The following is a 69,820-nucleotide window of genomic DNA, read 5'->3' as shown; positions in this document are numbered from 1 at the left end:
TTTTGCACTTCACTGGAGAAAAAATAAGTAGACAATAAATACATCCAAAAGTACTTGACATCGTTAATTAGAGGGAACACGCAAATCAAACCACAGTGAGATACCACTATACAGCCATTGAACGGTTACAATGAAAAAGATTGATAATGCCAAGTTTTACAGAGTATGGAGCAATTAGAACACTCATATATTGTTGGTGGAAGGGTAAATTGGACAACTATCTTCTAACATGGAAGATAGTTTAGCAGTTTCATAGAGTTATTAATTTAACAAAGATAATTTACCCAAGAGAATGAAAAACATAAATCCACAAAAAGACTTGAAAAAAATGCTCACAGCAGCTTTATTAATAATAACCCCAAATTGTAGGCACTTGGGTGGCTCAGTCAGTTGGACATCTGACTTTTGGTTTTGGCTCAGATCATGATCTAAGGGTCCTGAGATCTAGCCCTCAGTAGGGCTCCGAGATCAGCATGGAATCTGCTTGAGAATCTCTCTCCCTCTCCCTCTGCCCCTCCTACTCATGTGCTCCCTCTCTCTCTGAAACAAATAAATCTTTTAAAATAAATAAATAAATAATCCCAAACTGTAAACAACCCAGATGCTCATCCACAGGTAAAAGGATAAAGAACCTTTGGCATATCCATCCCGTGGGTTAGAACTTGGAAGAAAGAATAAGCTGCATCCTGGATAAATCTCAAAAATATTATGCTGAGTCAAAGAAGTTGGACCTCCAAAGAGCACATACATATCATATAATTCCACTTATATATATACAATTTTAGAATAGGCAAAACTAACCTATGGTGATAGAAATCAGATCAGTGGTTATTTTGAGGGGTGAGGACACAGGAAACCTTCCGAGGTAATAGAAATGTGCTGTGTTTTGATATGCATTTGTCAAAACTGGTTGAACGCTACACTTAAGATAAAGGTGTAGGTAAATTACACTACAATGAAAAATAGGTTTTTTAAAAGACTTATTTATTTCATAAAGAGAGAGAGAGCACGAGCGGGAGGGGCAGAGGGAGAAGAGAGAGCAATCCCAAGCAGACTCCAGCTGAGCACGGAGCCCGATGTGGGGCTCAATCTCACCACCATGAGATCACAACCTGAGCCAAAACCAAGAGTCCCACCTTTAACTGACTGAACCACCCAGGCGCCCCCCAAAAATACACTTTGAAACAAACTTGACAACACCAAGTGTCAATGAGCATTTAGAGCTTTCACACACTGCAGCTGAGAATGTATAATAGCACAGTCGCTTTGGAGGGCAGTTTCTTGTAAAGTTGAACATGCACTTGCTGTGCAACCCCATAACCCCACTTCTGAGTGACACTCAAGAGAAATGGAAACCTTTGTCTCCACAGAGGCTTTTATGCATATGTTCATAACACCTATCTTCATAACCACCAAACACTGGAAATTCTCCTGATATCCAAAAGCCCATGAATGAATGAACAAATGGTCCACCCGATGGAATGCAGAACACTACTCAGCCGTGAAAAGGAAGGAATTACGGATACACTCAACAATGTGGTTGACTCTCAAAAGCGTGCTGAGCAAAAGGAGCCACAGAGAAAGGAGCATATGCTATACGCTAACAAAAAATGGGTTAGTAGTTATCTGGGGCTGGTTTGTAAAGGGGCAGAAGGGGAACTCTTTTGATTGCCGTGGGGTCGCATGGGTCTCTGGAATTTGTCAGAACTTATGGAACTTAAAATGATTGCAGTTTATTGTATGTAAATTAAACCTCAATAAAATTGTTTTTAAAATATATTCATGTAAGGGACGCCTGGGTGGCTCAGCAGTTGAGCGTCTGCCTTTGGGTCAGGACGTGATCCTGGAGTCCAGGATCGAGTCCCACATCGGACTCCCTGCATGGAGTCTCCTCCCTCCTCCTGTGTCTCTGCCTCTCTCTCTGTGTCTCTCATGAATAAATGAATAAAATCTTTTAAAAGTAAAATAAAACCGATTCTTTTAAAAATAGAGTGTTGGGACACCTGGGTGGCTTAGTGGTTGAGCATCTGCCTTTGGCTCAAGTCCTAATCCTGGGGCCCTGGGATCGAGTCCCTCATTAGGCTCCCTACAGGGAACCTGCTTCTCCCTCTGCCTATGTCTCTGCCTCTCTCTGTGTGTCTCTCATGAATAAATAAAATCTTTTAAAAAAGTAAAAATAGGGCAGCCCGGGTGGCCCAGCGGTTTAGCGCCACCTTCAGCCCAGGGCGTGATCCTGGAGACCCGGGATCGAGTCCCGTGTCGGGCTCCCTGCATGGAGCCTGCTTCTCCCTCTGCCTGTGTCTCTGCCTCTCTCTCTCTCTCTCTCTCTCTCTCTCTCTCTCTGTGTGTGTGTGTGTGTGTGTGACTATCATAAATAAATAAAAATTTAAAAAATCTTTAAAAAAATTTAAAAAAAAAAGTAAAAATAGAGTGTTGGCCAACTGGCTGGGGTACAGATTGGCATTCAGGCCACATGGGAAAACTTTGCTGAGCTTACCAGGATGCAGACCTCTTCAGATCTTCCATTAAGGCTCCTACAGGTGTCGGGAGCCCTGAACCCAATCTCCCACCCCCCAGCCACCCACTGCATGTGAGGGCCTTGAGAGTAAGGAGCGGCATCTCCTATCCATTCATCCATCTGCCATGCAACAAACATTTGTGGTCTCCTCTGAGCTAAGGCCTTCCTGGCACAGAGGTTCTATTAAATAAAGAGAAAACAGACCCTTTCTCCCAACCCCCCCCAAAAGGATATTAATAAAATAATTTAAAAATAATGATTTGAAGGTGCTGAAACAAAGAATAATAATGGGGTGGGGCAGTTTCAGGAAAGGTCCAACAGGGCTCCTCTGGAGAAATGACATTTATGCCAGAGACAAGGAGGAGACGCGCCAGCATGGCGCTGCCTCACTGCTACTTTTTCAGAGCCCACCACGGTTCAAGGTGCTTAATAAATATTTAGGAACACAAAGATGCCTTAAATTAATTAATAAATTGGCCTTTGTGCTCTGTATCAGTCTGGGTTCTCCAGAGAAACAGAACCAACGGGGAGAGACAGGGACAGAGACAGAGAGTGACTTTAAGATCTCGACACCTGGGTCATCCTGGGGAAAAAATGGGCCATGGCAGGATCAGAAAGCTGTGTCCTGGACCCTGTGAGGGGGGCAGGTGCCAGGGGAAAATGAACTGTCCTCTCCCCTGCCCGGCTGACCAGCCCTCCACCCCAGCCCCCAGAGGAAGGGGGCAGTCACCGGCCGCAACAATCACCCTCACATCCTGGACTGTCAGCCAAAGGCAGCAGCAAGCAGTGGCCTAGGACGGTGGGCGCAGCGGCCCTAGCAGCCCAGGTGAGCAGGTGTGGCCAATGTGGTCCTGAGTGGGCAGGTGGGCCCTCTGGACGACAGCAAAGGTGGCATGGAGATCTGTCATGGTGACTGAGTGGAGAGTCACAATGCTGTGGAGGGGAAGAGCCCAATAGAGCATGGAAGCGTGTGACTCCTCCGGGAGTCCTCCCGGAGATACAGGGGAGTGAGCACTGAGGACAAGAGCACTAGAGAGCACAGGTGTGCAATCGGCCAATGACGCAGGGCCCTGGACGCCCCGCCCACCTAAGTTTACCTGCCTGCACCTGGAGGTTCCCCTCTTGCTCTCGCCTCTGCCTTTTGTCTTCTCAGCCTGGGGGCTCTTTGCACCAGAGAACTTGCTGGGTGCCACCCTGCGGGGGACTTGACTGCCACAGGCATAGCCCCTGTCAGTGGGTAAGGGCCCAGCCTCCTGGACTGCCCTACAGTTAAAGAAAGTTAAATAAAAGCAGAAATTCATTTCTTCCATTGTACTAGCCACATTTCTATACTTGGTAGCTCACAAGCCACCAGGGGCTACCGGATTGTACAATGTAGACTCAGAACATCCCCATTGTGGTAGAAGATTCTATCGTGCAGCACTGTCAGAGAGTCCCCAGGGGGAGTGAGCCCCAGTGTCTCTGCTCATTAGCACACTTTTTGACCCTGTCTCCCTCTCCGTACAACCCTACCTGTGTTTCCTGGGATTTCCTTCCAAATAAAAGACCAGCACCCAAGTCATTGTCTCATTGTCTTAAGGTCTGCTTTCAGGAGACCCTAAGTCAATGCAGCAGGTGACATCCGAATGAGAGCAGCTGGGGTGACAGCTGCCACCACCTGAGAGCCCCTGAAGGAGCTGAGGCCATGTCCCTGAGCCCTGTGCCACCCCTACCTCTCCAAAGGTGACAATTGGAGGGACATGTAGAGGCCCCCAGGCAGAGAAGTCAACAGCTCTGCAGTCAGGTATTGGGGCAGATGTGGGGATCATAGGAATTTGGGGCAATGCTAGGTCAAGGCAGAAGGAGCTGGCACCTCCCAGCCTGGGGGTCTTTTTCAGAGCCCCGGGCCCTGCTCTGGGGGGCACATGCGGTGAGCAGCTGGTTTCCTTGGCCCTGGTGAGCAGCTTTCCTTTGGCTAAAAGGCACATGGCTCTGGAAGCCCTAAGCAGGCTGCTTCATGGAGGGAGGAGCCCGCACAGTGACAGGGAGTAGGAGGACATTTTGGGACAAGCACTTGTGACCATCTCACCCTTCGACCCCACATTCCCTTGCTCCCTGGAGTCTTCCTGAGCAGGGCTGGATAGGGTGGCAGTTGGAGAGCTCAGAGCCATGAGCACTGTCCCCAGGGCACTGTCAAAATTAAATTAACATTTTTTCCATTTCCCCTTTATTGCAAACATATTGAGGGCTGTGGTGCAAACTCCATTTCTCCACTGGCTTCTCCGCCCCTGGTTTCTCAGCCTGGGCTTCCAGGGCAGGGCTGAGGGAAAGTGGGGAGCCAGGTCTTATGCCCCCTCCCCAGCTAAACCCTCAAAGGACCTGGTGCCCCAGAGATGGAGCTAGTGCCAGCCGAGACAGGCCCATGATCCCCTAACCACCCACCCCTCTGCTCCACTGGCTGCCAGCCCTCCCAGCTCCCAGGCACCCACCTCTCTCTGTCCCTCTTTCATGGGGCTAGATGCCCCAGAGGAGAATAAGTTCCCACACCCACCAGCCATCAGCCCATGGCAGAGATACTCAGAACACAGACCTGCCAGGCCCACGGATGGGAGAACAGTTTGTATGGGGGTGCCCTTGGGTCACTTCATCTCACCAGAGGCCCCAGAGGAAAATTAAGGCCTCCTAGGGATGCTATATGCGTTCGTTTGTTCAATAAGTGCATACTGGGCACTCCGTGTATCCCAGGCCCTTGGAGACACTCAGAAGGGTCGGGCACAGTCCTGCCCTACAGAGTTGGCACGAGAATAGGGGACACAGCCAGGCAGTGCCGACCCAGAGCATGGTAAGTGCAGGGTGCTCAGAAGTGACCTGAAGGGGTATCCTGGCTTGGATGGGCAGTTTGTGGAGACAAGAAAGGGGAGGGGTATTCCCGGCAGGAGAAATGGAGAAGATTAGAAGGAAGAATCGGAACAGTGTGGTTGGGGGTGATGAGCAGGGAGGTGGGTGGAACATGACGTGGGGTGCCGGGCCAGAAGAGGCTGGAGGGGCATTTGGGGAGGGGGAACCTGCAGTGGGGAGCCATGAAAGGGACTGAGCTGAGGAGTGACAGCAGTCAGGCTCATGTTTGAAGAAGTCCCCCTGGCTCCCCGTGGAGGGCCTCCTAGGGACAAAGACGGGGCAAAGACGAGTGATGTGCACATAGTAATAGTCTGGGTCAGAAAGGTTGAGCTCGGGATGAAGGCAAATGGAGAAGGGAGAGAGACTAAAGTCGTGGGATCATATAGATTGGCTTTGGTCAAGCAACAGGACCAAGGGTGGGGGTGAGGGAAAGGGAGGAGTCCCTGCCCAGGAATCAGGTAGGTGATGGGGCCCTCCACTGAAAGGGAGACGCTTGGGGAGGAGCAGGGCTCGGGGAGCCTGGACTACTGAGTGGACAGACCGGTGGGTCGCCGCCCTGGGCACATACATCTGGTTCTGGACCTGCCGGTCTGGAACCCTGGTGGGGGCGGGGGAGGGGGCTGGCAATCGGATGGGGAGAACTGAGGCAATCATCCATCCCAGCATCTGGTATCAGGCCACTGGCCCAGGAAGAGGACGGTGAGAGAGAGGGCCCTGGGCAGACCACCGGCATGAGGATGAGCTCAGAGGGAGGCGCTGGGGGTTGCAGGAAGAGGCCAGGATGTGCAGGGGCTTCATGGCAGGTGGGGTTGTCCAGGCAGCCTGGGAGGCGGGGGGAGGTAGGCATGGGGAGGAGCAGTTGTACTCAGCCACAGAATCTCCAGCATCCATCCCTCTGTCCATGGAGGCCTGGGTTCACGAGCCAAACCGGAGAGGGTTCCAAAGAGAATGGGCAGTGAGGAAGTGGGGGAAAGCCGCCAGCGGCAGCGATGGTGGGTCGGTGCAGCACCAAGAGTGACTTGTCTCATCTTAGGATGAGAGCAATTTGAGGGTGGGGCCGTGCTGAGGCTAAGAAGGGTTTGCAGACCTAGGAGAGCAGGGGGGTCGCTGGGGTGAGGTCTCTGTGCCCAGAGGACATTCATCACTCAGTGGACAGTGTTTGGATAAGTGAGTGAGCAGGTACAGATGGCAGGACCGGGCTCCAGCATCACGCAGGCCCCCTCTGTGTTGGGCACCAAAGGGAGGGGCAGGCCAGCTGGGCAGGAGGATTTTGCAGAGAGGGAGGCGGGAGTCTTCATGGGGTGGCTTAGGTGCTTGGAGTAAGTGGGGGAGCACAAGAGGGCCTCTACCACTGACACCCCCAATGCTCCCACCCCTCTCCACCATCCAGGAGTATGTGGATATGTTGGGGGGCACCGTCTCAGACTCTGCTGGCTGTGTGGCGCAGGGCCCGAGTGTGAGGGACTGAAGAGGGCAGGACAGCTGGGCACCCAGCTCTAACCCTGACTCCCTGGGTGCCCTGGAGCGGAACTCTCCGCTCTCAGACCCTCCCCGCTTCCCCACCTGCACCATGGGGCCCTGGCAGCAGCGTGCTGTCCGAGGGGTGCCATGTGACATTCCGTGAATCTTGCATTTCAGACTGTGGAATTCCGAGAAGTCAATACTCTGATTCCAGGCTTCTATAACATAATTTCTCGTGTTGCCACCAGGGATGAGTCCAGCAGACATCTCTCCCCTCAAAATTGCTCTGTCTGCCCATCCCAGCTGCCAGGTCCCCATCCCTCCCTTCTCCCCATCAACTCTGGGCACGGCCAGCCTCAAACACGTCCCAAGTGAGTACTTGGCAGGCGGGGGCCGTGATTCATGCGCCTCCAGCAGGCTTCGTGGCTAGCCCGCCCGCCAGAGTATGCAAGACATTCTTGGCCTTGCCGGTCGCTCGGGATTAGCAGGGCGGGGGCGGCTAGGGCAGGGGGAGGCAGACTGTGCTCTCCGTCCTCAGCAAGGCAGGGGGCATCCAGGCACGAGCATGTCTGAAGTGGCCGCCAAGCTGGCCAGGGAGGGAACATCGCCCCATAAACTGAGGCCACGTCTGGGACCCAGACAGTGAGTGGGGGGGACATTTGAGGAAGGCTGCCACCTGCTCCGTGTCCAGGGAGGGAAGAAGGGCCAGGAGTCTGGGGCAAGCGAGGCTGCTCATCTGAGGCTGCTCAGCACCCTGGCCCTATTTTCCTCCACAAGCCCCTTCCTGCCCCCATGTCCCTTCTTCCTTCCCTATGGTAGCCTAGCCCACTCCATCTCCACCACTCAGATCCCAGACTTGGCTGAGAGCATGAAGCCTGTTCCTATAGAGTCAAGGAGCAGAGAACCTCAGCTGCTTCCTCTCTCTCTCTCCCTCTCTCTCTCCCTCTCTCCCCCTGTACCCACTCCAGGTCCCCCACCTGCCTCCCTGCAGGGCCATGCCTCCACGCTCAGACCATCATTTCAGAATAAGATGATGTCTGCCTAAAAGCAAGCCTCTCAAGTTAGGGCAGAGTCACACACAGGGCATTGCACACACACACACACACACACACACACACACATATACACACACTTGTCCACATGCACTTTGAGACCAGTGTCCTAGAACAGGGCCCTGCTCCCCTCAGACCATCATCTCAGACCAGAGCTGGGATCCGGGACCATGTGGCTGTAGGCCCAGGGAAAGGAAACAAAGAAACCTGGCAGATCCCTTACCCACTCATGGGCTTACCTGGTCCACAGCAGCATCTCTGCCAGGGATAGGTGCAAACAGTCCCCAGGGCTTCCTCACAGGTATGTTCTCTCCCCAGGCTCTGGTGGAGCACTGGCCAAGGCTTCTCTGGAAAGGGCAACACCAGGGACCCAGGCTGACCCAGAAGTGGCCATGCCCTTCTGGAGCCTCGGGATGGATGAGGAAGCCAGAACCCACAGTGCCATGGGGCAGAACTGGGCAGTGGAGGGTCTAGAAGTCTGAAAGCCATACCTGGGAGCCAGGGATGCATGACAAACCCAGGAAGGGATGGGGGCTAGGGAGGCCATCTCCAGCCCTTGGAGAAAGACAGGGCAAGTCAGGGATGGGAGGGCCAAGGTTTGGGCACAAGGGTCCCAAGTGTCACAGTCACACTGGCCAGAGCCTCTGGACCTAGGTGACACAAGCCTGTTAGCTCAGGAGCCGTGTGCACAGGTGCACAAAGAGCCACCTGACAGCCCAAGGGTCTGTGGAATCGCCCCAAACTGCAGTGAAATGGGAGAGATCATGGGAGGGGGAGATGTTCCTCTACCTCTGCCTCATCTTCTAGCCCCCAAGACTGGGAACCCAAGACTGGTCTAAATCCTGGCTGTGCCATCGATCAGCGAGACCTCGGACAAGACCCCTAATCTCTCTGAGCCTGACTTTTCTCATCTCTAGAACAGGAGAAGTAATAAAACACAGAGTAATTGGAGAACAACACGGGCCGAATCAGGTAAGGGCCTGGCACCATGACACGATGGCTGTACCCAAGGGCACCGCTACATTCATCATCTCTAGGCCCCTCTGAGAAGCACCTCGGGGGTGCTCACCTCAGGGGGAACAGTCGGAACCAGCGGCCCGGAGCCCCTGCTCAGCCCTCAGCACCACCCGAGTGCGGACAAAGAAGGGACAGAAGCCCAGCTAGACCCAGCTTGCTTCCAGCTCCACTTCATTCCCAGTGTAAGTACCAAGACCTCTCCCCACCGGGGCACCCAGCCAAGCCCCTCAGAGGCTGTGCCAGATCCGGAGGACAGCTTGGCCAGACCAGGGATGGAGCTTACTGTTCAGTCCTTAAAAGTCCACCAGACTGAGCTCCTCTCCCAAGGCGGAGGGGGCAGGCCTGTGCAAGGGCCGCATTCCCAGCATGCCACAGAGGGGGAGCCAGCCGGAGGTCTCCCCAGAAAACGCCTGGCTCCAGGCCAGATCCTGGGAAGAGGCCACAGCATCAAGACCTGGAGCAGCCCAGCTGAGCTGTGCTGAGCATGCCTCGTGGAGCCAGAAAGCAGGGGTGGGGTGCACTTAGGATGGAGCTTAATAAAAGTGGGGGAGACAGGGAGGGGGAGGGGGCTCAGTGAGTGCAGCAGGGCTCCCAGGAGGGGTTCAAGGGGATGCGTCCACAAGGACCCCAGGCCCACTCACACCTCCTCCCCATTATCCTTCCTCCTGTCAGGCTCTGTCACACAGCTCCCATGGGGACACCCAACCTGGGATGCACCCCTGGCCTCTTGCCTGCCTGGCTTGATCAGCCCACCATGTTCCTCTCCATCCAAGGTGTGAGTGAAGTCCAGGCCAGAGTGGCCCAAGGCCTGGGCCTCCCTGAGGACATCTTCACAAAAGCCTGGTCAACCCAGGCCAGCTGGGATTCGGGCCCCAGGCCCTATTTATTTAGACTCTGGTGCCGTGGTGCAGAGTCACCGGGACCTGTCCCTGGAGTTGTTCTGGAAGAGAGGGACATGGGCTGAGAGCCAGAGACGCTGCATACATGGAGACCCAAGCAACTGTGCATTAGCTCCAGGAGTAAGCTAGCCTGCGGGGCAGTGGTCAGCACGCTCTGGTAGCCCATGGAATCTGTCTGCCTGGAGGCGGAAGCATGACCCTCAAGCTGAGTTTGAAGGAGAAAGAGGCCAGATAAAGATGCCCGGCATTGGGAAGTGGAGGGGCCAACCAGAGGCAGGTGTGTGGCAGGAAGAAGGACAAGGCGGGGCTGCAGAAATGGATGGCCTGGCGAGTGATGACAAGGGGGTAGGACTGCATCTCAGAAGTCACAAGGAATAGACAGAGGTGAGTAGGGAGGGGAGGGACTGCCCGGGAGAGGGTCCCCGGCATTGGCATTCTCCCTGAGAAGCAAGAGAAGAAAGAGGGGGCCTCTGGGAGCTACTCACTCCCTCGTGGCCTGGCCCATCTGCCTCTGAAGGCTGAGGAAACTTCTGATCTCTGCCCACCACCCCCCAAACACACACGGTTCATCCATGAAGGATGTGCTGTAAGAGGGATGGGGGACAGGGTGGTTCATGCAATCATCCTCAGACTCTGTCCAAGATCCAGGGTGAGTAAGGCTCCCAGGCCCCAAGCGACAGAAACCCAGGGTGGCTGTGGGTCACAGGGCATCATAGCTAGACCCATTCTTTCTGCTTGCTTCTGACTACGCGATCCCCAGGAATGCAAGTGGCCCTGGAAATACTGTTTAGGTACAAACGCTTCTTCAGGAGATCTCCTGAGGGACAGGCGAGGAGCAGACGAGCTGAGGAGAGACCAGGGCATGGGGGGCATGAAGAGACTCCTCCTGGCCACCAAGTGGCCCTGGTCCTGGGGAAGGGCAGGCTAGGCCGAAGCTGTCTTTCCCATGGTCCAAAGGAAGAGCAACAGATGGAAGGAAGAGAGAGCAGACAGAGGAAGCAGCAGAGGAGAGCCTTAGACCAGGGTCCCCAGGCCTATACCCTGCTCTGCTACTGGCTCTGGGGCCTTAGTTTCCCCATCTGTAAAATGGACATGCTGTCCCAGTGGCTCCTTTGACCCTGGTTTTCCCGCTCTTCTGTTCTCTGCTACTGTCAAAGCCTCCCCTAGGGGAAGAGGGCTCTTGTCCCTTACAGAAGACCCTTTCCTCCACCCACTCCCCTATTCCATGTGGCCAGGATGAGAAGGAGCAGCTGGCTGGGTATAAGGGGGTGACACCAGGGGGCCTAAGCTGGGGAAATAGCCTGGAAAGGCTGGGTGGGGAGGAAATTGGAAATTTTTTAAACCTTGACAGCTGGAGCCCTGTGAGTCAGTGGGGCAGATGGAAGTGATTAGGCACTGGCGGGAGGTCCAGTGGGGCGGAGACAGGAACCCATGCGGTGAGCTCGAGCTCAGAGCTCAGACCTAGGCGGGTGGCTTCCTCTCAGCCACACTGCCTCCAGGGACGCAGGGCTGCTCCTCGTGTTTGGAGGCACTGAGCCAGGCTGTGCACCAGGCTCATGTGCTGGGGGCTGAGGAGGCTAGAGATGGGGACTCCAGGCAAGAGAGGGAAACCCAGAACAGGAGAGATGCATGGGACACTGGGTATCCTCATCTGGACAGCAAGCATTATGGATCCAATAACAGGGGGTCCCCTCGTATCCACTCCCCACCCCCAGAAGGTCCTAGGACCTTCCCTAGTGATAATACAAACATCCCCAAAAGTCCAATCTGTATTCCCTCCTTAGGAGGCTATGCTTATGTCCTGCAAATGATAACTCATCTCTGAGTGAGAGGAAAGCAGGGAGTAAGCCATTTCACAAAGAATTCCGCTTTCAACCATTTATTGAGCTCTTCCTGGGCCAGCCTGGGTTCGGCTCTAAGGGATGTGAGAAAAGCCCTCTCAGTCCCTGCCCTTGAGAAGTGTCCAGTCAAGTGGGGAAGACTGCTGCACACGGCTATGGAGAATCAGAGTGAGAATACCCCAGCGGAGCCATGAGGAAGCATGTAGGATGCAGAGGCTGTGAGCTGGGGCTGTGGAGAGCTGGGTATGGTCCTGGGGAGACACTGAGGAGGGGGGCGGTGAGAGAAGCCAGGAGGAGAAGGAGGGATGTTGCACTTTGATGAATAAGGAGGTCCCTGGTCTCACTGGAATAGTGGGCAGCAGTCAAGTCAGAGTAGATGTAGGGGTGAGGACAAGGAGAGGAAGTAGCGGTGAGCCGAACCCAGCTGCAGGGGCAAGGGGTAACTGACAGGTGAGCCCTGAAGGGGAGGGCTACAGAGGGTTGGAGACACATATGCAAAGCCTCTCTCAGGGCCCAGGCCTAGCTAGAGCCACATTAGCCATCCATCCTCAGGCCCTCCCCACAGACCCGCCAGCCACTCCCCAGATCACCACAACACTCAAGCATGACATGACTGTGGGGTACCAAACCAGCTGTGCCAGAGCATTTCGTGGCTACATTCCTCCCCAACCATCCCAACCACCCTCTCAGTGTTCAGCAAACATTCGCCAATGGCCACTGTATCCAAACCTGTGTCAGGCTCTGTGGCACGGAAAAAAAACAAGCATGGTCCTAGCCAAGGAAGTGAGGCAGATGGAGCCTCCTGGGTTCCATGGTTGACAGTTGGAAGGAGGGGACCATTCTACCTGGGAGGGGGGGATGCTGTGGGAAGGAGGTAGCTCTGGAGGCAAGACTGGTAAAAGAAGCAGGAGTTTGCCAAGCAGGCCCAGATGAAGAGCTGTCATGGGCACAGAGATGGGGTGTGTGTGCAGGGGGCCTCATAGGGAATTCAGAGCAGGTACCCAGGGCCAGTCCCTGGAGGCCATGGGGCGGGTCATTAAAAGATTTTAATCAGGGTGCATCTATAGTGTAGAATATTACTCTGGTGACTAGATAAAGCCTGTTTAGAAGAAGGGACATACATAAGAAGGGCTTAGGAGATAAAATTTATAGGATTTGGTAACAGAATGTAGGGGGTTGAAAGGGGAAGAAGGAGGCATCTGGATAGCAGGGAGGAAGGAGGCACTGCAGGTGGAAAGAGCTGATCTGGTGCCATCGCCGAGCTTCTCCAAAATCCAATGGCTTTGCAGCATCTGGGATATCTCAGTGATGACCTCCATGAGAGCTGTCAGCACACAACTGGCAATGGAAGTCTTTAATGAGGATGAAGGGTCTTAAGCAGAAGGCCAAAGAGCTCACAGTGTTCTCATGGCTAAGATGGGGAGGCACTGGAGGCTGTAAGCAGGGAAATGACACAATCAGATTTAAAAATATCATTTCAGCAGTAGGGAGGAGGCCTGGGCAGAGAGAGAGACTGGAGGCAAAGAGACCTAGGATGAGGATGCAATGTCTGCCTTGAGGCCAGGCCTCCAACAGAGGCCAAGGTCAGAGAAAGGGTCATAGTTCAGACCCTCGAAAGCAACTAACCTAGGTTTCAAGGTCACAGTGGATCTCGCTTTTTACAGAAGTAGGGTCTTGACAAGTTGGGTCATAAAAGATGCTACACTGATACTTTAGGTTAAATCCTATTTTATTTTTTTAATATTTTATTTATTTGACAGAGCACGCACAAGCAGGCAAAGCAGTAGGCAGAGGGAGAGGGAGAAGCAAACTCCCCGCTGAGCAGGGAGCCTGACATGGAGCTCAAACCCAGGATCCCGGGATCGTGACCTGAGCCAAAGGCAGACACTTAACTGACTGAGCCACTCAGGTGTCCCAAAATCCCATTTTAAATGACTCGACCCAAAAACAAAATCAAGAAAGCAATTCCATTTGCAATAGCATCAAAAAGAACAAAATATTTCAGAGTAAATTTAACAAATTTATTTTGTTACACCAAATCTTGTTACACCAAAAACTGCACAACATCATGGGGGAAAAAAATGAAGATCTAAATAAGTGGAAATATGGCCCATGTTCGTGGATTGGATTGTCTAATTCATGAATATTGTTTAATATACTACCAAAAAACAGATTCAGTGTAATCTCTATCAAAATCGCAATGGTATTTCTTACAAAATGGAAAACTCATCTTAAATTCATATGATAGTTCATATGATAGTTGGGGGCCCCAAATACTCAAAATAATCTTGACAGAGAAGAACAAAGTCAGAAGGCTCACACTGCCTGATTTTAACACTTACTACAAAGCTATAGTGATCAAGGCAGTGTAACACTGGCATAAGACAGATATATATAGATATATAACTCAATGGAATAAAATTGAGAAATAAACAATTACATATGTGGTCCATAGATTTATTTTTTTATTTTTATTTATTCATGAGAGACACACAGAGAGAGGTAGAGACACAGGCAGAGGGAGAAGCAGGCTCCATGCAGGGAGCCTGATGCAGGACTCAATCCCAGGAATTTGAGATCACGACCTGAGCCAGGCTCATCTGCTGAGCCGCGCACATGCCCCTGGTCCATTGATTTTTGACAAGGGTGCCAAGAACGTTTATTAGGGAAAGAATAGTTTTTTTCAAAAAATGGTGCTGGGCAACTGTGTATCCACATGCAATAGAGTGAAGTTAGAACCCCCTACCTCACACCACATACAAAAATTAACTCAAAATAGATCAAAGACCTAAACATAAAGGTAACACTGTAGAACTCTTAGAATAAAACAAACAGGTAAATCTTTGTAACCTTGGATTTGACGATGGTTTCTGAGATGTGACACCAAAAGCACAAGGGAAAAAAGAAAAAGCATCCATCGGGTATCATAAAAGATGAAAGACTTGCGCATCAAAGGATGCTATCAAGAAAGTGAAAAGACAATTCACAAGATATTTGCAAACATATTTCAAATGACTTAAGAGAATATGTTGCATAAAAGTCTCCTTTGAAAAACTTCTCCACGGTGGGGGTGGAAGGAGAAGACTCTTCCCTAACATACAGGGTGCAGGGTATCCTGTCCTGCCCTTCCTGGAGCGCGTTCGCCCAAAGGCGATCTGCCCATCTAGGAAATTAGGGAAATAAAAATCAGAGAAGGGTGGGAAGAAGCAGGGACACTTGCCCCTGGGGCAGCCACAGTTCTCTGGGAACTTGCTCACAAATTCCCCGAATTCCCCCATATTAATTTTAGAACGAGTCCTCGAAACCCGAGGAGGCCGGGGACGCCCCGGCGCCAGTTCAGGCAGCTCTCAGAAAGGGGACAGTGTGAGGGAGAGGCTGTCTGGCCTGGCCTCCTCTCCCGGCCAGACCTCGTCCATGGGAAGGTCACGAGAGGCACGAGCCGGGGCCAAGCCCCGTGCAAGGCGCGGGCTCAGGCAACAAGCCAGAAAGTCCTGGGGCCTGAGGCCTCAGTTCCCAGTGACATCAGTGCAAGGTGTCAGGGGGCCTGAATCATCGGGGCCAGGGCCAGCCCCCTCCCGGGGGGAGAGCATAGCAGAGGTATGAGGCAGCCCGGGCCAGGCAGGCGGCCCTGGACTGGGCTGGACACCGTGACTGTTTTATAGAATTAGCAAGTGGGACCCGCCACAGGGGGGCGGGTGGGGATATCATTGTCCTGGATTCCAACAGGCTGCATCCCCCCGCCACCTCTTTCTGATTCACAAAATTAATTCCAACGGCTAGAGAGAGGAGCCTGTCAGCAGGGCCAAGGGGTCATAAACACGGGGAATATTAATAACTGCATCCAGGCTGCCTGGGGGACTGGGGGGCCTGCTAGAGGGACTGACTTCTTTTGTCTCCTCATCAGTGATGTGGAAAGAGGAGAGTTTACTCAAGCCTGGGGCAGGTGCTGACCTCCATCAGGGAGGGGTTAACCCAAGCTGAGGACAGACCACAGGGGTCTGTTCGGGCCTCTGTTTCCCCCCAGAGAGGATTTCTCTTTGCACAACCGGGTGCTCCTGGCCCCAGAATGCAGCCAGGTGTAAGCTAGGGAGGCCAGGGGTGTACCCTGGCTAGGTAAGGATGAGACTCTTCTCGGGCTCAGGAGTAACTCATCGGCATATATGAATGCACACACACACACACACACACACACACACACATCTGTGCACATCTCCGAAAACAGGACTAGCTGTAGCTCCCTACTTTCCAGCCAGGTGGACCTAACCTGGGTGTATGGGATCAAGTCAGGATACAGTGTCCCACCACCCCAGAGGTGCACGCTGACCAGGCAAGGATGGGCTCCTTCTTTAACTAGACCCCGACTCCCCCAGCCCTTCCCCGCAACCTCTCCGTGCCATGAATCAAGCTTAGGGGTACTTACTACTGGGAGCTAAAGAAAGCCTCCTGTGTGGACACACACACACACACACACACACACATCTCCAGGTCTCTGACCCCTACTCCCCCACACTTAGCAGGGCACAGTCTGTCCCACTAAGGGGAACAGAAATCAGGGCAGTTGGCACGTTCCACCCCCTCCCCAGCCCCTTAGGTCCTGAGAACATCATTCCAAACAGACTTCAGGACCTCAGTATCAGGGGGTCACCAGCCAAAGAAAGGAGTTGGTGAAGAGAGACAACTGGAAAGGCAGAGTGGGTTCGGAGGCATGCCCAGGGCCCCACTGCAGATGGACTGGGAGAGCCCCCGCCCCCCGGGAAGCCCCCAGCTCCCAGCTGCATGGCTCCTGGCTGCCAGGGCTGGGACAGACACAGACGGATGGGGACTGGCAGCAGCCGGAGCTGGGAGCCTGCCGAGTCCCAAGCTGGAATGAAGAAGAAACCTGTCCAGCGATGAGATCAAGGGGATGGCACCAGTGTCTCCCCGGGGAGCCGAGCTCTGCGTCCCAGGACATTCCACACTGCGAACAAAACATGGGTGGGAGGCCAGCCAGGCTGGGCCAGTGCCAGGTGGGCCCCCCCACCCCACCCCTCCCACCCACGGGGAGGCCGGCCCGCCAGTGGGACCGGCTGGGAACGTAGCATGAGCTGCTGGGAATGCTGCCCGTACAAGTCGCCTGGGGACGCAGCGTCCAGACACCTGCCACGTTCCCTCGGCGGGGCGCCACAGCCAGGCCCTGTGTGGAGCACTGTGGGCCACCGAGCCACACATCCACCTGTGCTGTGCCATCCCACTGAGCAAACACCTTCAAAGCCACGGTCGCATTTAATAACCTCTGAAGGAAGCCAGGCCTGGCAGTTTTCCCCATTTTGTAGGAAACTGGGGGCCGGAGTGGAATTTGCTTGAGGCCACACAGTTACTAAGAAGCCGGTGGAGATTCTCACCCAGGACTTCTGCCTCCCACATATGAGTCCTTTCAACCACACCCAGTGCAGGCAGCAGGAGGCCACCAAAACCCTGGCCTCAGCCTCCCTGAACAAACCCCCATCCCACCACAGGGCCCCAGAATTCAACAAGTTTCATGCATTCGTTCTATAAATAGATAAACTGGAGCTAAAAAAAGACAAGGGCTTGCCCAAGGTCAGAGGGCACCCGAGGTAGAGGTAAGATTCTGATGATGGTGTTCACAGGTACCATGCCAGGCAGCTGATGTCAAGACAGCCAGACAGCCCTCAGCATCCATGGCTCAGAGAGCTGGGGAGTAGGGAGAAATCCTGGTGGCTTCCTGGAAGAGGTGTTCTCCCCAACAGTCCAGTCCTCTGTGAAGCCCACCAAGGTGATCCTTGGTAGAGATAGCAATAGGTCAGTAAAAGGAAAATCGCAAAGAAGAATCAGAAGCCTTTGGGGTGAGCTGTCCCTTCTGCTGTACAGGCCTCAGTGGTCTCATTGGTGCAATGGGGGCAAATGAGGCAGGCTCCCGCCACATCCCACAGTGACTTTCTGGGTCAGACACTCATGGTGCAGGTCTCTGAGGGCTAGCCCAGGGCTGCTCAGATACTGACCACCAACCACTTAGGAGACCTCAAGTTGTAGCAGGGTGCCTGGGAGAGCAAGGCAGGTGCCCCTAGTTTAGCTTAGGCCCCGGGGAGGAGCCCTATAAAGCCTCAAAGATATGACCGGTGCCGGCAGGAGCTGATGGACGGGAGATATGGAAAGGATGAGCGTGGGTAGCTGGTGTCAGCGGCTTGGATCCCATTCCATAAATGACAGGAAATGGAGGACACTGAGTAAGGCAGCGTCATGGTCACATTCGCCATGGCGTGGGGGACACTGGCTTAGGGAGGGAGTCGTCTGTACGGCCCAGCAGTGGCCATGAGACAGCACGCAGAGACGGAGAAGGAGGACAAGAGAGTGGCTCTGGTCCCCCTGGGGCGGCCTGGAGAGGCAGGGTGGGCCTGATGACGGTATGCTGACCCTCAGGGAACCTGGCCATCACAGTCCTCTGCTGGACCAGGTCATGCTGACCGAAGACACAACCGACATCTGGCTCTGCAGGCTCCTCCCAGTGGCCACTGCTTGCGATGCAGAGTGGTTCCCAGAAACCAGTGGTTCACATGTCCACATCAAAGTGGGGCAGAGCATGAGAGAAGATGGAGATTCAAGGAGGAATTCATCCCTCCTGACCCAGCAAAGGCTCACTGGGCACCTACTGTGTGCCATGCTTGGGGCTGGGCGGGGGTGGGGGGGTTGCCCGGAGACTAGGAAGATTGAGCCTCATCGGGGAGGGAGCACCCAGAGACCCACAAGCCATGAAGCCCTAGGGGGACTGGGCAGTGAACAGTGGCATGAGAAGGACCTGGAAGACCGGGACAGAGATGGGAGGAAGGAGAAGGGGCAGAAGAGATGGGGGTGGCAGGTGGGGGGCAGTACAAGGGACAGTGGCAAAGCACAGGATTCTGGGGCTTGCAAGCAAGTGTGGGGGTGTTGTGGGGAGACTTCAGTGAGTTGGGGGCTCAGCAGTCCAGTCCATCTCCGGACCAGGACTGGGACCCCAGAGCCCACCTTCCCTCCAAACCCCCCGCCTTGCCAGGTTTTGGTGGAGACACAGAAGCAGGGCTGTGGGCCGTTTTCACCTTTTAAAAACCACAGATATCCGACACTGGGCACCAGAGCCAAATTTCTGGGAGAGACAGAGGCCCTGTGGGCGCTTCGCCTGACGTCAATCGGGGCTTCTCTTTTGTGTCTGCGGCTTTGACAGGAGGAGGCCAAATTAGGGGGCTAAGCTGAGAGAGGGAGAGAAGGACAGAGGCCAAGCATGGCCAAGCATGGCCCCTGGTTCTTCTGACCTGCACTCCTGCATGCAAAGCCCTTGTTGTGGTCGTTTGGGGGCCCTGCTGAAGAGCGGGGCAGGTGCCAGGTACTGGCCAGGGGCCGTGGGCATCTGGAGTCCAGGGCCAGAATTTGGACCCCTTGCCCGGCTCCATGCCTGAGCCCTAACATTAAAGCCACACTTGTGGTCTGGAAGGCTCTGCACCAGGGAAGAAGCTGTTTGGTGACAGAGGTGGCACCATCAGGGACTAAGAGACAGTAGATGCCTCCTTGGCTACTATCCAGTGGGTTCCCAGGAAGGTCTGTCCTGCCTGCCTCCTCCCCCTGCCTATCCAGCCAGAGCTCCTGCAGAAGACTTGGACTGCCCACGCACCCACCCTGCCAATCCTCTTGACACACCTGCCCAAGCTGCTAGCTCAAAGCTTCTGCAGAACAACCCAACTCCCCAACTCCCCAATTCCTGTCTTTCTCAGACAGGAAAACTGAGGCCCGGAGAGAGCCAAGGGGCTAACTGGTACATCCCATGTCCCCAGGTCCAGCACAGGCATCAAGACACATTTGCTGAAGTGCCCTCACCACCCACCCAGCCCAGCCCTCATTCTGCCTCTGGGCTGCTTAAGAGCCTTCAAGGGGTCAAGGACCTGCTAGTTGTGCGGGTAGGGGTCAGGGACAGGGATCACCTTTGACACAAACCCACCTTAATCAGCAACACAAGGGTCTCATCCTCATACACACTGGGCACTTAGTCTGAAACTTGACCCCCAACCCAGTGTGACCCCAACACCCACCCTAGGCTAAAACCAACCACAACCCCAGAATGAGCCTGAATCCAAATTGAAACCTAACTTCACCACTAGACTGAACTCCAGCCGCAAATACAGGCTGACTGTGGAGCCCACTCTGACCCTAATCCCAATCCCAGATTAAGCCCTACTTCTGATCCCAACCCCAGATTGAACCTTCAACCTGACCCCAAGGCAAGGCCCTTCCCAGGGAAGGCTCCAAGGACACCAGGATATAAGCCCCAACTCCTCTGCTGTCAGGGAGTGCAGCATACTCCTCTGAATGCTGCCCCACCCCAGGTGTGAGGAAGGGGGAGACAGTACAGGCCACTACAATATTGGGTCACACTGGCCAGCACCATATCCCGGCCTCAGGTTTAACAAGTCAGAGGAGAAGGGAGTGTAGCACAGCCTGCCTGCCTCAGTGCAAGGTGACCCTGGTGGGATCAAAGTAGGGTCAGATAGGCCTGTCCTGGACAGAACACTGGACCCATACGTCCATACAGGTCTTTCAGGAATGGTGGCCTGAGCCACTTGCCATGGGGAGGTCCTGCTCCAGGAGGGACCATTCCGCTATGGCATTGAGCCCTCCTTCAAGAGGAGCAGAGCGTGCCCAGAGCCATGCTCCGCAGAGGATACAACAGGCGTGGCCATGCATGAGGCTCAGGCTCAGGGGTTCAGAGCCGAGCATTGTGGGAACCTCCAATCTCTGGGCCCTGCCTAACAGCAGGAGATGCAGAGTCCGGAGGGTGGAGGGGGGAAGCAGTCTAAGTTGTTGGGATGGCTAGGTACTGGAGAACCCCCAGCCTGAGGGGTGCTCCTTCCTCCCCCCGATGCCCTTTGGCCTCAACGGAGAGCCAGACCCAGAGGAGGCCTGCCTGAGCCCCCTCCTGCATCACCCCAGGCTGCGGCCTCCCTTCCCACCTCACTGTGAGAACGTGCGCCCGCAGCCGCAGAGAAGAAATCAGCACGAAGGAATGTGCTGTCTGGGGGCCAGCGGACAGGATGGGCTTGCCGGAGAGGGAGCGAGCAAGGAGAGCTCCGGGACATCGGAGCCGGGAAGGAAAACAGAGATGTGCTGGGGCAGCAGGCCAGGCAGCACCGGCACAGCAATTGTTCCCAGCCCCAAGGGTCAGGTGCACTGGGCTCGCCGCCGAATCCCAGCCTCTGCTCCGCGTGGCCCCAGCCTTCCCCACGCCCGCCTGCCTCCCTCCTGTCCCAGACCCTGACCTCCGGGGCCTGGCCCAGCCTAGGAAGAGGACAAATTTGTCCTCCGTGCTCCCAACCAGCTCCGGGCCTTTGTCTATCTCTTGGCACATGTCACCTCTCCCCACTGAGGTCCGTGACCTTCCATAGCCTTACTTTGTCCAGACCTCCCCGTGGGAGGAGGCTTCTGGTTTCAATGGCCTGAGAAGCTGGTCCATATGTGCACATTAGTAGCTGATAATAGCTTAGACCCAACCCATCAAAGTGTGGTCCCCAGACTAATAGCATCGACATCACCCGGAAACTGGGTACAAATGCAAATTAGCAGGCTTCACCCCAGACCTACTAAATCAGCCCTTGCGGGGGCTTTCCCATGCATGCTCAAGTTTGAGGACCACTGACTTAGGGTGTGACCAAGGTCAACTCCACAAGTGTTGATGGAAAGAATAGGTAATTGAATGAACATGGAGTGGATGACTTTCAAGAGACCTGAGCAGAGGCTGGAGTAGAATAGTTCCTGTCTGGCATCCAAGCCTCAGGGACAGTTGAGAGCTACAGCCTGGGACAGTGGAGGACTGACCAGCTGGACTCCCTCGGAGGTGGAACAGGCTCTCAGACAATGTCACCTGCAAGGAGCCCATCCAGCTTGTCAGGCCTGGCGCCCAGGCAGACTCAAAGCGGACGACGAGCCAGAGTCGACAGGAAGATGGGGTCCAGCAGGTCAGTGGGATGTAGCCACAGGAATCTGGGACTTGGGAACCGGGCAGGGTTGGGGACGTCCAGCAGCAGACAGACAACAGGGGCCCCAGGAGCAAAGCTGAGCCTCCGTTATCAGAACTGTGACATCAGGGGCACCTGGGTGGCTCAGTGGTTGAGTGTTTGCCTTTGGCTCAGGGCATGATCCCAGGGTCCTGGGATCTAGTCCCGCATCGGGCTCCCCGCATGGAGCCTGCTTCTCCCTCTGCCTATGTCTCTGCCTGTGTGTGTGTGTGTGTGTGTGTGAGTGTATGTGTCTTTCATGAATAATTTTTTTTAAAAAAAGGGAAAAAAAGGGGGATCCCTGGGTGGTTCAACGGTTTGGTGCCTGCCTTTGGCCCAGGGCACGATCCTGGAGTCCCGGGATCGAGTCCTGCGTCAGGTTCCCGGTGTATGGAGCCTGCTTCTCCCTCCTCCTGTATCTCTGCCTCTCTCTCTCTCTATGTCTATCATAAATAAATAAATAAATCTTTAAAAAAAAAAGGGGGTGGGGGAAGAACTGGGACATCAGATCAAATGCCCACTACCTGAGCATTGATTGAACTCAGTTCCTTTGGAAATTCCCTAATTGAAGTCAGGCCAATCCCCCAGAGTGGGGTCCGGGGACTCCAGCTGTGAGGAGAGGGCAGGGATCTGCTGGATGAGAACCCAGCAGTGGTACCAGTCTTGTTAACTCATCTCAAAATCTGGTCGTGCACTCAGATCTCTCCTGAAGCTGGGACCGCTCTTTCTAGAACTTCACACCAGCTTGCTGAGGGAAGCCCTCCCAGCTTTCCCTGCTGCCTGGGTCTTGCCCAACCTTGACCACAACTGACCTAATTGTGGCTCACATTTTCAGAGTCAGAGAAATGGGCAAGGCCTATCCTTATCCCCTTGTTCTGTCCACCTGCCAGCTCATCTCCCTTCAGTGCCAAGGAAGAGAGGACAAACCCTGTGGCCAGATCTCCACACTAGCTTGGCCAACCTCCTGTGGCCAACTTCATCCAACATTATAAGGATAATTTCCCACTTGACATAAAAACAGAAGTATCTTCACCCACAGCCACCATCTCTGCTGGGTGTCCTGAAGTTTCAAGTCCATAAGGTGTCCTCTAAACACACATGGCCCAGAGTATATTCCACTTGTCCTGGAAAAGAGTCTATTAGGAAAAATGGCATCGGTATCAAATAAGCCTGGGAGACACTGTACCAGGGCCTCTTCTTAGGGGATCAAGTCCCTATTAATAATTTTTTAAAAGATGTATTTATTTATTTGAGAGAGAGAGAGAGCACAAGTGGGGGTGAAGGTGGGGCAGAGGGAGAAAGAGGGAGAATCCCATGCAGACTCCCTGCTGAACACAGAGCCCGACTCAGGGCTTGATCCCACGACCCTGAGATCACGACCTGAGCTGAAATCAAGAGTTGGATGCTTAACCGACTGAGCCACTCAGGTGCCCCACAAAGTCCCATTAATAATTAAAGGCTCTGATAAGTCAAGTTCAGTGTTTCCCTAGTTTCTTGGATCCAGAATCTTTTTTTTCTCTCCCCAAACGATGTTCCATGGCACATCACCTGGGATACACATCCAAAGTGCAAGGTGACATAGCCTCCCCACCACAAGCTTCCTTCTGGAGTTCCAGGGAGGAAAAGCAGAAGTCGGGAGTGTCTTGTTCAGAGGCCCCGTGGCAGAGAGAGCAGGAGACTCTGGAGACCCATGAGGGATCGGCATGGATGTCCTTCTCTCAACCTCAGGAGACCCCAAGTCTAGAGCCACTGTCCCCAGAAAAGGTGTCATTGAGCAGAAGCCTCAAAAGAAGGGCAAGCCTAGCCGAGAAGGGGGGTTGGAGGGGCTGCTGCTCATAGAATAGAGGCAAGGGTCGGCTGGAGTGCCCAGCCAGCATGACAATGACACGCAACTCCCAGCATCCCCTGAAGCAGGCCAATGGCATCCTTCGGCTGGACTTGAACCAAAGACCAGTTCATGTCTCTATCTTGCTGCCCTCCTGCCCAGCTGGGCTCCCCATCCTATCTGGTGCCAGTTCCTCTGCATCCCCCAAGGTCTGGGACCAACCTCCCAGGCCCCACCCGTGTGCCTGGAGGGGTCCTCTCTGGGGCGGAGGGGAGAGAGTCCTGTGGCAGCCTCCCGGCCTCCTGCCCAGACTCTTGGCTGCCTCTTGAAGCCAGACAATGCAGGGAAATGTTTGCACCCAAACATCTCCGCAGTTTCAGGAACTGCCCGACCCTGCCCAGGAAAGTGCACTCCTGCAGCTCCACCCTCTGCCCCCTCGGTCTGGTGACCAGAGACCAAAGCTGGCAGGGCGGCCCAGCAGAGGGGTCGGCAGAGCAGACGGGGTCCTGAGCATCCCCGATGTGGGCAGGAGCCGAGCCCCGGGTCACCTCTCTCTAGGCATCGGGGCTTTCCTTCCTGCCTACATCAGAGAGAGCTCTGCCCCTGCCTGTGGGGTATGCAAGAGCCAGATTGTCAATATTTATCTGGAGAGCTGCAGCCCTGGATTAATCTGGCCTGGAGATAATGAAAATAGCACTTTGATGTGATTTGAGAAATACATTCATTCATTCAACAAGTATTTGCAGCCCTTGGGGCCTGTGCCAAGCCCCAGGGCCGGGCATTGGGGATGCAGGGTTGGCTTAGCCCCTCCATGCCCTGGAGAGGCCGAGGGGGAGACACGGGCACCCAGAGAGAACAGGGGGCAAGTGGGCCTGTCATCGAATGCACCCACAGCTGTGGCCACCCAGCTCGGGAAGCCACGGGCCGGCACCACTCATAAAAGTAGAGGCCATCGTCCCTGTGTTTGGTAAAGACTCAAATGCCTTCTGGTGGCTCCCCAGCCCTCAGCCCTGCCCATCCACTCAGACTCTGCCCTCGCCAACCCCAACAAGCCCTGAGCTGACAAACACCAGGTGCGGGCCCACCAAGGACGTTGGGAAAAGCAGAGAGGAAAAAAGGCAGGTGTGCCGGACCTGTCCCGCGTGACACTGCCACGGGGTAACCTCTGGGCATTCCTGTGCACGGAGCTTCGGGGCACATCAGCTTCCCATTTCCAGCAGTGGGGAGGAGGAGAGTGGAGGGGAGAGAGCCAGTGACCCCAAGCCCCAGCGGGGCTTGCACAGCGGCCGGCCTCTTCTTCTTAGCTGGGAGGAGGCCGAGGCCCAGATGGAAGGAGCCGGGGGCCAGCTAAGGTCAAGGCAGCCAGCCTGCTTGTCACAACCCCTCACGCCCACCTCGCCCTTGTGCCAGAGGCCGTGTTTTTGTCTTTCTTGGTGGGGGGGTTGGGGGAGTAGGGGTGTGGCTCAGGGCCTCAAGTGATGAGTTAAGTGACAATGAATTTGAACCACATGGAGCTCGGGCTTAAGGGGGAAAGTGTTTTGGTGAAATGCAGCTGGGATTTCATCAGCCCCCACCAGCCCCCCCACAGACGGTACAAAAATAGTCCGGGCCAGGCAGGCTCTGACCCACAGGCCTGGCCCAATTTCGCCGCCCCCTGTCCCGGAGAGACGCTTGGAGTGGCCTCTTTCCCTGAATTTGGATTTCGTAATCTTTCCTTGTTGTTTTGGTCGCCTGTTTGTGAACTGGCCCGGTTCGTCTGGGAGAAGTTGCTCCCTGATGAGCTCCCCGCTGCTTGGCTTGGAAGAGAGAGCGAGGCAGGAAGACCCTCTCTCCCTGTTGGTAACAAGGCCCTGGCTGGGGACAGGGGGCTGGAGGCTGGAAGGATGGTTGCGGGCACAGCCCTGGGGACTGGTCAGGGAGCCCTGTGACCTTGGGAATGCAGGCGGGTGGTAGGCTACGGACACGAGGGCGAGAAGTTGGGCTTCACTAAGCAAGCAAGAGCCAGAAGGTTCTGTGAACATCTCAAATCCAGCCCTGTCTCTCAGAAGGGGAGAGAGGCCAGTGGCAGGAGGTAGGAATCACCTATGACAACCTATTAACGGCACAACCGGGACTAACCCCAAAGCAAGGACTTCTGCTTCCCAGCCCAGGACATGGCACCAAGGAGGCATCCAGGGTGTTGGGGGATGGAGAGATGCTCAGAGCACTTTGCCCCAGGCTTCAGCTGGGAGGAAGGAGACAGAGGGGGAGCCGGACACCCCGGGGCAGACCTAGAAGGTGGACAAGCCTCTACCACTCTGGGCACCAATCATCCCCTTCCCCAGATGGGAATGGTGGGAGCCGCTCCCAAGGGCCCCTCCTGAGGGTAGGAAGGGGAAGGGATGCTACTGATGCCCTTGCAGACCCAGCACCAGGGCCTGTGGGACAGCAGCCCCCCGAGGGAATGAGAGGCACCCATGGGGAAGCCAGGGGCCATTGGGATGGGGACAGAGCTCTCAGCAGCCGTGTCTCTTAGACCAGCTGACAGAGCTGCTGGCCGGCCAGTCCAGAGTCAGGTGCGCTGGACCAGGGCTGGACCCTGCCAGGCTGGGAGGGGGCAGCCAATGAGCACTGGCTTTGAGAGAGCGGGGCTGCAGAGCCACAGACCTACAGAGGCCACCTAGGGAACCAGTCTCTTATGCTGGGCACCCGAATCTCCCTCAGAGCACCGAGGCCCAAGGAGACTTGGTCCTGGGGAGCAGGATGGACATGGAATAAGTGGTCCAGGCACTGGGACCCTGGCAAGTGGCAGCAGATGGTTCTGGGCTCTCCCCCAAGCTACTAGCTGAGCCACACCTTGCCCATCTGACTCAGGCACTCGGTGAGGCCCGAATAACATGATGGACGTCGGAGGACAGCATCCCAGGTAGGGCCCTAGGAAGTCTACCTGGTGAGCCTGTGAGGGATGGTGGGCCAGCTGGGGGTCAAGCCAGGGCTCTCTAGGCAGCCCAAGGCACAGGCACTGAGTCTACCACCCCTCCTGGCACTCACAGCCTGCCCAGGGCAGACGAGGGAGGAGCTGTCCCGCCTGAACTAGCAGCTTCCTCCTCTTGCCAAGTTCAACCATGTAGAGTCCAGTTAATCTGGGTTTTAGCAGGAACCTCCTCCACTTCCTTTCTCCCGAGACCAGAGCCCCCCTCGGAGAGAGCCAAGTCCCCTAGGACCACAGGACAAGACCAGTATCTGTCCTTCCTGCTTTGGTCTCCCCACACTGGCCTGGGCCACAGAACTGCAAATGCACGCAGGAGACATGGCCTGGGGACCCCTTCCCCCCAATCACTGCCCCCTGCCCCTTGCCTGTGGAGCCTGGGACCCAGTCTGTCTAGAAAGCGCTGCTGGCCTGGCCTGACCTGCCCCCCTTCACTTCCGAAAGGGGTTCTGCTCCTCCCATTCCTATTGTCCTACCCCTTGGCCCTTGGCCAGCCCCCTCCAAGCCAGCCAGCTAGGGAACGGGGGCATCGAGCAGGGGCTCTGGGAAGCCTGGGTCTACCCCAGGAGTTTGGGAAATGGAGGTCTCTTCTCAGCCTTCCTGGCAAGGGTGGGATTTAGGGGCTCAGTGAGAGCGGTTGGACAAGCCTGGATTTAAATCTCTTGTCAGCTTTGTGGACAAGTAATTTACCTGCACTGAGCTTCAATTTCCTCATCTGTAAAGTGGGAATGAGCATGACACCTTCCTGCCAGGTTGTGGGGATTGAGATATTACACCATGTAAAAAAAAAAAAAAAAAAAAAAAGTCCTCCTTGCGGTGCTTGGCACATAGGAAGCACCCAATGAGGTCAGCTGCCACATTCATGCTGAAGAGGGAAGGGGCTCTGGTTGAGGGGAGAGGTTGCTAGAAGGTAGCTGTGGGATGAGGAGGGTCAGTCAGCATAGTCCAGAGGTGAGGCCGCAGAACGCTCTCTCCTCCCTCTGTCCACTTAACTCCCCAGGCAGGTCAGTTGATGGCAGAAGGTGGGAGGGAGGCCCCTCTCCCAACACATGCATATCCCAACCCCCAGCACAGCCCCCAGCACAGCCCTAGAAGCTCCAAGTGACCCTCCACACACGATCAGGCCCTGCAGACGGTGCCCCTACCTCAAGACCAGGTGTTCCCCCAGAAGATAGAGCACAGCAGATGGGCCTTCTAGAAGAGCCAGGGAACTGGCTCCCTCCCTGGCCAGAAGGACTCAGATTAAGGCAAAGCCTCTGTTGGACTTTAGAGGCCTTGATAAGGCAGGGACCGCTCCTCACACCTGGACACCTCATGCAAAAGCCTGGGGGGTGAGGAGGAGCAGGGACAGGACAAGGTGGTCCTGTGACTGTGCTGCTTATCCTTCTCCTCCTGAACTGGGGACGGCAGCATCACTCCCTGGAGCCTGAAAGCCACCCTGTCTCTGACTCCCTCTGTCTCTTCTCCATCCTGCCTCCACCCCTTCTCCCCTGCCCACGTGCAGAGAGGGGCAATGAGGAGCAGTGGTTGGGTGGCTCAGCGGTTGAGTGCCTGACTTTGGCTCAAGGCATGGTCCCGGGGTCCAAGATGAGTCCGCATTGGGCTCCCCACAGGGCGCCTGCTTCTCCCTCTGCCTGTCTCTGCCTCTCTGTGTGTCTCTTATGAAAAAATAAAATCTTAGAAAAAAAATACAAGGGAAGCCCTCAGCACAGTATCTGGCCCATAGTGAAGACTCAATAAATTCTAGTCCTTGTGATTTTTTTTTATTTATGTCTCCATCCTGCATGTTTGTTGAGTCAAATTTTCCATGGGTAAGGAGGTAGAGCAGGAGGCATGAGGCTCTGTGGTTTCAATTGCCTGTTGCTCCAGGTCCTCCGGGCTGGAGGCTAGAGCAATAAAGGATTCCTTTCAATTTGGGCCAGTGATGCTCCGATAAAGCGTGACCACGGGATGCAGAGTCGGCAGGCTCTGTGCTCACACCCCAGGCCTGGGAGGCTGGGCCAGCAGTTGAGCCGAGGCCATTCTGGGCAGGGAGGCCACAGGCTGGAGACCCTTCTTTGCATGCCCAATGCTCTTTTACCCCCGGCCTCCCCCACCGTCTATGCCCAATATCTGGCCTCCACCCAATGGCTGTTTATACCTCCTGTTGCAGAAAGCTCAGAGTCTGACAAAGCAGAATCTCAGAAGCCTAGAATCTTGGGATTCTAGGGCCTAAGTGCAGTGAGAGTTCACTACTGCCATTACTACAATGGCAAGACTCCTGTGCTTTGACTCAGTAGAGCCCTGTGTCCCCAGTGAGGTCAGATGGGCAGTCTGAAGACGAACCCGTCCTGGCCCACACTGGGCAGTTCCCATAGCTCACAAGTTTCCTGCAACCCAGACCTGTGTCCCTCCCCTGACTGCCCCATGGTCTGTCTCTGGCCCCCCACAGAAGCTCCTTGCCCCACGAAGTCGTTCCTGCATGCCAGTCCTGGTTCCCCTGGGCAGCCTCCTTTTCCAGGCCCTCTTCTCTGAATCTGGGGTCTCTGAGGAGACCTCTACCCCCATCCTGCCAAGCACAGGGATTGGCAAGGAATTGGGGAAGAGAATAGAAGTGACACCCAGACGCATCGTGTGAGGTGGGCTTCGTGACAGAAACCCAGTACGGTTCCCCCACAGCTGATGCCATACCCTGTGGTACCCTCAGCACCCTGTGTGGGGGGCGGGTGCGGGAAGGCAGGCCGGCGACACTAGGGGCCCCGGAGGCCCTTTCAAGCAATGCCAAGGGCTGCCGGGTTGAGTTGGTGCAGAGTGGCAGCTGTCACCACTCCTGGCAAGGGACATGTGTCCACATTATGTCAAAACTATGCTATTCCCAAGGCAACTCCCAGGAGAAGCCCCATGAGCTGTGTCATCCAAGAGAGGAAGAGTGAACCCCTTGTGCACAGGACCCCCACCTCCGGGAGGAAACCCCAGGCAGCATGAACCCTAGACCTGCCAGGCACAGGCAAGACAGAGGGACTGTGGGGCTGCAGCCGTCCAGATGTGCAGCCAGCATTCCATTGTGGAGACAGGGCGGAGCAGCAGCCAGAGGCCCAGATGGGCCGCGTTAACCTGGGAGCAGGCTCTTTGGGGCCCAGATGCTCCGTGTTTAGCCGGCTAGCCGGCTTTGGGCTCCAGATGTGGGTCTGGGCTGGGGGTGGGACACAGCTCCAGATGTATGCAGTCTGAGCAGGAGCGCTGCAGGGCTCAGCCACAGCGCCTAGTCATAGGGGTCTGGGGCTTTGAGGACCGGGACAAAGGACCTCTGCACTCGCGCTCTCAGGCACCCCCAGCCCCAGGGCCGGGGGGGTTCCAGGCTCACAAAAAACAAAACAAAAACAAAACAAAATTAAAAAAAAAAAACACCGATCGGGAACCACGGAGCCCAAAGGGTCATGCCTCCTTGCGTGAGCAGGGACTGAACCCGGAGACCTGCCTGGGTACACACAAGCCAGGAACAGGCAGGACGCCAACAGGAGCAGAGGGTCTGACATCTCTCAAATCACAGGCAGTTTGGGGGAAGGGCGCTTGGGAGACAGTTGCCTGCCTGTCCCCACCCACACGGATGCACTCAGCCCCATACAGTTAGGTGACCCAGACGTCCTTGTCCAAGCATTGAGAAGAGGCTCTGTCCTATCGAGGCAAAATCTGGGGTGGGGGACACAGTCCAGCCCCAGGAGAATCCTTGAGAATACTGCCTTGCTCTGGACCTGGCTGCCCCTCCCCAGGCCACACAGGGCTATTCCATTTGGGAACACAGCCAGGCAGAGGACCTGGGCTAACCACTGGCCCCCGGGCCCCAGGCACCTAGCCACAAGGCATGGTGGTCAAAGAGATGTCCCTATTCTCTGAGAACCCACTATGTGCTGGCTCCTGTACAAGCCCCTCACCTGCCTCATTGGGTCCCCACAACTCCCATGCAGGGTGTGGGGTCTTTATCTTGTAAAGGGACAGCTCTCAGAGGAGCCAGCCTGCCTAAGACCCCCGGGCTGGGCCAGGCAGAGCCAGGCAGGGCCAGGCAGGGCCAGGCAGGGCCAGAGGAGCATCAGGGACCTGCCACTGGCCAGGGCTTGGTCATGGACTTGGGTCTCTGTAGGCCGTGTCTCAATGTGGCATCTGGGGGAACCTTTGTAAAGAAGCCCAGGTGAGGTGATGTCCCTGGGGCCTAGCCCTCCTGTCCCCATAGAACACATCTGCCCTGTATGGTGAGGCCACCCCAGAAACCCAGAGAGCCCTGCCTGAGCCTCAGGCATGCAGCAGCCCCTCCTTCCACCCAGGGGGCCCTCAGCCTAGAAAACTGGAAGTTCTCAGTGTTTCCTCCTCAGTGTCAGGAGCTGCCCCTCTACCCCCTTTCCCCAGACCCTAGATGTACTGCTGAGAGAACAGGGATAGGGCAAAGAGCGGGTCCAGTGACCATCTCTGCACACTGCCACCTCTCTGAGCTCTGAGCCAAGAGGGCATGGAGGCCACAGAGGGCAGGAGTCAGAGGCCAGACCCAACTGACCACCGGGGGGTGGGGGGGCTACCAGGAAACTCAGCCCAGGAGAAGCCTCAGGGTAGGCTCCCCTTAGCCCCTGAGGGGAGGAGGGTAAGCAGGCCCAACTGCCCCCTACCCCAGGGCTGGTGGGCACCCTGCAGGCTCCTCTAACCCTGCCTCAGCAAAGCCCCTGGGAGGAGGGACAGCAGGACAGCACAGTCTGGCCTGGGTGGGGAGGCTGGCCAGGGAAGCAAGCTGAGACAAAAGCACTAACAGGTTATGTCAGGGGAGCGCTCTGGGGAGGGGACCACGCCTCCCAGCTCTGGGGACCCACTTGGGGCCCACTCCCACCCTCGAGAGAGAGCTCGGAGCCTGGAGAGACAGACGCTGGCTTGTTTCTGAGTGCAGCATGCGGGCCTGGGAGGGGGCTGCTGGGCCGCTAGCAGGGAAGCCTCTGCTAGCCAGCCCCTCATTTCCCCTGCTGCTGCCCACACCCCACCCCAGGCTCTAGGACCCCATCGCCCAGGCAGGGGACCCCAATTTCTCACTCCGAGGCTCTGCCTGCATCTGCCCAGCGCTCCCCCTTCCCTCAAGTTTCACCTGACACCCCCTGTTTCTCCTGAGGTCAGGATGGTGTCCGAAGCCAGGGGACAAGGAGAAGCCAGCAAATGAACCCCTTTCTGAGGGCTGTGGGCTCAGGGGGTGAGTGGGAGCTCAAGGAAGCGGAGGGGGCGCTCACTGCAAGCAAGGTCAGTGAAAGGCCAACAACTCAGGCCAGCGACTGAGGAGGGGGGCCCTCGCAGTTGTGGCTGGGCAGCCAGGGCCCTGTGTGTCTTGGCGGAGCGGGACCCCTGGGCGGCCAGGTATGTAACAATTCCAGCCATTTCCTGCCCTATTAATGAGAAAGGGGCTGATATAAATATACGCTCAGCATAAATAAATACAGGCCAGGCCCAGGACTGCATAGCAGACAGATTGCGTGGAGCTGCTGGCCAGCCCTTCAGCCAGTTCCCCCCACCCTGCCCGCAGCAACCCCCCCCACACTGCCCCCTACTTGTTTTCCTCAGGCAGGCCAGGGCCCCTCCATACACACAGGCTCAAGAGCAGATGGACCGACCACCCTGGCCCTTGGCCTCAGAATGGGGTTTCTGCAGCCCCTGGGAAGGCAGCAGGCTCAAGAGAGGGAGCTGGGGTTCCCCGTCCCTCCTGCCTCATGCACAGACCCCCTAACAGCCCTGTGAGGCCTAAGGTGCTATGATCAGTCCTGCTCATAGGTAGGGAAACTGAGGCCCACAGGGTTAAGAGACTTGCCCAAGGTCACACAGCCAGGAGGCTGCAGATCCAGCATTCAAACCTGAGGCTTTCTGACCCCAAGGCCTCTGAGCTGCCCACTGTGTGTGAGGGGCAGCCAGGGGTAGGTTCCTGCCCTCCTGCCTTCCTCCTAAACCTTCACAAGGTCCTGGAGGACTTACAGTCAAGACCTGGAAGCATAGTCAGACCCCAGCTTGGGTAAGATGCACATGCAGGCCCAGCCTTGCCCCACCCCACCCCTGCTCCAGACCACCTCCCAGCAGGAGCATCCAAGTCACTAAGGTCCCTCGGGTGCTGGCTGGGGATAATCTAGGGATTATCTGTCATTGGGGATAATCTGGTCCCCTCACATTGCACAGACACGGAAACTGAGACCCGGAGCAGAGCTCCATCCAAGGCCACAGCAAGAAGCCAGAGCCAGGGAGCCAAGTGTCTGCCACCAGGCCTTCTCATCAGGCCCTGGAAGACCCTCTTGAAAGCGTCCCCCTGCTCAGTGCCACCCTAGCTCCCCGGCCTGGACGCTTCCCAGGGTGGATTCAGGTGTCAACCTGTGTCTTAGAACCTAGTCAGGGGCCTTCCTCTAGGTACTGGTCAGCAACAGCAGCTAAGGAAAGCCAGGTTCAGGGATCCCTGGGTGGCGCAGCGGTTTGGCGCCTGCCTTTGGCCCAGGGCGCGATCCTGGAGACCCGGGATCAAATCCCACATCGGGCTCCCGGTGCATGGAGCCTGCTTCTCCCTCTGCCTATGTCTCTGCCTCTCTCTCTTTCTCTCTCTGTGACTATCATAAATAAATAAAAATTTAAAAAAAAAAAAAAGGAAAGCCAGGTTCAAAGAGGTTCAGAGCCTGACAACATTCACACAGCACGGGGCAGATCTGGGGTCAGCACCCAGAAGCTATGGTGCATTTCTTCTCTCAGAAACCCAATTCAAATGCCTCCTCCTCCAGGAAGCCTTTCCAGCCACCCTGGCCCTGAAGGATGGGCTCCTAGTCTGCTCTCAGGCCTACTCCGCCTCCCAGGCCTTGAGGTATTCTCTCACTAGTGTGTCATGTGAGTGGGCACTTAGCCCTGGCAGCCACACTGGAATGTCCCCCCACCCCCCTCCCATGCAAAGCCCCAGTGTGGAAAGTAGAGGCTAGGCCTTTTCCAGCTGTGGCCTCATTCCCGCCAGCAGCCAAGGATTCAGAAGCCAACTGTTTGAGGGGGCAAGTCAAGCAGGTGCATGCTGAAGAGCAGCAGCATCCTGAGTCCCAGCTGGCCTGCTGGTCCCACACCACACCTCCGGCCCAAGGCCAGGCTAGGCTCTCTGCCTCTGCAAGTGCAGCCCCTTCCCCAGTCCTGGTCCCTCATGCCCAGAGGTCTCAGCCCCAGACCCCTAGGGATCTGGCAGGAGGGGTGGGAGTTTGGCAGGTGGAGGTTCACAAAGGGGCTCCCCAGGGCAGGGGCTGCCTCCCAACATGCACCCCTCCCCACCCCCAGGCAATTTATTTGGGGCCCACCCCCTCCAATGCTTTGCATCTCCTGTGGGGGTGGGGGGGGAGGGCCAGAATTGGAAGCTGACCCCAATGCAGCCATTCCAAAGACTGACTTGGATGGGTGGGTGGCATGTCGTCATAGGCAAAAAAGCCTTTCTTCGAACGATGGGCACAGGATTGGTCTCCGCCAGAGACTGGTCTACAGGTTTAACTCAGAGCATACCTGCAGGCTTGCATAGATGCAGAGTCTCAGCTGGAAACACACAGCACACAGACCACCCTGCTTCTCTTAAGTTTCAAAACAGAGAGGAAGGAAACACTGGTACCTTAACATGTCTGTATTGTGGGTAATTTTTAAAAAAGTTACTAGAAGCAAAGATACTAGCATCACATACACAGTCTCGCCTCTAGCCCCACCACCCAGGGCGGGGCCCAGCCGCCAGCCCAGCCCCCAGCTCCGTCCTGGCTCCCCGTCCTTTCCCACTCCCTGCCCCCCACCCTGCGCAGGCCATCACCCTCCCTGCCCCCTGGGCCCTTGAGGCCCCTCTCCATCTACCCCTTCCCTCCCTCCCAGCACCCTAGGCCCCGCAGGCCACAGTCCTGTCAAGCACTGGTGTGCCTCCTCCCCACCTCAGGACCCATGCAACTCCAAATGCCTGCGCTGGGGCCTGCTTCCCAGGCCCCCTGTCCCCAGCCTCAGCAATGGGCCAACTCCACACACTTCAGCACACAGCTTTCCCTACAAAAGTTGGGTGTTCTGGAATCTCAGCGGTTAGTGCAGCACCTTCCCAGCAGATGTTCTGCCTCTGGCCAGATGGGAGCCTTTCAGATGTCTCCCCGCAGGGGCAGGCGGGTCTGCTCCTCAGATTCAGAGCAAAGGTCCAGAAGTTTACCCCAAACCTACCCTGGGCCATCTGCAGGTCCATATGGGAAGCAGGGCAGGAATCTGGCCCTAATTTTCCCAGGCACCAAAATACAGAAGGCGATCATGGGGCAGGACTCTGTGGAACATCTTCCCACACTCACACCATCCTTAGGCTTGGGAATGAATGGCAGGTGATTGCTAACTCCCATGAAACAATCCCTTCCCCTCCTCTCACAGAATCACTAAGCTAAGGGGCAGGGGAAGTCTGACCCACTGCTGTCTGAGCTTGCCTAGCTCCACTGGCTCAGATTTGGGCTGTTTCTCTCTCCCTGGAGAAGATGGATAGATGGGTGGATTTGTGGGTGAGCAGTGGATGGATGTTAGGAGGGTGGGTAAACAGGCTGAATAATGAATGGATAGATGAGTGGATGGGTTGGTGGGTGGGTGGATGGGTGGATAGATGGGCAAATGAATGGATGGCTGGATGGATAAGTGAGTGGTAAAGTGAATGGCTAAGAGTGTAAATGAATGGTTGGGCTATTTGCAGATTAGCTCAGGAGTCACTAGTTCTCAAAGGAACTTTCTGAATCTCTGAAATGTGAGGCCTTGGCACCCCCCAGAGGCCAGAGTTTCTAACGACCCATCTCCCTTAAAGCCCTGGGCACCACCAGTCCTGAGAATCAAAGGCACAGACCTAGAGAAAGTTAGGGGTTTGGGGAAACAAGAAATCTAGGATCTGGTGCTGGCTCTTTCCCTGACTTACTCTGAGACTTTGGGAATGTTCAACCTCCTGAGGCTCAATTTTCTCATCTGGAAAATGGAGCTAATCAAACCTGATGCCCGTAATGCTATGAGATTTAAACAAAATTATATATGGAAAGTGTTTGGGAGAGTTATCTGGCACAGATCAGGGGCCCACAGAATCTGAGTTCCTTTCCAGAGGCAGCCCTAGGGCATGCATGCGCACACACACATGCACACATACGCCAGTAGAGGAGAGGGACACAGAGTGAGACCCCAAGCCAGACCAGATCCAGAAAGACAGATGGGGACACACTTATTCTCCAGGGGTCCCATGCTCTGGCAGGGCTGGCCCAGCCTCAGGGCCCAGAGGTTCAGGCAGCAGGGACTCAGACAAGGGTCCTGAGCCTTTCGGGGGTTCAGACTCTTGGGCCTGGGCCAGCTGGGCCGTGTGCTCAAAGGCAGCTTGCAGCAGGTGGGAGACAAGGCAAGTGGTCCAGGTGATGAGATAGGCTAGGTGCCAGGAGGTGAACGCTGTTGCGTTCTCCACCCACCAGTACAGACGTTTCAGCAGTGTCAGGAGCTCTGGCACCACACGGTTGCCCAGCAAAGCCTGGAGGGGATAAGTGAAGGGGCAGGCGGTGGCCACCAGGAGCTCCCACAGTGGTGCTGCCCGGCTGCCAGGCCCAGTGTCCCAGGCCTGCCCTCTCCAGCCTGACCTGAGCCAGGCCCACCCACCTTGCTGAGCAGCCAGCCCAGGCCACAGCGATGGGCATTCTGGCACAGCCTCCAGGTCAGCAGTGACAGCAGTAGGACCGCCAGCATCAGGCCATGCAGACAGGACAGAAGCAGGTCCATGCAGGTGGCCGCAGACAGGCCTAGCCACTTTGGGACCAGGCCCAAGGCACGGGCACAGCACAGCACGGCCGCCCCCACCAGCCGGGGCGCCCGCAGCCCCAGCCACATGGGGACTTCCATCAGCATCAGCCCCGCCCGTAGCACCCGGCCCAAGGGGCTGGCTGCAAGCCCAGCGGGGGGATGGACCTGGCCGCTGCAGGACCCCCAAGCCTCCTGGGCCAGCCCCGACAGCCAGTGGTTGAAGAGGAGAATCTTGAGCAGCAGGAAATTGTAGAGGTGGACTCGGTTCTGGACCAGCTGCAGGAGGGAGAGCCACACCATTGTCACTCATGCACCCTACCGGTCCCCGTTTTATTGTAGGGGTGGGGCCGCCAGGCAACCATAGGCCAGGTCCCCCCTCTCTGGAGGTCTCAACTTCCCCAACAAGAAAGATCTTTATCTTCCTACTTCTAAGGACTCCATTCTCAGTCCATTCGCTTTAGAAAGTATTTCGTTTTATCTTAGTTTTCTTTCCCTTGAAGTGATTATTGATAATAGTCTAGGCAAAGTGGAAAACCTGCGCCCCGATGTTTCTAGCAGCCATGTCCACAATAGCCAAACTGTGGAAGGAGCCTCGGTGTCCATCGAAAGATGAATGGATAAAGAAGATGTGGTCTATGTATACAATGGAATATTCCTCAGCCATTAGAAACGACAAATACCCACCATTTGCTTCAACGTGGATGGAACTGGAGGGTATTATGCTGAGTGAAGTAAGTCAATCGGAGAAGGACAAACAGTGTATGTTCTCATTCATTTGGGGAATATGAATAATAGTGAAAGGGAATAAAGGGGAAAGGAGAGAAAATGAGTGGGAAATATCAGAGAGGGAGACAGAACATGAGAGACTCCTAACTCTGGGAAATGAACTAGGGGTGGTGAAAAGGGAGGTGGGAGGGGGGTGGGGGTGACTGGATGACGGGTACTGAGGGGGGCACGACGGGATGAGCACTGGGTGATATAATATATGTTGGCAAATTGAACCCCAATTTTAAAAATTTTATTAATCAAATATTTATGCTTATATGAGAAAATATCTTGTAATTTAGATAATCTATGATTACTATAACCTCTTTTGCCAATAAATGACTGAAAAAAAGAAGTCTAGGCAAAGGAAGTGGTTCATTATGATGATAGAAGGAGTGACCATCCCCCCTCAGCCCTCTGATCCTGCAGATTTGAACCCCAGGCAGTTTTTTCTCCCAAACACTTGGGCTTTCCTGCCCACCGGCTACCTGTTGGTGTCATGAGGGCAGCTGGGGACAAATGGCAGTGGCACTGGGGTAGAAAGATGCGAAGTGCAGGGGCAGTGACTGAGTGACCTCTAGAGAGGGGTGAAGGAGAGAGTGGGACCCAAGATCTCCAGGCTTCTGTCCTGGGTGACAGGGTGGATATGATGCTTCCCATCTAATGGAAGAAAAGTGCAAGCTTGAGTGGGGAAAGAGACGGGAAAGTTCCACCATTCCTGGGGCTGAACGGGCCCTCATCAGAGCCCTAAAGCACCCCATCTAGACCCCACACACCTTTGTCCAGAGGACCACCTGGAGCCCTAGGGGGCGGCGTGGGAGACCGCCATCTGGGACTGGCTATGTACCCCACTACGGGCACTGTGGCTTGCGGGTGAGGCTTCTGAGAGAGGCAGTCACCAATTCCACCGGATGGGATAGGTCCATGGGGTCCAACAGCTCTGAGGTAACTGGGAAGGCCTGGGGGCCCCCATTTCCCACTCACCAGCACTGAAAGCTTCACTACCAGCAGCAGAATTTCCAAGAGGCTGGATCTGACCGGAGGGACGGCCTCCATATCTGCCCCTTCTCCCCCTCCTCCAGCTGGGAGAGGAAGGGTGACCTCACAGATACTGCAGGGTGGGGCTGAGTTACCGTGGTGACCCAGTTGCCATAAAAGACCCCCTTCTACCTGCCTCCCCCACCCTGCAATGTGCAAAAACTAAGGTATTTGTCTTCTACATCCTGTCCCCTTCCTGGTTGGAGACTGCCCAGACACCCACACAAGCGCCAGAGAAGGTTCTCAGAGGGACAGCCTCGGGGCCTGCAGTGGGAACTGAGGCAGTCCTCGTGTACAGAAACTGTGGCTGAGGGTGGCTGGGGGCTGCACCTGCCCACGTCTGTGGAAATTCCAAAGAATCAAAGGCCCAGGAAATAGACATCTTGACACCATCCCAGGGCCACAGGGGACACTGTATTTGGAGACAGATAGGAGCCTCAGCTGCCCAAACCTGCAGACCCCTACCTAAGCCCCTCTATGCATCCCCACATACGCACACACCCCACCACGAAGCAGAGAAATGAAGTTGCTAGTTTTCCCCTCAGGTCTTAGTGACACCTAAGACTCCATTACAGCAAAGCAGGGGAGAGACAGTGTGCTGACCTGAATGCTCCAGAGAGTTCTGGAGAGAGGCGGGGGAATGAAAGAAAGACTGAACTCGCCCACTCCAAGGAGGCCACAGGCTGCCTGGAGCATCTTGCAAAGCTTGCCGGAGGCTGCAATTAGGGTCAAAGGCTTAGGATTTTCTGGGAGAATCCAGAACTTTGAGCACAGAGTGCCTCAGATTGCTTTCCTGTCTGGGTCCCATTCCCCCCCCCCCCCCCCCCCCGCAGGTGCCCCAGGAGGCCACAAGAGGAGGCTCTCACAGCCTTTTAGAAATTTTTAGAAGCACGCCCTCTGCTGGAAAGGCTGCCGTAATGCGGGGCTCGGTGACTAGAGGGCACCCTGGTGCAGGCTGGAAAGGGTGGTTGCCACCCCAGCCCTCACCCACACCATGTCTTCAGTCCTCATTTGCACCTCGGCCAGGCACCCTTGTGCAGGATGTAACCTGCCCAACTGGACGTGGGAACCCAGTCCCTGCAACATCAAGGATGACCTCAGCCCAGTCTGTCCACCAATTCCTTTCCTCTCCTGGGACAACAGCTGGGGTCTGGAGGGTGAAGTGTGCAAAGTCCCTCCACTCTGTCCTCTGCCTTTCCTATCACCCACCCTCCCTCTGTACCTGTGACATTGTGGCACTAAGGGGTCACCAGGGCTTCAAAAAGGCCTCCTTGCATTAAGTTTTGAAGGATGACTAGGAACTTCCCATAGAAAGTGTGAAGGACAGTCCGGACAGGGGAAACAGCATGATTTGAACACTTCTGAGAGCAGAAAGCGGGAGGCAGGGAGGAGCACAAGGCAAGTGGTGAGGTCGGCAAACGCCAAATCTTTAAAATAATAAAAAGATTTTATTTATTTATTCATAAGGCACAAAGAGAGAGGGGCATAGGCAGTGGGAGGAGAAGCAGGCTCTATGCAGGGAGCCCGATGTGGGACTTGATCATCAGGACCTTGGGATCATGACCTGAGCCAAACGCAGACACTCAACCACTGAGCCACCCAGGCGTCCAGCCGCAGAATATTCTATCACACGATGAAAGCCGTGGCAGAGCTGAGGCAGCAAGGAGATTCCTGTGTGCTCTAGGACTGTCCCTCCTCGGGAGGACGTGAGACTGGGGAGAAGGGGTCTGGGCTGGCGAGGGTGGGGAGGAGGTGGGGCAGGGGACGGATCAGCTAGGAATCCACAACAATAAACCCTGGGAATGGAGAGAAGTGGACAGATGCCAAAGACACGTAGAATGTAGAGCAACACGGTGGGAAGCTGTCATGTACCAGGAAAGGTCCAAGGTGGTACCCTACTTGCAGGCTGACCAGCCAGCCTCCCCGAGTGCCTTGGCTGCTGGCAGAAGCATGAGATTCCTGGGTCAGAGAGGAAGGACCATCTACTGCTCACAGCACTAGCTGCCAAGGGTTTAGCATTGATTCCTCAGAGTCCCAAATCCCACAGGGGGATGTGGACAGGGCCATGTGACACTTGTCCACCCAGCAGGTATATTATGAGAGAGTAAATCTAAGCTTACAGAACCCAAATGTTTTTAGTGGGCAGTAAGCAAGCCAGCCCTTTGCTCCTGGGATAGACATCATCTTCATCACACTGGAGCACGCCTGTGCTTTGCCCCAGAGGGGGACACCATATATTTATTCCAAGGTTGTCTGACACACAGATATCCTGAAGAGAGGTAAAGCAAAGCAGGGGTCAAGGGACCCCCTCAGAAGGCTTGAATGAAGGGTGGTTGGTGATGCTATCCACCAATGTGGCGGTGGAGAGGAATGGGTTTGGGGAAGGGCCTGACAAGTTGCTGGGAATCACATGGTAGGGACAGAAATTAGGATTTGTGATTCTTTTTCCCCTCTTTTGTCTCCTCCCCTTCTTGGCTTGCCCCCCCCCCCCAAGCTATCACCCAGCACATCCATACCAAGAATTCTACTATCACTAAGCTGAGTTGATGGTCTTCAATCTCACATCAACCAAACTCCCTGGTCATGTGGTCCAGGCAGGAGATGGGGTCACAAGGACCTCACTCTGCCCCAGTGCTGCCAGGGCAGCCCCTCGGGGTATCTCTCAAGACCAAGCTGGGTCTCAGTCCCAACTCCATCAGCTGTGCGCCCCTCCCTCGAGAGCTTGGCCCCCAAGCAAAATTTCGGGAAGTCTTCTTTGTGGCTCTGTACTTGCTAACACAGTCGCCCCATAACCTAGCCTCAGCCATGCAGTACCAGTGACCAGAAGCCCCAGAGTCACCCCTGTCATCTTCCTTCCTTACCTTCCTGCCAAGCCACCTCTGAAGGCCAGGACCATGAGCCTTGCTCACAACAGTGCTCCATGCCTGGAACAGTGCCAGGTGCACAGCAAGAGCTCCAGAAGTATTTGTTGAATTAACCAATGAATAAGGGAGTAACTGCCTGGAGATTCAGCCCCTTGCCAGGCCAAGCTGCTGCATAAGGAGCCCCTAGATGTGGGTTCGTAGGCTAGGAACCCTCCATCCTCTTTTCTTTCCTACTCAACACCTAGGCTCAAGGCCATCCGTGCACTATCATGCTATGTGGCCTTGGGCAATAACCACCTCCCCTCCCTGGCCCTGTCTACACCTTGCAGGTAACAGGGAGGACCAGGTGGGTTAACCCAGTTATCAGTGGCCCCGCTGCGCAGACTCCTTCCCCAGCTCAGGACCCAGCGCTACAGGAGGGCAGGCAGTCTACCTCGGGCTTGCTCCCATTGCCCGCAGCCCAATGGCTCTCAGGTGCGCTCAGGTGCGCTACCCTGCAGGTGCAGGACAGCAGTGCGGCCGCGCGGGGGAGCACACACCGGGGGTGCGGAGCCCAGCGCACCTGCGCTCGCTGCTGGACTTGGAAAACTTTTCACTTGCTATTTTGTCCCCTGCCAGTCTGGGAGGCTGGTTTCCCTGTGACAACAACCGTGCGTCATCCAGAGGAGCTGGCCTGGTGCGAGTCACGTCATGTCTGGGTTACTGGAGGCGAAACCACGGGGAATGATCCAGACCACTTTTCTCCTTTCACATACCAGTGTTAAAATCTCACTTTATTACAAATCGTTATATTGCCCCCCCCAGAAGTACATAAAAATGATAAATATGCCTTTCATATGTATTGCTATTTGTATTTTTGACTTTCAAAAAATGGCTTTATCGGAGCCACTTAAATACAAAAGTAGTAATTAAGAACTGATGGATACAAGAGGAGCCTATCCTGGTTAAAGGAAAACGTTTTGCCCTCGGTTTGAACTGACCTCTGACATTTAATCACAGGTCCTTGTTTTGGCCCCAAGTTCCCTCATCTGGAAAACTGGGATACATTTTGTAGAATCAAATGGGTGAGGTTATGGGCAGAAGTCATTCCAACAGGGTCTGGGAAGTGCTTGGAGCAGCACCCGGCCCCACACCAGTGCTTCGGGGTTGATGAGTCAATGAAGCCAACCCCTGTGGATTGGAAAGTTAACTCAAGAATTTTTAAAAACAAGGGGCACCTGGGTGGCTCAGTGGTTGAGCGTCTGCCTTTGGCTCAGGTCATGATCCCAGGGTCCTGGGATCGAGTCCGACATCAGGCTCCCCGAGGGTAGCCTGCTTCTCCCTCTGCCTCTATCTCTGTGTCTCTGATGAATAAATAAAATCTTTTTTAAAAAAAGAATTCTTAGGGATTCCTGGGTGGCTCAGGGGTTTAGCGCCTGCCTTCGGGCCAGGGCGTGGTCCTGGAGTCCTGGGATGGAGTCCCATGTCAGGCTCCTTGCATGGAGCCTGCTTCTCCCTCTGCCTATGTCTCTGCCTCTCTCTCTGTGGGTCTCTCATGAATAAATAAATAATTTTTTTAATAAAAAAAAGAATTTTTAAAAACAAAATAAGCTACAGGCTAGGCAAAAATGCTTTAAAACATGCACAAATGTGTAAAAAGAAACGGCCTCCAAGTGCACAAATTGTATTGATTCATAAGGCAATATGTGGAAATTTTTCATCTCAACCAAACTACTTTCTGGCGATTTACTTGGAGGCTGAGACTACATTTTGAAATTCCAGAACAATCTGACCAAATATAAAGAAGGGTCCTTGATACCTTAAAATTAACTTAAAAAAAAAAATGCCTCCTTCCCAACATGGTGCAGTCAGTTAACATCACCGAGCTGAAACTGCCACAGCTAGAAATGCTCAAGAACCAGCTGGACCAGGAAATGGAGCTCCTGTCCACGTCCATTGCCCAGCTCAAGGTGGTACAGACCAAGTCCGTGGGAGCAGGACTGTCTGAACGTGCTGAACAAGAACAACAAGGGGAAAGAGATACTCGTCCCACTGACGACTTCTATGTGTGTCCTGGGAAGCTACATGATGTGGAACAAGTACTCATCAATGTGGGAACAGGCTACTATGTAGAAAAGACAGCTGAGGATGCCAAGGACCTCTTAAACCATGTTGTTGAAATAAATTCTGCAGATATCTTACTGCCACCAACAGCCACTGGCCATCTAGCTTCTGCCCTTACATCCCCACCACCACTGTCCTGGTCCAAGTGACTGATAAGCTCTTTACTGCTGAACCTGGTATGGAGACACCATGAGCAAAGCCAGAAGGTAGCATCAGCCTAGGAGAAATGTTTGCAACTCATGAAACAGTCCAAGAATCAGTATCCAGAATACACAAAACATTTAAGGAACTCCTACAAACATAAAGATAAATAAGACCAAATCAAGTGACTCAATAGAACACATAGGCAAAGACAATTCACAGCAGAGGAAACCCAAAAAGCCAATAAACTTATGAAAACTTGTGCACCTTCATTAGTAATCAAGGGAAATGCAAATTAAAATGAAATACTCTCTCCTACTCATTTGCAAAAACCAAAAAGTCTGATAAAGTCTGTGAGTCCATGGAGGCAACCAGAGCATCTGATGTGATTGTGCCCCCACCTGGCACTTTCATGTTAGTTCTCAGACTCTGAGAGCCAACCATGCTAAGAAAGGTATTATTCACAGCTGCCCGTTGCACACATATGTGAAACTGAAATGAGCTCACGACAATAATTGCCCTTACTTACTATGTGCAACGTGAATTTTCTATTCATTCTCTTTTACAATGAACTGAATTGTTTTCGTTACCCCATACCAGGAAGCAAACACCATTCTGTAAAGCACTACTTCCAGAAGTATTCGTTTGTGAACAACAATAACAACAAAAAAAAAATGTGCAAGGCTATTTGTGGCAGCATCATTTTCCATCAGTAGGAAAATGAATAAATGAATTGGGTGTATCTGTTTGAGGGATGACTAAGCAGTGGTTACCATCAGTGCAACCTGTACACACCAATGTGGAAAGATCTCAAAAACATAGTAAAGAGGGAGGAAGTTAAGTAAAAGAGGGAATTTACAGAGTAATAGCTATAAAGCGATAGCGATCATATACATGTTCTCAAATCCATTAAGCAATATTATACGTTCCAGGCATATATAGTAAAAATATAAAAACAAGACCTGGAAGGTCCCAGCCATTCAGGGTGGTAGCTGGGTCCCTGCAGCAGCAGAGGGAGGAGGGAGGAATTCAGAAGGAATTTCAGTTTAATCTGTTATCTTGTCTTTTTCTACATTCACATATTCTGAAGCAATAATGAAAAAATGCTAATATTTGTTCATTCTAGGTAGAGGATACCTGAAGGTTGAGAACAAGCCAATCAAGCAGAGATCTGAAGGAAGAGTGATCTGGGCCCAAAAACAGAAGTGCAAAGGCCCTAAGGTAACCATGGCATGTTCTAGGAACAGCAGAGACAAGGATGGTGGAGTGAGGAGAGAGGTTAGGGATGAGGTTGGTAAGGAATTTGGATTTTTTTTTTAAGATTTTATTTATTTATTCATGAGAGACACAGAGAGAGGGGTGGGGCAGAAACATAGGCAGAGAGAGACACAGGCTCCATGCAGGGATCTCGATATGGGACTCGATCCCAGGACTCCAGGATCATGCCCTGGGCCAAAAGCAGGCACCAAACTGCTGAGCCACCCAGGGAGCCCAGGAATTTGGACTTTAAGCAGGGGAGTAAGCTCAACAAATTTGTACTGTAAAAACATCATTCTGGTTGGGTGTATTTTGTTAACTAAAACTTTGAAATTGAGTGATGAACCAAAACATGGGGCTAATCTCTTATGTGTTTGGAATTTTCCATTAAAGTTTTAAAAAACAATAATCAATACTACCTCTGGCTACTCTGAGGAAAATGGACTGCGGGTGGGCCCAGAAGGGTGGCAGGGAGGCCAGTGAGGAGGCTGCAGCAGGGGTCAGAGTGAGAAGAAAGGGTAAACAGGACCAGAGTAGCAGAGGCCCAGGTAGAGGGATGAGGCCACGGGATTTGCAGACACAACAGAAAGTGGGATGGGAAAAAGCTGGCTTGGGCTTAGCCTCTGGGTGCACAGTGGTTCTGGAGGATGAGGAAGAGGAGAACAAGGAAAACTGGATTTGGAAGCGATGCCAGAGAGAGGCTCATGGCCTCCATGGGGAGATAGCAGGGGCACAAGTCCAGAGTTCAGGGGAGAGTCATGGCTTGGAGTCACCTCTTTGGGGACCACTGACATATAAAAAGTATTTGAAACCACAGGACAAGATGAGATCACATAGGAAGTGCGTGGAGCTAGATGCAGAGAAAGGGCCCAGGACTGAGTCAGGGGTGCTCCCTGACTGGAGGAGGAAGAGGAGAGAAGAAGAAAGAGGCAGCAAAGGAGACAGGAGATCAGAAGAAGGGAAGTTGCTCTCTTGTCCCCAACCACCCTCCGACCTGTCAATCCCATGGCAGCCTCAGCTCTTACCCGGATCATTACAACAGGCTGGGAACCCAGGACGCACTTCCTAGGCTGCCTTCTGGGTGCCTTTTGAAACACAGATCTGACGCTATAACTCCCCGTAGCCCCATGCAGGGTTAGAAAGCCAGTCCCAGCCTGGTGACCTGGGGACCTGAGGCCCGGGCCCTGCACACGTACCCTGGGGATGCTCCCACCCATCAGACTCAGATGCAGGTGGAAGCGCACGTGTTTGCACACACCCGTGAGCAGTGTCTTCACTTTGCACCAGCAGCCACCCCCCCACCCCCCGCCAGACCACCACCCTGGCCTGCCCTCTCCCTGCTTCCCACAGGCAGGGCTTCGCTTCCCACGCCCGAGCCTGGAAGTACCAGGCTTTCCCAGCCTCTGGGGCTTCTGGGAAAGCGTCCTCCCTCCAAAGAAAGAAAATGAGAGAGAGTCAAGGAGACAGGGCCCAGCCTGCCTTGGGGTTTGTATGTGAGGACACACGAATGTCAGAGCTGCTGCCACCATCCTGTGACCGGAAGGAACCCTCGTGGCAAACACACAAATAGGACACCAGAGCCTAGGTCCCTGGTGAAATCAGTGGGACACAGGGCACCTGGGGGGCTCAGTCGGTTGAGCATCCAACTCTTGGTTTCAGCTCAGTTCATGATCTCAGGGTCGTGAGATTGAGCCCTCATCAGGCTCCATGCTCCGTGAGGAGTCTGCTTGAGATTCTCTCCCTCTCCTTCTGCCCTTCCCCCTGCTCCCTCGATCTCTCTCAAATAAATAAATAAATCGTTAAAAAAGAAAAATCAGTGGGCCCCAGGGCCAGCCTTGTACTGTGGACCACCAGACTTCTCATATGACTAAACAACAAACCCCAATTATTTAAACCATCTGGGGGCAGCCCCGGTGGCTCAGTGGTTTAGCACTGCCTTCAGCCCAGGGCCTGATCCTGGAGACCTGGGATCAAGTCCTACATCAGGCTCCCAGCATGGAGCCTGCTTCTCCCTCTGCCTCTCTCTCTCTCTCTCTCTCTCTCTCTCTCTCTCTCTCTCTCCCTCTCTCTGTGTCTCTCATGAATGAATAAATAAAATCTTTTTTAAAAATTTTTTGGGATTGGGATTGGGATTCCAATCCCAGTCCAGCACTTGCATCTAGAAGCATCCCAACTGACCCGCACATCCTCACGCATGTAAACATCCCACCCTCCCACACCTGGCTCCCAAAAGTCATGCCGTCCCCCTCAGAACTCTTGCCCATTGGCATCCCTATGTCTTGCCTGTGGGCCATCTTGAAGTAACATGGCCTCACCTTTGTCCACTTGACCCTTTCCTGTCACTCACTCTGGCCACAGGGTGACTCACTTGGCCTCAGCCACCTGCAGTCCTTGACCTCTGGCTTGCCCATCTGTGAGGTCATGCAATAGTTTTGAAAAATAAACTGCTCCTTTTCACACCCTGGTTTTTGGGCAGACTGGATGGTGTCCAGTGTTTCGGGGGAGGGTCTTTGTCAGCAAAAGACACAGGAAAGGCTTTGGGGTTCCAAAGTTTAGGACTTAAGGGGGCTGATAACAGGAAAAAGAAAATGTCAATAGGTCAGAAAAATACCTCCTTCCCTGAGGCTAGGATAGTTTCCTGGGGCTCTGGAGGGGAAGAAATGGAGTGGGTTCTGGGGCAAGAAGTCAGTGGGGCCTGGGGTCCATGCTTGGGAGTAGCAGAGCACATCCTGAGACCACCAGCTCCCACCAGGACCCCGCATGGCAAGTCTCATTCTCCACCAGGGCCTAGGAGCCATTGTTATAGGAGCCATGTTGGTGTCCACAGACCATGCAGCACCCCATCAGTGAGTGGGGTACCACTGAGCAGAGGCACTGAGGGACTCTGGGGACAGATATGCAGTCCCTCCAGGGCCTCCCCTAGGTTCTATCCTGGAGCCAGACAGGCCACCCTCTGATGATCCAGCAGGACTGCCTTTAGGGCTATCCACTTTACATAAAAGGTCAATCCTGGCATGCCTGTGTGCCTCAGTGGTTGAGAGTCTGCCTTCGGCTCAGGTCATAATCCTGGGGTCCTGGGATCATGAGATCAAGTCACATATCGGGCTCCCCGCAGGGAGCCTGCTTCTCCCTCTGCCTATGTCTCTGCCTCTCTCTGTGTGTCTCTTATGAATAAATAAATAAAAATCTTTAAAAATAAAAAAGAGTCAATCCTTCCAATAACATCTTTCAACACCACAGCCCCCACCACCAGACAAAAGAGGGGTTCTGGACACCAGGGAGGGGGCAGGTGACTTAGAAGGAAAAGCCTGCATTCAGATACTGAGGAGATAGTGACTAGAGCCTGAAGAGGGTAAGACACCCATCTCCCCCACCCCACTAGACCAGGGTAGAGTGGGGGCTGTTTCTGACTCATCTCTGACTCCAAGTGCCCTGCCCAGGGCCTGATAAACAGTAGGTACACAATAAATATTTATGGGCCTAAACAGAACAGTAGGCTGTAGAGATGGGGCCCACACTGTCAGCTGACTGAGCCAGTCCCCATTCCCAACCTCTCCCTCCCGACTCACCTGCTAGTGATGGCTCAGGGGCAGCCATGTGACCCAGAGTGGCCAATAGGACGAAGTAGATTCAGGATCCTGTGCTTCCAATAAAGCTTTTGTGATGATGTGTAGTCTGAGCTGGCCTAGCTTTCTGCCCTTTCCTCTGCCTCCTGTCCTGTCGGGAGGTGCAACAGCCATGAGATGACAGTCATGAGCACAAAGGCTTCTGTGCAAAAGGTGGCAGAGAAGGAAGATGACAAGAGTGTGGGTCCCTGATGGCATAACTGAGCCTCTGATTAGACTGCCCAGTCTCAGCTTCCTTGATGAACCCAGTCAATCTCTCTCTGTGTGTTTCAGCTGTAGCTGTGCCCACGCTCTGTTATTTGCAGCTGAACACATGGATTCACAACACACTCACTGTACACTTTTGGACTGAAACAAATCTGGGTTTGGATCTTGGGAGGTGACAGCTGAAATTTGGGTTTCCTCCACTACCTCCACTCCCCCAAAACTGCTATTGCCAATGTCACTGTATTAATTGAGAGAAATGACAAGTTATTGTCACAGACAATCCTGAAATCTCCATGGCTCAACACAATGAAATTGATTTCTTGCTCATGTTACAGTCCGATGTAGGTTGGTGGGGAGGGCACGGCTATGCACAGTCCTTTAGGGTTCCAGATTCTGTTATCTGGGAAACCCATTCTCCTCTGGGTGCTTAGCCCCCCTCCACAGAGGATCAGATAGGGGATGTTTATGGTCCATGTCTGGAAATAGAGCATTTCATCACCATCTGCCTTTAATTGGCCAGAATTCAGCCATACAGCCACACCTACAGATAAGGGAGGCTGGGACACGATGTCTAACTAGGGAAGAGGAGGTAAATAGTGTACCCTTTCAAGGTCTCTCTCGGCCCCAAAGACCTCCACATCCCTATAGCCAGTGCTCACTTCCAAAGCCTCATTTTAACCACCTCGTTTGGCCATTCCTTGTCTTTTTGAAACACTCTGTTCTTGGCATCCTTCCTAACTTTGCTGGGTTTTCTCCAGCTCTCCCAGACACTCCTCTTCTTCCCTGAAAGGTTGGGAGTTCTCAAGCTGGACCCTGAGCCCTATCTTCTTCTCTTTCTCTTCTCTCCCTGCACATCTCACCTTTACCGGCTGCCTCAATCATCACTGGTTTTACTCATGACCCTGAATCTATCTCCAGCTTGATCTCTCTCCTGAGCCCAAGACTGGCATCAAACAGCCTTCTGGACATCTTCACGTAGACACCTCAAATTCAACACCCCCAAACTGTTATTATCCTCTTTACCCCAAATCTGCTCCTCCTCTCCAGCTTCCCTTGTGAATGGCACCACATCAACCCAAAGGCTCAACTCCCCACAGCTTGCTTCCCCTCCCCACACCACTCACTCTCAATCACCAAAGCCCTCCTACTTCTACCACCAAAACATCTCTGAACTCCATCCACTCCTCTCTACAGCCATGACCACTGCCCAAGGTCATGCTACCATCGCCTCCCTCCTGAACAACTGCAACAGGCTCCCAGACTCCACCTGCCCAAACTTTGATCCCCAAGGGTTCTTTAACCTAGTGCTTCTGAACCTAGAGGCACAGAAATCATGAGAGGGACATGTATATGGCTCAGTCAATTAGACATGTGCCTTTGGCTCAAGTGATGATCCCAGGGTCCTGGGATAGAGTCTTCCGCTGGGCTCCCTGCTCAGCGGGGAGTCTGCTTCTCCCTCCCCCTCTGCAGCTCCCCCTGCTCATGCTGTCTCTCTCCATCAAATAAATAAACAAAATTTAAAAAAAATTTTTTTAAAAGAGGGGCACCTGGGTGGCTCAGTTGGTTTCTCATCTGTCTTGGGCTCAGGTCATGATCTTGGGGCCCAGGATGGAGCCCGCATTGGGCTCCCCGCTCAGCAGGGAGTCTGCTGCTCTCTCTCTCTGTCTGCCTTTCCCCCTCCCCGTCCTGCCTGTGTGCTATCTCAAATAAATAAAATCTTTTTTTTTAAGATTTTATTTATTTATTCATAGAGATGCAGAGAGAGAGAGAGGCAGAGACACAGGCAGAGGGAGAAGCAGGCTCCATGCAGAGAGCCTGACGTGGGACTCAATCCACGGTCTCCAGGATCACGTCCTGGGCTGCAGGCGGTGCTAAACCACTGTGCCACCGGGGCTGCCCATAAATAAAATCTTTTTTAAAAAATTTAAAAACAGAAATCACCTCACCTGGTGAATCTGTTTCAAGAGGATTTTCTGGGGCCTCCCTACCCCCTTACAATCTGATTCTGATCCACTTGGTCTGGGATTGGGCTCATTAATTTGCATGCCTCACAAGCTCACCTCAGGGCATCCCCTGGAGCAACCCAAGCTAAAGATGCTGGGACAGAGGCTGCAAGTGTTTGGACTGACTTTAGGTAACAAGGATCCCCAAACTGTCCGATATGGAGGCCACTAGCCACAGATGGCTATTTAAACTATTAAAACAAAACTTAAAATTCAGTTCCTCAGGAGCACTGGCCACATTTCAGATGTCCAACCGCCACATGTAGCTAGTGGCTACTATATCAAATAGCGTCCAGTATAGAACATTTCCATGGCCACAGAAAGTTCTACTAGATGGCATTGCCCAGACCAAGGTGACTGTTCAAAAAATGAAGGCCGATCTTAGGTCCCCCTCTTGTCCATAAGATTTCAGAGGCTCGGGGCACCTGGGTGGCTCAGTGGTTGAGCGTCTACCTTCAGTTCAGGTGGTGATCCTAGGGTCCCGGGATCTAGTCCCGGATCAGGATGCCCATGGGGAGCCTGCTTCTCCCTCTGCCTATGTCTCTGCCTCTCTCTGTGTGTCTCTCATTAATAAATACATAAAATCTTTTAAAAAAAAATTTTTTTTTTCCAGAGGCTCTCACTTCCTAAAAGTAAAGGCATACAAAGGACCTCGAGAGGGAGCCACAGAGATGCTCCTAAAAGTGGAAACCCTGCAAGTGCGTCTGAGTCTGATCTTCCCGGGCTAGAGAAAGGCCAAGAACTTTGAGCTCATTGGCTGATGGCGGAGGGGCGGCTGCCAGCGCTTTCCTTTGATTGGGTAGTTGCTCATAGCGGAAAGCCAATCACCGTGGGCGGTGGGGGAGGGGCCAGGCTCTCCCTGTAGGCCCCGCCCCACTTCCGGGGCTCCCAGCCCTGCAGGCGAGTGGGATCCGCGGTGAGTTCTGACTCCCTCGACCTTTTTAGATCCCGTGGGTGATGGAATCCGGCTCACTGCGTCAGGCTCGCGGCCTCGGGAGCGGGCAGGTGGGGGCAGGTGGGGGCAGGTCCTCCCTCCCGCTGCAGGGAGCACCCCCCCGCCCAGCCCTGAGCCCCACGTGCCCCGTCTCGCCCTCTGTGTGCTGGGGCCGCCCATGCAGTGGCCTTGCAGGTGTCGGGCGGGAATGGGAGAGACTGCAGTGGGCCTCGAGACGCCCAGGCTATGTATCCGCAGGAGGATGGCTCAGGCGGAGGGCGGGAACCTGGCCGAGGCGCGGGCTCGGGTGGGGGCCTTACACGGCATCACCGACCTGGACCACAAACTGCACTTCTATGAGCGCTGGGCTCCGGACTATGACCAGGTAAACTGGCCAGGCTCCTCACTTCCACCTCTTCGGCTCGCGCAGCCCCAACTTTCCTATCTGCAAAGTAGGAACAGTTAGCCTCCCGTCACCCGAAGGTGGCTTGTAAGAATGAGCTGAGCCTTTGCGGTCCTGCCCCCTCAAGGACTAGCCCCTCCTCGGCTCGCCCACAGCAGCCCTGCCCTCTGGCCAACCCCAGGCTCCACACTGGCAGCCCCTAGAAATCAGGAAGCAGGACCTCACCACCCTGGGACTGCAGCCCAGCCAGAGGGGCTGCCTGGAGGGAGTGCCACTTGAGGGATCACTGTGGACTAAGGAGAGAGCACTACCTTGGCCGGCAGAGCGGTTCCCAGCAGTGGGCTGGGTGCTGACTCTCTAATCCTGGCCCCTTGACTGAGGAAAGCACCTCATGCTGTATCCCCATGGGGCTGGAGCCCTAGTGACCCCAGCACACACACGTACACACCACACACCACACACATGCACACACAGTTTGGACTGCCTGACTCCTAGACAATCTTACACAGAGGTCCCCCAAATGCTGGGGCAGAGGGTGCCAGTTGGCTCAGCACTCTGTCCCCAGGACGTGGCCACCCTGCAGTACCGTGCCCCGTGCCTCGCAGTGGACTGCCTCACTCAAGCCCTTCCAGTCCCACCTCATGCTGCCCTGATCCTGGATGTGGCCTGTGGCACCGGCCTGGTGGCTGCTGAGGTGAGGCCTCCCCAGATCCCCTGCCCTCTCTTTACCCACTTGCTCAAAATTTTCCTTTCACCTCTGGCCCCAGAACTCTGCCTCCCCCATCAGACTCACTGTTCCCAAACATTTGGACTACAATTTACTGTGGGCCCACTGCCCTCCCTAGATGCAGGGACCCAGCTGAGAGATGACAGGTGTGAACTGTGACTGAGTTTCCCCCTCCTCCATCTCAGCTGCAGGCTCGGGGCTTCCTCCAGCTGCATGGAGTGGACGGGAGCCCAAAGATGCTGGAACAGGCCCAAGCCCGGGGCCTCTACCAGCACCTCAGCCTCTGCACCTTGGGCCAGGAGCCTCTGCCCAGTTCTGAAGGTACCTCCTCTCCCAACCAGACAACTTGACAGTGGCCCTTTCTCTTGCCCAGCCCCCAGCCCCCTGGCTGAACCCTCCACAAGCCACCTCCCACACTGAGCCCCCCAAAGCCTCACTGAGACCCTCTCTGAGCCCCTCTGTCTGAGCCCTCCACCCCATGATCTGACATCAGCCCAGGATATGGCCACACTTATCATATCCCCCTGCCATAAGTGGCAGGCCTGGTCCCTTCTGATGGGCATCATGAGGCCATAACAAAGACAAACCCTCACACTGCATCTCCATTTTCTGCATAGGGACCTTCGATGCAGTGCTGATAGTGGGGGCCCTCAGTGATGGCCAGGTGCCCTGCAGTGCCATACCTGAGCTTCTTCGAGTAACCAAGCCAGGTGAGGAGCAACCTGTTCAACCCCAGGCACATACCTCCCCCCCCCCTCCACATGAGGAGACACCAGCCTCGGAACCTCCCAGGGAAAGTGAGGGGCAGCACCCTACCCAGGGTCACATAGCCTAGCCTCACATCCCAGCCACCAGCAACCACCATCAACAGACCCAGGCAAACAGACAGGGCAGGCAGGTAGCCAGCCTGCCTCTTATCCCCTGGGCAACTCCACTCTCCTCTCTGGCTCTATCTCCTCGCCTACACACCTGCCTGCAGTGGCGGAGCCCCTTCCCCCACAGGCCTGGGGTGAGCGCTTTCTGTAAACTCCCCCATAGGGGTCGATATGCAGCTGAGAATTGGGTTTGCTTTGCTCCAGCCGTGTGCCTTGTCCCTCACTGGCCTTTGCCCTCTGGGCTTCCATCACCAACCCACTGCCAGACCTGAGCTTTCTGTGAGTTGCCAAACCAGGTGGGGACCTGAGGAAGAGGGCCAGGCCACTCTGAGCACCCAGAGAAGAACGGCACTTCTGGAGGCTGGATGGGGATGGAGGGCAGCACACACAGGAATGCAGCCACAGGCAGAAACAGGGAACACAGCCACAGGAAGTCACAGGCAGGAGGGAGAATGGCGGAGTAGGAGGATGCTGAGACACTGCCTTGGCTGTGGGACAGGATCGGAAAGCCCCAAAGGTGCTCCGATTGCAGCAAGGTTGCATCTTCTCCCTGCCCCCCCTCACCCCCACTGGGCCCAGCAGGGCCCATGGCTAAGCCTGGGCAGGTCTGGGCAGGTTTCAGCCTTGGGGAGCTGTGGAAGCTGACAGAAGTAGGGTCTTGAGTGGGGTCAGAGAGAAAGGTAGTAACTGGGCTCAAGAGAACAGGGAGCTCCCATCAGAACCAGCTCAGCCCATGCTTGTCAGGCCCCTCAGCTGGCCAGAGCCCTGTCTGTCCAGCCACATCATACAGGCTCTTTGGAGCCTTTCCTCTCACAGAGCCCCATCTACCCACCCCACAGGGCCCACTTCTCACCCCTTCCTCCGGGAAGCTCTCCAGACACCATCGCCCCTATGTGTATCTGAGCCCGCACTGGGCATGCTGTAGGTGCCTGGAGAAGACCTATAGCCATAGGTCAGTCATTCATGCAGCCAGCATTTAATGACGGTGCAGTCGTTCCTGTGACCCGGGGAAGCAGCCCCACTCCATAAGCTGGGAAAACAGGCTCAGAGAGGTGAGGGGACTTGCCAGAGGCCCAAAGTGCTTCCTTCCTGTGTCTCCAAATACAGCCACATCCTCCAACAGAAGGGGCTGGGTGAGCAGTAAGGACAGAGTCCCCTCCACCCAAGGGCTTAAGCCAAGAATTCCCAGCGTAAAGGACACATCAGCCTGGAAGGGCGTGTAGGGGGCTGTCAGGCTGAGGGAACAAAAGGGTATTCCTTGGGGCAGGAGCAGTGAGCGCCAAAGGCATGGAGGTGGGGAAAGGCTGGCCCGGGGACAAGGCTGGGAAGACATAGCCCTTGAGGACAGGAGCAGAAAGGGACCACCCTCCCCAGGAAGGGGTGGGCCTTGAGCCTGGAACCATGGCTCCTGCCCCTCCCTCACTCAGCCTGCCCCCTTCTCCAGGGGGGCTGGTGTGTCTGACCACCAGGACCAACCCATCCAACCTGTGCTACAAGGAGGCACTAGAGGCCGTGCTGGACAGGCTGGAGCAGGCCGGGGCATGGAAACGCCTCATGGCCTGGCCTGTGGACCGGTGGGAACTGGCCACCTCCGAGCTTGAGATGGGCCCTGGAACTTCTGACAGGGATGGCTTCATCTCTGGCATCATCTACCTGTACCGAAAGCAGGACATGGCCCAGGAGGAGGGAGTGGGGCCCAGTCCTCAGCCCCCGGCCAACCTCTGACCCTCTACCTGACCTCAGCCAGGCCCGTCCTCGGGCCTCCTGTGCTTCATCTGTAAAATGGGGCCCCTGTGTCCACTTGCCCCTCCGGGAGTTCTACTCTATTAAATGAGTCCCAGAAGGGGTCTCAGGACTCTGGCTCTGCTTCTCTCACCCAGGAACATGACATCAATCCCTGAGACGGAGAGAGGTTGACAAGAAAACAGATGACGCCCTATCATGCCAGGCTGTCCCTGAGCCAGGCATGATAGGGCCGTAGATGTGATGTGACTCCTCCCGGGGTGGCAGGTCCTCTCACCCTAACAGGAGGACCAGGAAACCCGTGCCCGTGCTTCTGGCCTTTGAGCAAATGCTTTCGCGTGTCCAGGATTCTGTTCCCTCATCTCCAAAGAGTTGGGAAGCCTGGCTCCAGGTGTGTCTTGGAGGCTCATTAGGAAGGAGCCCTAGAGCCAGGCCTTCAGGACAAGCAGGATTCAGAGGGCTGGAGAAAGGGAACGGGACATTCCAGACCCACAACAGGGACAGCCTAGGCCAAGACCAGGACAGGGGACCTGGAGGGTGAGCGGACCACCATGGCCTCCAGACAAAGCCTGGACAAAGAGGGGAGAACAGCAGGTGGCCCACTCCCCAAGGTTGAGTGTTCTCACGGGGCCTCCCTCCTGGGGTCCCCAACCCTTTACCACAGTCCTGGGCACACAGTGCATTTCCTACGTAGGGCTTCACCTTCAAACAAAAGAACAGCTTTGAGCAAGGTCATTCCAAAGGTGAGGCTAAGTTCTGATTTGTCACAATTCCTCGAAACCAGTTTAAGTGCTCTTGTCCTGGCCAAGACACAGTGGTCCTGCTCCTCACTGACCCCCTGCCCAGGCTTCCAGCCCTGCCCTGCCCACCTTCACAGCAGAAATCAGAAACAATACAGTCTTCCTGTGCACAGGTCCCATTTATTGTAGAAAATAATGGTAATTACCATGACAAACAGATCTACATAAGTTACAAAACCAACTACAGAGGAGGCAGCAAAGAGGCCCAGGACTTCCTGGGAGTGAAGGCCCGAGAAAGACCATCCCCCCTCCCCTCCACAGCGGGTCCCCGTGACCTTGGCAGGGGTGGCAGAATCCAGATGTCGCCCAGTCACAAAAGGCCTGGGGGTCCTGCGCTGAGGCAGAGCCCTGAGGCTGCAGGGTGGGGGCAGGAAGGGGTGTGGGCGGTCTGGGCAGCCTCCCTGGCCTCCTCCCCACCACTACCCAAACCAGTTTGTGGCACCTTCACCCCTCCCCTCTAAACCCGTCTGTCAACTCTGTGTCAACTCTGGCTCCATGGTCAGGTGGGTAAGTGAGGCCCCAGCCATCCTCCTGGCCAACACAGGAGTGAGCAGGGCCCCATGGGGAGGCAGAGCCTGAGCCAATTCAGGGCTGAGCCGTCCTGACCAGCAGGAACCAGCTCCTCCTCCCCAGCCACACCCTGTCACTTCTGTCCCCTTTCCGTATCCACGGGTGGACGGTGGCACAGGAGTCTCTTGCTGGCGTAGAGGGGGCCTCGGGTAGACGTCCAAGGGGACTAGATGGGGCCCGGCTCAGTTCCTGCTCGCCCAGCCCCGGGCAGCCTGTGGCCAACGCAGGGCCATCCTGGGCTCGAGGGCTGCACCTTCAGTCCGGGGAGAAACGAAGCCGGCGGGACAGAGCGCAGTGGCGAGTGGCAGCACCTTACACGTAGTTGCTGGCTGGGGCGGAGCGGGCTGCGGCCGAGTACTTGGCCGAGTAGGGCTTGTCCGTGCGGGGAGGGCAGTTGCAGCAGAGGAGGGCCCCGCCGAGCAGCAGCAAGCCCGAGGCGGCCCAGCCCACGTAGAGAGAGGCGCCCATCTCCCGCTTCTGGCCGGAGACCACCAGCGGGTTGTAGAAGTCCCGGATGATATTGTTGGCCGTCCAGGACGCCGGCACCATGACCAGCAGGCCGGCCAGCAGGAACACCACGCCTGCCACGATCATGGTCTTGGCCTTGGCGCTCTCATCCTCCACGCAGTTAGTGCACTTGCCACCCACCACGGACAGCAGCACGCCCAGCGCGGCCAGGATGATGCTGACGACCATGAGGGCGCGGGCCGCCTGCAGGTCCTGCGGCAGCGCCAGCAGCGAGTCGTACACCTTGCACTGCATCTGGCCGGTGCTCTGCACCACGCAGTTCATCCACAGGCCCTCCCAGATGGTCTGCGACGTGACGATGTTGCTGCCGATGAAGGCCGTCACGCGCCACATGGGCAGCGCGCAGCTCAGGATGGCGCCCAGCCAGCCCAGCACGGCCAGCGCGATGCCCATCACCTGCAGCCCCATGGAGGCCATGGCTCGCCGTCCGCTGGGGTCTACGACCTGGAAGCCGGTGCGGGTCCGACCCAAAGGGCTGTAGGAATCCAAGCGGTGAGGACAGACACTCTGCGTCCACAGGGAAGACTTTCACTTGGAGTCCAGAGGCAGAGGCGGTTGGATCAGCTCCCCAGCTCTCCGGAATCAGAAGGACAAGCCAGGTGAGCGTACCCCGACCAGTTCCTTTCAGCCAGTGGCTCTCACCCCAAGACAGGAGCAGTTATATGGCTGTGTGGGAGGGCGGGAGCAGAGGGAGGGGTTTCGGTCCCTGGGGCCTGCCCCCTGACCAGTTTATCTGGATTCCTGAGCCAAGGCCAACAAAGGCACTGCAGGACCTCAGCCCTGGGCCCCTGAGTCAAGATCCTGGAGAGCCAGTCTCAGGGGAAACTGCCCTGTCTCCCAGCCCCCAGGCCCATGCTGAGGTCAGCCTGGAGAAAGACCCTGAGTCACAGACCACAGGCCCCTGGACGCATGGGGTAGCCAACCCCAGCCAGGGTCGGGTCCTGAAGACCAGGATCCCCAGCCCTAGGGGCACCCTTGTTCTAGGCTTGGGTGGGCAGACAGGGTGGGGAACCGTCAGAGAGAGGATCTGAGGGCAGAGTCCTGGGAATGTCAAAAAGCCCCACCCTGATTACTGTAGCCCCATCCTTATCACCTTCCCCTCTGGCCTGATCACTCCTATTCTGACTCTTATCATCTGTGCACTTGCCTCGCCAGTGATTTTGGTGTTGGCCTAATGAGGGCACTTTGGAGAACTCAGCTGGGGGGGGGGGGCAGGACTCCTGGGTCTGTCACCTGTTGGCCCTTCCCTGACCACCGCCAGGCTTCCTAGCCCTGCCAGAGGGATGAGGTCTTTTGGTGGAAGAGATAAGGAAGCCTGTCCCCCCCCACCAAGAGAGTTTCGGCTGGTTGCTGCCAGGATGGAGGCCACTGGGCCAGATTCTGGGGGAGGTCAACCAGAGCAAGCCATGGCCCAGACCCTGGGAGCACAAGCCCAGCAAAAAGCTGTTTACTCTGTGAAGACACACAGAGCGGTGGTCAGATAAAACCAGGTTGGGGGCAAAGTCCCACAAGACTTGGAAGGGGAGGCAGGACTCCTACCACATGGAGAGAGGGGGAGGGGGTTGGAAGGGAGAGGAGCCCTGCACCACAACCCCGGCCGTGCTATAGTCTTGGGTTCTGTGCACAGGTCATCGAGGGCAGGAATCACCACGGATGGGTCCCCTGGGAGTTGTGCAAGGCAGCAGGGCTGAGTGAAGGAGGACATTTGGGGGGAAGAAACATGGAGGGCAAAGGTACGGGAGCTAGGGAAATGCAGCTAGTTCTAGGAACCTGGAGGAATCCAGTCAGACCAGACCTGGGGTTGGTGGGGGGAGGGAGAAAGGGCCAGAAATCTCTGTCCCAAGTGTCACCAAGCCCCAGGATGAGCAAGGGCATTGGATGCCAGGCAGAGAGGTGTCCACACACCTTAGACGTCTCTGGAAACTGAACGGAGGCGAAAGAGAGCAGGGTGGGGTTTGCGGGGGTCTTTATGGGGGAGAGTGGTTGGGCCTCACCCCGGCTAGATCAAGGGAACCCCTCACCCTCCACATGGTCACCACCAGACTGGGGGGCTCCTCAGGTTGGAGCCTCCTCAGGCTCCAACACATCCCTTAGCTCCCAGCATTGTCCAGCACCGAACCCGGCACCCTGGGGTGGCCACATGTCCTCGTGTCCTAGAGTTTCTTACGGGACAATCAGCAAGCTTGCGTGATTTCGATTGGAGTCATCTGTGGGCCCTGGGCACACTGGAGGCCGTGGAGGTTCCGTGGGGATGGCTTGGGAAATCACAGGGCTGGCTGGGACCACCTGACACGGTGGGGAAGTTGAGGTCTTGCATTGTGGTTGGTAGTAAACACAGCTGGCCCGTCTGCGAGGTGGGGGGCTCCCCGAGGACAGAAGCAGGGGTGCTCAATGAATGCCCAAGGCACTCAGGAAGGCAGGAGGCATTCTGGTTCCCAAATTCCCACCCCACCCTCCCCTACACTTCCCCTCTCCACCCCCCACAGACATACACAGCAAGCAATGTAAACAGGGATGGTTTCTGCCTGGACCACACCTACTGGGTTTTCCTTACAAGGCTCAGAGGAACAGCACACGTGGAGGCCTGTGGGCTGAACAACAGAAATAAGTACCCTTCGAGACTGACAATGAGTGCTTTCCTGTGATGACCTCATCACGGCCTCCCGAGAGTAACTAGGGCAGGGACTCTTACAGCCTTTGTACAGATGGGTAAACTGAGACCCAGAGAAGGCCAAGAGCTTGCCCAGGACAGGATGGGCACTCCGCCATCAGAGCCTACTTACTCAGGTGCCCCTTACCCATGGTCCCAGGCCTTCAGTAAGCTGAGTCCAGAAGTGGGCTGGCCAAATGGACAGACCCCACCCCACCCCTGCCGACTTCCTGCCCTTGTTTTCTTGGGACACAGCCAACTGGCACTTGGAGAAATAGGAGTGGGGGAGGGGGCATACGGGCCCTAGAACTTTCCACTTGTGGCCTAAAGTGACTAAAAAGCTGTCCTTCCCTGCCCAGTTCAGCCAAGCACATCAGAGGCGGGGGAGGGGCTGCACACAGGGGAAGGGCAGGTGCAGGAGGGACCCAGAGCCTGCGAGGTGGACGAGGTGGACGGGGAGCCCAGGTGTGCAGAAGGAATGGGAGCTGGGGGAGGGGGTCCCCGAGGACTGTGAGCAGCTCTGCACATGAGTGGAGCTGGAGAAATATTTGTGGAGGCTTGACTGGTGCCAGGAGGCACTGGCAGGGTCCTACCCACCTGTTGCAGGAAAACCCCCACAGAGACCAGACACTTCCTGCCCGTGCTCTGGCTCCCCGAGCTTGCCACCCCCAACAGCATGGCTAGCGCTTTCTAGTGCCATCTTCTGATGGGCCTGCCATCCGTCATCTTTGCCTCTGGGGTGAGGAGGGCAGGGTTGGCACTCACTTCGTTTTCTTTCTCACAATATTCACTGCATAATTTTATGCCCTTGGAATTGTTTCAGACATGCTGGTTTTTATCAAGGTCAGCCCTCTCCCCAGATCAGTTCACCCATCCCTGTCCACCCCATAAGCATCTTGCCAGCCATGTGACCTTGGAGAGGCCGGTTCCCTCTCAGCCTCAACTTCCCTCTTTGTCAAATGAGGACATCGGCATTCCTCCCCTAACGAAGACAGCTGTCAAGTGAATGAGGATGTGAAAATGCCTTGTCAGCTGGGAAGTGCGGTACCGTGAGGATGACCAAGCCATCCCTCGGCTCTGGTCCCACTCACACCAGGTGGGAGCAGGGACTTCTTAGACTCCTGGTCCCCAGAGCCTGAGGAGCTCAGCAAGCCCAGGATTACAACCCCACCACCACCACCACCACCCCACACACATACACATCTTGTGCCCTGCTCCCGCTCCTGGGGCATCCCTAGGAAAAAAAAGGACAGCTACAGTCTCCCACCCAAACCTGGCCATTCTGCTGCCTACTGAGCCCAGAGCCTGTGTCCTTCTAGGGACTGTGTCCGGCCCACCAGACCCCTACCAGGATGGCCAGAAGAATCTCTATGGGCCAAGCAGACCAGACCAGGATTGGGACCTTTACTCCTTGTTTCCCAGAGCCAGCTCAAAATTATTCCCCCACCCCTTCCCCACACACCCCAAACATAACATTTCAATCCTTATAAAATCAAGCAGGGTTTGTTTTTTTTTTTAAGACAAAAAGGAAACAGCTTCACAGCTCAAAAATTAGTCTAGCTGAAAGTTGGTCCAAAACTATTTACTTGGGACACCTGGGTGGCTCAGCAGTTGAGCATCTGCCTTTGGCTCAGGGCCTGATCCTGGATTCCCAGGATCGAGTCCCATGACGGGCTCCCTTCATGGAGCCTGCTCTTCCCTCTGCCTGTGTCTCTGCCTCTCTCTCTCTCTCTCTCTCTCTCATGAATAAATAAATAAAATCTTAAAATAAAATAAAAAACTATTTACTTCTGCAGAAGTTCACAAACTTCTCAGCCCATGGCCAAGTTAAGATCCTGTGTTTTATTTGCTTGTTTGTTTTTTAAGATTTTATTTACTCACGAGAGACACAGAGAGAGAGGCAGAGACACAGGCAGAAGTGGGAGCCAGAAGCAGGACTGGATCCCAGAATCCCAGGATCACGCCCTGAGCCAAAGGCAGACTCTCAACCACAGAGCCACCCAGGCGCCCAAGATCCTGTTTCTTTAACCACAGACAATGCCATTAAGTTCTAAAATGTTTAAATGTCAGTAAATAATCTGCAATGGAATGATCACAGTCTTTGGTGAGTGTACAGATAGTGTCACCAGGTCACTTCAGAGCCATCTCCCTGAATTGTTCCAAGGCAGATCTCCGGGAGGCTTCCAGCAACAGGTGGTCACTTCCAGATCTGGGCCGGGGTGGACTGGCCACCTCCTGCATGGCTCTGGCAGCAACAGGGATCTCCCCAGGGTGGCTCCCACTCCACTAGCACTTTCAGAATCTGGGGGAGGATGTGATGGTCCCTTTGTGGCTCTCATCTGAAATAACCCCAGCCCTCCCTGGGTCGAGTCCCAGGTCTGCCATTACACGTTCTGTGACATTGAGCAACAGAATTAAATTGTCTCAACTGATTTCTTCATCTGGGTAAGGAGAAATAGAATGCCTCTTTCCCAGGCACTGGGAGGCTCAAGGAAGACATGGAGTCTTCCTTCCTCAGCCAGCCCACTGAGATTCTTCTGGCCACCCCAACAGGAGTCTGGTGGACCCAGGACAGGCCCCAGAAAGCCACAGTTCCCAGGCTCAGAAGTGAAGGCCGAGCCCCAAGCTGAGTGAGTAGCCCTTGGCCCTTGGCCTGGCAGCCCAGTCCAGCGGCCATCCTCCCCACCGGCTCAGGATGGGGTAATGACAGGCCTGGCTGCCCAGGAGACCTGACTGCCCAGCCTGGCCAGACTGGCTGAGCCTGTGCTGCCCCAGGCTGGGGCCCCGCGTGGGCTGAGGGAGAAGGTGGGGGTGGAGGGTGGCAGCTCCAGGGGAGAGAGGCCAGGCCACACTGCTGCCTGCTGCCAGCGGCAGAGGGACAGGTATGGGTTCAGAGAGAGGAAGGGGCTGGAGGCCCCCTGACCGTGCTTGCTTAGAGGGTCAGAGGGGGCAAGGATTCTGTGAGGGGAAGACTTACGAGAGAGGACGGGGCTGAGTTTTTAAATATTTCCCATTAAATTTGGGCCTTGGATCCCCACTTCAGTGTGGTGGTTTCAAAGAGCCCTCCATTTATGGGGACCTTGGCCATCCTCACCATCCCACCCCACTGTCCAGCCGTCCATGGGCTATGGCCCTACTCCTCAGGTCCATCCCGGGCCCCAGACATGAGACCTGCTTCCCACTCACCCCTGTCCCTCCCCACTGTGCCCCCTCCTCCCTTCAGGGTACCCCTGTCTCTGCGGGACGTGTCTTCATTTTCCAGAAGCAGTGGAAGGAGGATCCTAAAGGCCAGCGGATTCCTGAGGACTCTACTCTGATGGAGGAGTCAGTCTTCCCCAGCCCCACCCCTCCCCACCTGGAGAACCTGCTTCCACCAGACTCCTGCAGTCAGCTGGTCAGCAAATAGTTTTCAAGGACCCGACATGGGCCAGGCATTAGGCTGAGGGCCTTAGTATTATGAGAAATAATCTTCTCTTACTACAGAACTCTGTGGGAGTATCATCATTCCCATTTTAGAGATGGGAAAACTGAGGATCCAAGAACTGATGTGACCTGCAGGGCCACCAGAATAATGACAAGACCAGAATTTACAGCTAGCCCTGCCTGATTCTGGGGCATGTCCCCTGCGTCCACCCTCTCTCCTGCACTGGACAAGCCCAGGGCTGGACATGGAGCTCAGTGGGGAATCTGGCTGGCACCTGCCCTCAAGGCCCCCAGATCTGAATAGATGATTTCCTACACCGGAGAGGCCAGCTCTGTGTGAACTCTGCAAAGGAAAGGGCCAGCTCCTCCTGGGGGCCCAGGGTAGGCTTCCTGGAGAAGTTGGCAGGTAGAAGAGAGAGTCCTGGGGTGGGGGCCAGTTTGTGGGATCTGGAGCCAACAGATGATGGAGCTGGGCTGGAAACCAAGTTGGGCACCATCAGGGGAGGCCTTGAGTGCCCATCCCAGGACTCTGGGGGCACCACAGAGCCACAGACAGGCTTTGAACAAGGGCAGGCCCAGCCAGCTGTGACTTGGTGAGGGGGTACCTGGGCCAGTGTGGCAGGTTAATTGGAGAATGAGAGACAGGAGGGCTGCCCTGCTTTCAGGTAGAAGAAGGAGCCTCAGGGCAGGGGAGATGGGGCTGCATGGGGGTAGGAGGGCATCATCTTGACCCAGAACCAGCCTGTACCCCCAGAGCAGCCCACTGGCCCTGGGCTAGGCTAGGCCCTGTGTCCAGTGGGCAGAACCAGGGGCTGGGGTCGTCCCAACCTGCTTCCTCTCCACCCCTGCTGGTGGGAGCCTCAGAGGACCCTGGAACTCAGCACCCCTGCCCTCCAAGCAGCTGGGGCAGGGCACACACCTGCTGACAACAGAGCAGAGAAGCTGTTTTGTTTCTATGACACATCGAGAGGGAGAGAGAAACCAACAGGCGGACCTGGGGACTCCCAGTCTGGCAGCTGGTGAGTCAGCAGTGATAGGCCAGGGACAAAACTATCCATAGTCTAGGAATCCTGAGTGGCATCTCACCCCAAGCCCAGGTGACTCAGAGATCACATTGCACTACCCTTCCAGTGCAGAGGCCCCCAGGCCTGGCCTTCCGGGCCTCCTTCAGCCTTTCTCCCACTTGCATGCCTCTGGCCCGGATGGGGTGGACCCCACCCACAGATCCTGGCCACTACCACCACCACCACCACCACCCCCGCATCTTTGGACCCCATCAGTCCAGCTGCCAGATCTTGGTCCTCCTGCCAGGTGCACCCATGGACCCAGCCCAGCCAGCAGCCCTCATTCCCTGTGGCTCCTGGCCCCTGAGAGATCTAGCCCCGAGGAAGGGCACGCGACCGACCTGCCCCAACAGCTGCGGAGCGGGAGGTGGGGTCAAGCCCGGGGCAGCCACACTTGTGGTTTGAACTTTTTTTCTTTTTCAATATTGTTTTTATGGCAGGGCCTCACCTGCATGGTTTGAACCTCGGAGGTGTGCCCAAGTACCCACCCACAGCATTCAGTCGTGCCCTCCCCTCTTCCCTCCGCACACGCTCCTGCTTCTCTCCAGTGAGGCCAGGGGAGCCACAGATGCCCAGGGGGCAGGGTCTCACCACCCTCACTCCATGGCTCCCCCACCCCCACCGCCGCGCAGCCGACCCAGGCCAGGCCGTGCCACCCAGGCAGTAAGAAGCTCCCTACACACACATGGGCATGCAGCCAGGCTCCCAAGTTTTCCCTTCTTTGCTTTCAATCACCTTCTTCCAGCCTTTACCATCTTGGCAGGCTGGCAGGAAATCGAACCTTGCTCCTTTCTGCAGCTCCTTCTTTACCCAGGGATCCCCTCCATGCCAGGACCCCCATGAGTCCCTCCTTGTCCCATCAGCAATTGCCAGGCCCTGGCTCCCAGAGCCTGGGGCTCAGTGGCCTCCCAGCTACATGGAGGAATCAGAAATCACTGGCCAGGAACCATACAGCCATCACCTAAAAGGTAGCACCTGTTCCTGAGAATAGCACTGGCGGGCGTGTAGCAGGAGCACACAGTGGGAGCTTCCCTGTCACGGCCCACAGCCCCCTAAATCTTGGCCTCCCCATGGAGGCACCTCTTCCCTGTCCTTTCAGGCTGTCTCTACTCCAGAACACCAAACCCTCTTGACATTGGCTTCTACGTCAGGGTCAAGCTTAGGGAGGGCTTCTGCCTCTCAGAGGCTCCTGTCTCCCTTCCCACCCTAGTCCCAGCCTGGCCAGTGGAGGCCGGCAGCCGGGATAGGAGAAGGAACAAACACAAACTGGTGTAGGCAAGAATCCCCCACCCCAATCTCCTCACTGGTCTCTGGCGGCCTCATCCTCCACACCCAAGGCCACAGTGACGTTGAGACACACGCTGGCCCTCACTGCAGAAGCCTTCCCGGGTGCCCCAAGTGAGCTACAAGAAGTCCAATCCCGGTAGCAGACCATAAAGTCTACCCAGGCTCTGGCCCAGCCTTCCTCTCCTGCCACATATCCTAATGTCCTGATGTCCCAGCCAGCCACCATGTCCACTGGCCACTTGTCCCTTATCACCTCGCTCTGAGCATACCGCATCCTTCTCAAGCCTCCTACCTTTGCACAGATGGAGGCCTCTGCCCGAGGAGCACACTCGTCATTTTGCCAGCATGGCAAAGCCCATCTCATCCTTCAAATGCCAGCTCTAGGGCTGCTCAGGGATGGCCCGCGATCTTGCCCACATGCTTGTGATCACCCCTGTTGGAGTGCCTGCCACGCTGCGTGTGGATGTGGCTTCTGTTGCCCCCACCCACCCACCTACTACTAGGCCGGGAGCTCCTTGAGAGCAGGATGACCACCTCCTGCTCTCTGACTCTCCCAAGAGGAGCCCACGTGTGTCTGAACAGGTGTCAATGGCTAGCTACTGAATTCTTAGTATCACCGGACATGAGTGAAAAAAACAAGGCAGATAGTAATAGAAATAAATGATTGGGGCAGCCCGGGTGGCTCAGTGGTTTAGTACCGCCTTTGGCCCAGGGTGTGACCCTGGGGACCCCGGATCGAGTCTCACATTGGGCTCCCAGTGCATGGAGCCTGCTTCTCCCTCTGCCTGTGTCTCTGCCTCTCTCTCTCTCTGTGTCTCTCATGAATAAATAAATAAATAAATAAATCTTTAAAAAAAGAAATAAATGATTGAATACGTAAAGGGAGGAAAAGAGAAACAGAAAAGTTCCCAAAAAATGTATGTAAAGGCTTCATTCTCATTCAGGGGAAGCATAACCCCCTCGCCTCAAATGTGGGCTGCAAAGTCACTTCCTTCCAAAGAGAACAGTCCGGGAAGGGGGAGAAAATTTATAGAGTAGGAGAACCTGACAAACACTCTCCCAGCCAGGTGGTCAAGGTCAACACCAACAGCCATGAACCATGTTGGCCGTCTATATCCTGGATAGTATGTGAAAAAAAATTGTACTTTCCCTCTGTGATCTTGCTTCCCTCCAAAATAGTCCCAGTTTAATAATGAGAAAACATCAGACCCATCCCAATCGAGGTGCATCTTACAAAATATCTGAGCAGAGCCCCCAAACAAGGAGAGTCTGAGAAACTGTCGGAGCCAAGAGAAGCCTTGCGGGACACAATGACCAATGACTGGACGTCATGTGATGTCCTGGATGGATCCTGGAGGAGAAAAAGACCCTTAGGTAGAAACTGGAAATTGGGGCACCTGGATGGCTCAGTGGTTGAGTGTCTGCCTTTGGCTCAGGTGGTGATCCTGGGGTCCTGGGATCGAGTCCCGCATCGGGCTCCCCACAGGAAGCCTGCTTCCCCCTCTGCCTATGTTTCTGCCTCTCTCTGTGTGTCTCTCATGAATAAATAAATAAAATCTTTTAAAAAATTTTAAAAACCTGGAAATCAAAATAAAGTATGGGTCTTGGTTAACAATAATGTATCAATATTGGCTCATTAACTGAAAAAATATGCCATACAAATGCAAGAAGCTAATAATAGGAAAACTGGAATTAAAATAAAACTCTTAAACCTGAGTGTGGGGATGATATGGGAACTCTTGTAGTATTTTCTCAATTTTTGTAAATCTAAAACTGTTCAAGAAAGTACAGTCTATTTTGGAGTGCCTGGCTGGTTCAGTCAGTAGATCATGTGACTCCTGATTTTAGGGCCTTGAGTTCAAGTCCCAGGCTGGGTGTGAAGCCTACTGAAAAAATAAATTAAAAAAAATAAAGTCTGTTTTAAAAAGAAAGAAAGCGGGATCCCTGGGTGGCGCAGCGGTTTGGCGCCTGCCTTTGGCCCAGGGCGCGATCCTGGAGACCCGGGATCGAATCCCACATCGGGCTCCCGGTGCATGGAGCCTGCTTCTCCCTCTGCCTGTGTCTCTGCCTCTCTCTCTCTCTCTCTCTCTCTGTGACTATCATAAATAAATAAAAATTAAAAAAAAAAATAAAAAGAAAAAAAAATAAAAAGAAAGAAAGCGGGATCCCTGGGTGGTGCACCGGTTTAGCGCCTGCCTTTGACCCAGGGCGCGATCCTGGAGACCCGGGATCGAATCCCAATCGGGTCCCACGTCGGGCTCCCGGTGCATGGAGCCTGCTTCTCCCTCTGCCTATGTCTCTGCCTCTCTCTCTCTCTCTGTGACTATCATAAATAAAAATTTAAAAAAATAAAAATAAATAAAAAGAAAGAAAGCGAGTAAGGCAATTAGCTGAGCCCAAGCCCCACCTCCTCCAGGGAGCCTTCCTGGTTTCTGCTTGGGCAGTGAAGGGGCATTGAGGTTGCCAGCGGGCAGGACTCAGTGTTCAGTACTGCTCATGTTCCAGAACCTCTCTCACGGGGACCGTCATGTTTTAGGAGATGCATGCTGAACTAGAGGGCAGTCAACTGTCATGGTGTATTCATGGAACTCTCAGATGGTTTAGAAATTTTAAAAAGTATGTGTGTAGGGAGGGGAGAGAGTGAGCCAAATGGAGCAGAAGACTAGCAATTGGTGAACCTGGGCGGAGGGTGAGTGTTCATTGCACTATTCTTGCAACCTTTCTGTAGGCTTTTAATTTTTCAAAATAAAAAAGTTAAGGGGACACCTGGGTGGCTTAGCTGGTTAAGCATCTGCCTTTGGGCTCGGGTCATGATCCCGGAGTCCTGGGATCGAGCCCCAGATCGGGCTCCCTGCTCAGCGGGCAGGTGGCTTCTCTCTCTCCCTCTGCCTGCCGCTCCCCCTGCTTGAGCACAATGTCTCTCTCTCTCTCTGTCAAATAAACAAATAAAATCTTTTAAAAATAATAATAAAACAGCTTCAAAAAGAGTAATAATTACCACTTTCCCAAAGCCTGTCGAGTGCCAGGCACCCCCACATAGCTGCTGTTCACCCTCAAGAGACTCCCATCTGGTAATACCGGGCTGGTCCACCAATGAAGAAGCGGAAGTTCGGGGGAATACAGAGACTCCCGGGGACACACAGCTGGTGGAGGCAGAATCTGAACTCAGAACCAACCAAAACACAAAGTCGGAGTGTGGAACCACCACCACAAGCCTCAGGTCTGCTCAAGCTTCTTTCCGAGACATCATGGAGCCCCCAGCTCGCTGGAACTGGGGAGAAACTCAGAAGCCCAGGGCCCTGCGGTCAAGGGCTGCGGGTGGGCTGTGGACGCCGAGGAGCAGGTCCGGCCCGCCTGAAGGGTGGGGGCTGTGGGGCAGGGTGCGCGAGGGCAGCAGGGCCGAAATTCCAGGTGCCTCTGCACACCCCCGCCCACGGCCCCCTGTCCGGAGTGCGCGGGGACGCCCAGCACGGAGCCGGAGCCGCTGCCTCCCCGCGGACAGGTGACAGGTGCCGGCTGTCCACCTCCGGCCAGGTGGGGCCAGCCCCGGCCTGTGGCCTCCCTCCCGGAGTCGCCCCCGTGTGTTGGCCTGTGGGAACTGCAGCCTCCAAAGGCGGGGGGGGGGGGGCAACCACCCCGGGTGCAGAGTTTGGAAAACCGCTCCTGTGCCCCAGGGCAGTGGGAATGCTGTGCCCCGCAGGGGTGCGATGGGGCCGCCCAAAGTGCCCCCGGTGGGGTTCAGGGAAGGGAGGGTGTGCAGTGTAAATGGTGAGCCGTAGGTGGGGTTGACAGATTTTTCATCATGATGGAAAATAAAAGCTGATCGGTGCCTTGCGGGGGGGGGGGGGGGGGGGGTAGGGGTGGGGGTAGGATCCAGCGGCCAGGCCTGGAGTGGGCGCCCTTGGGTGTCTCAGAGGGCACAGCAAGTGTGGCTGAAGGAGAGGGTGGGGAGCTGACCATCCAGAGCAGGGCTGTGAAGTCCAAAGGAAGGAAGCAGCCCACACCTGATGGGTGGCCCCAGGAACAGGGGAGAGACCCCAAGGGAGGCAGGTGGCACTGCAGCGCTGGCACTTTGTCCTGGATCGGTGGGGAGGGATGGACCCTGCCTTGGATACCAACTGCAGCCTCCCTGGGTCCCTGGGGAGAAAGAGCTCAGTAAAGAGACAAGGCACAGCATAGGAGGTTCAGTGCAGGAGGGGAAAGCCCCGAGGGATGGGCTCAGGCTGCCCAGTGCCAGAAAGGCTGGGTCCCATCCAGGCAGCACCCGCGGCACCACTTCCAGGCAGCCCCCAGGCTGGGTTTCGACAGGCCAGGAAAAAACGGAAGAAGCCTGGGTAGGGCAGGGCCTCTTTATGGCTTTTGGTGAAACCTGGCCCTGAAGACAGGGAAGTTTCCGGAGCAGGTAGGGAGAGTGACTCATTCCTCCCTCCGGGCTCTATGACACTGCGGAGCTCAGGAATCACCCAAAAGCAGCCAACCAGGCCCGGCCAAGAGAAATCAGCTCCGACCCCACCCTGGCCACTCTCACCTCCCACCGCCACCCACAGGAAAGGACAGACTACACCTGGAACAG

General features: G+C 55.2%; 3 protein-coding genes and 1 pseudogene across 3 annotated transcripts; 2 read left to right on the top strand and 2 right to left on the bottom strand.

The window, feature by feature from the left end:
• Window positions 1-35,676: 35,676 nt before the first annotated feature.
• Window positions 35,677-38,060, bottom strand: TMEM270 (transmembrane protein 270). Its single transcript, XM_055340713.1, has 3 exons — window positions 37,989-38,060; window positions 36,099-36,515; window positions 35,677-35,973 (listed from the first exon to the last, which is right to left on the bottom strand). The coding sequence occupies exons 1-3, from the start codon at window positions 38,058-38,060 to the stop codon at window positions 35,677-35,679; spliced, it is 786 nt and encodes a 261-aa protein (XP_055196688.1).
• Window positions 38,061-42,744: 4,684 nt separating this feature from the next.
• On the top strand, window positions 42,745-43,158 carry LOC129519892 (prefoldin subunit 5-like; annotated as a pseudogene).
• Window positions 43,159-51,127: 7,969 nt separating this feature from the next.
• Window positions 51,128-55,042, top strand: METTL27 (methyltransferase like 27). The gene is given in 7 exon segments (XM_055340755.1): window positions 51,128-51,159; window positions 51,436-51,562; window positions 52,146-52,274; window positions 52,493-52,628; window positions 52,925-53,017; window positions 54,627-54,747; window positions 54,749-55,042. Coding segments are annotated over 6 exon segments (870 nt in total). The 5' UTR covers window positions 51,128-51,159; window positions 51,436-51,439; the 3' UTR covers window positions 55,017-55,042.
• Window positions 55,043-55,825: 783 nt separating this feature from the next.
• Window positions 55,826-57,464, bottom strand: CLDN4 (claudin 4). The gene has a single exon (XM_055340756.1). It carries the CDS (start codon window positions 57,238-57,240, stop codon window positions 56,608-56,610), a length of 633 nt encoding a protein of 210 aa, XP_055196731.1. The 5' UTR covers window positions 57,241-57,464; the 3' UTR covers window positions 55,826-56,607.
• Between the last annotated feature and the right edge of the window lie 12,356 nt (window positions 57,465-69,820).

This window comes from Nyctereutes procyonoides, unplaced genomic scaffold (genome assembly GCF_905146905.1).
Source record: "Nyctereutes procyonoides isolate TBG_1078 unplaced genomic scaffold, NYPRO_anot_genome, whole genome shotgun sequence".
Taxonomy (NCBI): domain Eukaryota; kingdom Metazoa; phylum Chordata; class Mammalia; order Carnivora; family Canidae; genus Nyctereutes; species Nyctereutes procyonoides.
The sequence above is the reverse complement of the archived record's forward strand: the minus strand, read 5'-3'. Positions and strand labels throughout refer to the sequence as shown.

Bases quoted from the DNA above. Each gene is read 5' to 3' on its own strand.
- TMEM270 (XM_055340713.1), bottom strand. From the start codon at position 38,060: ATGGAGGCCGTCCCTCCGGTCAGATCCAGCCTCTTGGAAATTCTGCTG. The intron at 36,516-37,988 runs GTGAGTGGGAAA...TCCCTCCTGCAG, and splicing joins TAGTGAAGCTTTCAGTGCTG to CTGGTCCAGAACCGAGTCCA. The intron at 35,974-36,098 runs GTGGGTGGGCCT...TATCCCCTCCAG, and splicing joins TGGGCTGGCTGCTCAGCAAG to GCTTTGCTGGGCAACCGTGT.
- CLDN4 (XM_055340756.1), bottom strand. From the start codon at position 57,240: ATGGCCTCCATGGGGCTGCAGGTGATGGGCATCGCGCTGGCCGTGCTG.